The 60,948-nt window shown below is 42.8% G+C and overlaps 1 protein-coding gene across 4 annotated transcripts; it reads right to left on the bottom strand.

Moving 5' to 3' along the window:
• Positions 1 to 21,061: 21,061 nt before the first annotated feature.
• LOC139409564 (prominin-1-A-like) lies at positions 21,062 to 53,066 on the bottom strand. 4 transcript variants are annotated; one of them, XM_071154912.1, is made up of 24 exons: positions 52,819 to 53,066; positions 44,681 to 45,023; positions 38,286 to 38,350; positions 37,677 to 37,882; positions 37,443 to 37,563; positions 36,023 to 36,086; positions 35,764 to 35,853; positions 35,345 to 35,541; positions 33,662 to 33,736; positions 27,773 to 27,836; positions 26,630 to 26,786; positions 26,397 to 26,549; positions 26,143 to 26,266; positions 25,941 to 26,029; positions 25,724 to 25,808; positions 24,269 to 24,412; positions 24,080 to 24,148; positions 23,883 to 23,969; positions 23,627 to 23,680; positions 23,422 to 23,502; positions 22,963 to 23,031; positions 22,657 to 22,746; positions 22,431 to 22,543; positions 21,062 to 22,176 (listed from the first exon to the last, which is right to left on the bottom strand). In XM_071154912.1, the coding sequence occupies exons 2-24, from the start codon at positions 44,922 to 44,924 to the stop codon at positions 22,125 to 22,127; spliced, it is 2,493 nt and encodes an 830-aa protein (XP_071011013.1). In that variant the 5' UTR covers positions 44,925 to 45,023; positions 52,819 to 53,066; the 3' UTR covers positions 21,062 to 22,124. The 4 variants fall into 4 exon arrangements, with proteins under 4 accessions (XP_071011013.1, XP_071011021.1, XP_071011031.1 ...); XM_071154920.1 differs by having other exon boundaries at positions 44,681 to 44,956; positions 52,819 to 53,063; XM_071154930.1 differs by having other exon boundaries at positions 21,204 to 22,176; positions 44,681 to 44,932; positions 52,819 to 52,937.
• Between the last annotated feature and the right edge of the window lie 7,882 nt (positions 53,067 to 60,948).

The following is a 60,948-nucleotide window of genomic DNA, read 5'->3' on the forward strand; positions in this document are numbered from 1 at the left end:
GCAGGGTACACTAAATTAGAAGGGTTGCAGCCAAGGGGTGCGGAGCATCTGTAAAGCCTACAGGGAGAGGAGTGGACAGGTATAGAAAACACACATAGTTGCCAAAGCTACAAAAGAGCTAAATGAGATCTGAAAATAACTAGGTAAGATACTCAAGTGAGAGAGTGGTGTGGAACCTTCTTCTCTTTACTTCCTCAAACAACTCCGCGGAGAAATTCGACAGATACCGTCTTAGTTTTGCAACAAGACCGCCACTGACACAGCCCCCTCAGAGAAACCAGCGGAGACTGAAGTACTAATCACCTTGCAGAGATGAAAACTCCCAGTACTAATTGCTAACTGACTAGGAGAGGAGAAACCACCTCGCCTCCAATACAGCCACTGATTACCAAAACAACAACAGTCACGCATTGCTCTGCCCCTTAATCCTGGTTGATGTGTCAACAATCATCTGCAAGTTATGAGCAGTCAGCGTTTCACACACCAGGTAGGCTACTGGGAAGACAGGCAGCACTTAAAGTAGCAGGACCTAGTTAGTAAAAAGACAGTAAGTACTAGACAACGACAGACAAAAAAAGTATTTAGCTCTCCTGGGGATATCAGGAGTCCTTAGCTATAGAAGGACTAACCATTAACAAAATAAAACAATACTGTAGGTCTTTCTATGCATTTAATGTCTGTGGGTGAATTATGCAACAATTACTGTAAGCAGATGTTCTAAAAAATGTGATGTAGATTTGTTTATGCCATTGCTTGATCTAAATGTAAGAATATGTTGCAGATTTAAACTTGAATTGGTGCCTATGGAAACAAATAGAAATGTAATGAACAATGTTTTCAATATTCAACTTTAACCTCTGCAATACTTTTTACAGTAGGTAATAAGCTGTGGTCAGGTGGTCATTGCCAGGTTATGATGAGGTCTTAACCATGACAGTACATAATATAGCACATTATGGCCTAGTGGTCAAAATTATGATAGAGGACACAATTATGACCAACTGGTCAGAAAAAATACATCATATTCGGGTCAGTAAAAATACCTAGAAAATGTTAAATAGTTTGTGACCAGAAAAATACATACTGACATAGGTTTATGGTGCTTTCAAGACAACTGGGAACAAGGTCAAATCATGACGTTGGTGGTCTTCAGGTTGGAAAGTCGGAGCTCTACAAAGATGCCCGAGTTCCCAGTTGTCTTCAACGCACTAAAGAAGGTTCAAATCGTCTTACCCGGGAACACATCTTAACACTTGTAATTATAATTTTTCACTTGCTTTTTTCAAGTGTCAAATGTCCTTTTTTGTACACGTGTTCTTTACACCTGTTCTGTTCAGTGTGCATTCACAGGCGATTAGAACGCTTGTTATGGTCATGTTTACACGCGTTCAGCCTATTGGGTAAGGAATGGCGTTTTGTACTTGACTTTGGATAATTGTCGAAAACAACTTACTTGGTAGCTAACGTCACATGTTGTAATTTTTTTAAACATTTATGTATTGAAAAAAAGCTTCATAATTGATAAAGGTCATGTTAAATGAATGATATTATCTCATAGAAGAAAACATATAAGAACTCTTAAGCCCGTCTTAACCTGACCTTATTTTAGGCATTTTGTCATATTTCTACCATTATTATATTTACATTTGAGTAATTAAGCAGACGTTCTGGTAATATTTTGATAAATACAAATACTGTAACTCACGTCTCTGGGCCATCTTTTAGCATTTTCCTCACAGTAATACACATTTTCAGTCTTTATTGGTCTTGTTACACAAATTATTAATTCATTTCTGCCCAGAAAAATCTATTCAGTCCCTCCACATTGAAATAAATGGTGGCCAACTTGAAAATAGTCTGCTGTGACTGATTTTACACTGAATCCATGATGACTCTATGAAACTTTTCCAATGGGTCTCTTTGTTCTGTGGGAAGTTTGGTGTAGTTATCGTCTAGGGTACCATGTGATAATAAAGCACATCCCAATGCTCAAATCAATATACCCCAAAATGCTTACAGGTACTGTATGACCTTTGACCCCCCCCCCCCCCCCCCCCCCAAGTTGGACCCATGGAGATGTCATTAACATTCCAATTATTTTATACCTTATTTCATACCTCAAGTTAATAACATGTCAATTGCCTTATTTGTCAAAAGATTGTTCCCTGATAACACATTAATTTCTATTTTCTGCTTATCAACAATTTGGCCTCTGAAGTAACAAGCTATAAGTCCATGTGAAAACAAATCCCCTCCATTGTGTATTCATTATTTTATAGTAACAATATGTTCCTCCAGCCTTTGTCTTGAATAGTGATTTCCTACTCATTCTAATGACACTGTATGTCCACTAGATGGGGATGTTTTGACTAAAGTACCTACTTTTCCAAAACCTCATCTGTTTGATTATTAAATGAATGTATTAATAATCACTACCCTTTCCAAGCCACAAAGCCTGGAGGAAAGGACCTGGCTGCAGTGGAGGAAGGACATGGGTCATTTCAAAGGCCATTTATTCTGGAACAGAGTTATAAATCAAATCAAGCTTTATTTATATAGCACATTTCAGACATGAACGCAACACAATCCACTTCACAGGGGGAAAAAAATATGAAAATAAAAACTTAAATATTTACACCATAAACAAAAGAATAACAATTTTAAACTAATAGACTAAAAATCACCCTAAGGAAAAGCAAAGCTAAAAAGGTGTGTTTTAAGATCCCTTTTAAATATGTCCACAGCTTCGGGCCCCCTCAGGTTCTCTGGCAGGCTATTCCAGAGGCTGGGGGTATGGTAACTAAAAGCTGCCTCTCCATGCCTCTTGGTCCTTTGACCCCCCACAAGGTGGAAAGTTCAAGTCCCGTGCCAGAGGACCTGAGGGACCTACTGGCCACATAACTCAAAAGCATGTATGACATGAATTGAGGTGCAAAATCATGGATGGAGTTGAAAACCAATAGAAGAATCTTAAAACTAATTCTAAAACTCACAGGCAGGCAGTGCAGAGACTTTAAAACCGGTGTAATGTGTGATCTCCGTCTGGTCTTGGTCAGTAACCATGCTGACCAATGGCTTTCTTGGGTAGACCAGACAGGAGAGCATTACAGTAGTCAAGACTGCTTGTAATAAAGCATTGTTGCGTCTCTGTATCAGCTTGAGATAAAAACAGGCGCCTGAGAGGGGGGGGTAAAAAGCTATTTCGGTCACATTAGAAATTGAGTTCAGAATAAAAGATTACACCTAGGTTTTTTTACCTAGTGTTTTATCTTTGGTGGCCGTGAATTAACATGTCCGGCCAAATTCTGTCTGTGCTTTGGCTCCAATTTCTCTCTGTGCTTTGGCTCCAATAATAAGTACCACGGTCTTTTCTTGATTTAGCTGGAGGAAGTTTAACTTGCTTGAAGGAATCAGTCAGTAGGCTTCTATATTGATATACTGTACTGTATATATCTTTTTTTTAAATCTAAATATAAAGGCTTTTGGATAAGAGAAAATCAACCATATACAATTTTCCTACTTTGAAAAGCAACTTCACAGAAAACACGCGTTTTCTACACTTTTAAATGCAAACACAACATGTGCAAGAATCACATATAAAAATGTACACCAAGGGATTAGAACGTTTGAATATTGTACTTTCAGACTCATGAAATTGTGCCACAGCACACGTTCCGAGCCCATGTGTAGTAAGGGGCCCATATGGGATCAATATCATGCCAAATGTATTCACAAATGTAAATCACCAATCCACAAATGTAAATCACTTTCCACAAATGTAAATCAGCAATCCACATATGTAAATCACTTTCCACAAATGTAAATCGCTATCCACAAATACAATTCACTATCCACAAACAAACACCATTTAATATATATTTGTTTATCGATATATTGCATTAGATTTTTTTTTATAACTGCAGATATGCAGGTCATTCCTAAGGGCCTTAAGTAAAAGGACTGCCATAAAGATTTGCACATAGGAGAGATATGCACAAACATGTGCATTGACGAGAAGAAAAATACAAAAAGTTCTCATGCGTGGAAAAAAAAGTTCTCACTCTGTAGAAAAAAAGTTAACACTCGTAGAAAGCGATTTGTATTAATTTAAAAAAAGTTTGTACCCATAGAAAGCGATTTCTATAAATCAGAAATTGTAGTACGGTAACCATAATATGTCAGCCATATGTGTAACCATAGTATGTCCAACGTAAATAATCAAAACCCTAACCCTAGATTACTCTATATTTGCAACTCTACACCCGTTCTTCACCCATATAGATTGAATTAGCTGGCCAGTGTGATAGCACCACTAAATGTGAAGGATATGTCATACATTGTTTGTGATTATAATCCATCCGCTGTCTCATGTTGCACAGACGATGATTAAGGAGACATAAGTATTCCTGAGGCCACTAACCGTTTCCCCAGGAGAGGCATGCAAAAGGTAGAGGGGAGGTGTAGGATATGGAACCAGACTTTGTAACAGCATTGCTTCTGCCCCAACCTGGGCTTGAACCAGGGACCTTCTGCACACATCGACAACAGTCAAGCCTTCCATATGATTTCACCAAAACATGTTTTCATTGCTTTTTATACTTAAATTGTAAAATATATATATATATATATATATATATATATATATATATATATATATATATATATATATATATATATATATATTGTTATTTACATACTGTATATACATTCAAATGGCAACACACTAAATGACTAAGAAACTGACCCCTTTTGAGGCAATGGCAGAGAAGTGACATATTTTTTATACATCATTCTGATAAAGTTTAAAATCTGTTCAGGCCATGTGCTCCAGCCATGTCTTTTGTACTTCCTTATTGCAAGAGAATGACACAGTATTAGTATCACAGTATATCACATGAAGTGGACATCGCTTTTAGGGACAAAATGTACTCTATAAAAAAACGATTTGATTTCACGAATAGACTTGGGAACTATTGTGTATGAAATAAACTTCTGTGTTAGAACTAAAAGAGTAGGGGAAGGGAATTGTATACTTTTTTACAACTAATTTACTTGAAGTTGAAAGTTCCCCAACCTTACCTGGGACAGTCACACCATTGGGCAAATGTCCTGATTGCTGCTTAGAAGCAAAAACTAAAGCAGGAAGTACCAGTGACTCGCTCAATATGGAAGTGGTCAGATGACACAGATGCTTAGCTACAGGACAGTTTTGCTAGAACAGACTGGAATACTTTCCGGGACTCATCCAATGGCATTGAGAAGTATAGAACATCAGACACCAGCTACAGCAATAAGTGCATCGATGACGTTGTCCCCACAGTTTTTAAAAATATTTAATTTTTTTATTTCACCTTTATTTAACCAGGTAGGCAAGTTGAGACAAAGTTCTCATTTACAACTGCGACCTGGCCAAGATAAAGCACAGCAGTTCGGCACATACAACAACACAGAGTTACACATGGAATAAACAAACATACAGTCAATAATACAGTAGAAAAAAGTCTATGTACAGTGAGTGCAATCGAGGTAAGATAAGGGAGGTAATGCAATAAATAGGCCATGGTGGCAAAATAATTACAATATAGAAATTAAACACTGGAATGGTAGATGTGCAGAAGATGAATGTGCAAGTAGAGATACTGGGCTGCAAAGGAGCAAGATAAATAAATAAATACAGTATGGGGATGAGGTAGTTGAATGGTTTGTTTACAGATGGGCTATGTACAGGTGCAGTGATCTGTGAGCTGCTCTGACAGCTGGTGCTTAAAGCTAGTGAGGGAGATATGAGTCTCCAGCTTCAGTGATTTTTGCAGTTCCCAGTCATTGGCAGCAGAGAACTGGAAGGAAAGGTGACCAAACGAGGAATTGGCTTTGGGGGTGACCAGTGAGCTATACCTGCTGGAGCGTGTGCTACGGGTGGGTGCTGCTATGGTGACCAGTGAGCTGATATAAGGTGGGGCTTTACCTAGCAGAGACTTGTAGATGACCTGGAGCCAGTGGGTTTGGCGATGAATATGAAGCGAGGGCCAGCTAACGAGAGCATACAGGTCACAGTGGTGGGTGGTATATGGGGCTTTGGTGACAAAATGGATGGCACTGTGATAGACTGCATTCAATTAGTTGAGTAGGGTGTTGGAGGCTATTTTACAGTGGATGGATTACAGGCTTACAGGCTCCTGGTTGAGCTAAAAAGGGTTTCAAATAGCGGGACCCTAACCAAGACGCTTATAAGACATCCCGCTATGCCCTCAGACGGACCATCAAACAGGCAAAATGTAAATACAGGACTAAGATTGAATCCTACTACACCGGCTCTGACGCTTGTCGGATGTAGCAGGGCTTGCAAACTATTATGGACTACAAAGGGAAGCCCAGTCTCGAGCTGCCCAGTGACAATAGCCTACCAGACGAGCTAAATTCTTTCCATGTTCGCTTCAAGGCAAGCAACACTGAAGCATGCATGAGAGCACCAGCTGTTCCGGACGACTGTGTGCTCACGCTCACCATAGACGATGTGAGTAAGACCTTTAAACAGGTCAACATTCATAAGGCCGCAGGGCCAGATGGATTACCAGGACGTGTACTTCGAGCATGTGCTGAACAACTGGAAAGTGTCTTTATTGACATGTTCAACCTGTCCCTGGCCGAGTCTGTAATACCTACATGTTTCAAGCAGACCACCATAGTCCCTGTGCCCAAGAAAACCAAGTTAACCTGCCTAACTGACTACCAACCCGTAGCACTCCTGTACTCCCTGTTCACCCATGACTGAGTGGCCAAGCACAATCTAGAGGAAAAATAAATGCACACCTATTTAGGCGTGGTGCTGGCTAGCGGAGTGGAAAACTTGAAAATAAAGGAGAGCCGCACACTCTAAGAGCTCAGTTGCAAAAATGGAATGTCCAACGTTTCGACAGGAAAGCTGTCTTCATCGGGGTATAAGTGGCCAAGCACAACTCCATCATTAAGTTTGTTGACTACACAACGGTGGTAGGCCTGATCACCGACAATGATGAGACAGCCTATAGGGAGGAATTCAGAGACCTGGCAGTGTGGTGCCAAGACAACAACCTCTCCCTCAACTTGATCAAGACAAAGGAGATGATTGTGGACTACAGGAAAAGGAGGGCCTGGCATGCTCCCATTCTCATCGACGGGGCTGTAGTTGAGCAGGTTGAGAGCTTCAAGTTTCTTGTGTCCACCTCACCAACAAACTATCATGGTCCAAACAAACCAAGACTGTCGTGAAGAGGGCTTGACAATGCCTATTCCCCCTCAGGAGACTGAAAAGATTTGTCATGAGTCTTCAGATCCTCAAAAAGTTCCACAGGTGCACCATCGAGAGCATCCTGGTTCCTGGTTGCATTAGCGACTGGTATGCAACTGACAAATTAAATTAGATTTAATTAGATGTTGACAATCTATTGGCAAATCGTTGTCCATCCTTGTCATATGAAGAGAAATTATAGATAAAACGAATCGGTGCTCATTGGCCTTTGGACATAAACCTTACACCCCAAGTTGGAAACCGCAAATTCAACAATGAGTGGTTTGGTAGCTAACTGGAATCAGTAGCTAACTGGAAGCGTTGCAAAGCAATCACTTGCCTGCTATTCAGTGGAGTGGGTGTGTGGTCCAAGTCTGGGTTTAAGGGTCTCTTTTCAAAGCTTAAAAGGATAAACATTCAACAACATGGGCCAGAAAAGTTTGAATACACTGGCCATGCTGTCAATCCAGCATGACTTCTGCCATGTTAAAAACAACTGGAAAGTCGGAACTGGGAAATCTCAGACTTCAGTGAGTTCAGGACATCTGTGAACTTGGACAAAAATGAGCTCCGACTGGAAAAATGTGTTTTGAACGGTCATCCAACTAGGCATTCCCAATCGGGAATTCGGGAACTATTTCTCGAGCTCCAACCTGATGATCACTGACGTCATGATTTGACTTTGTTTTTTTTGCGCATTCCCAGTTGTCTTGAAAGCACCATAAATACAGAGAATGTCAGACTTTGATGACAACATTTTCCCACAAGGACCGTCACACCACCTTCCTGTTCAACTGAGCACAGAACAACAAGGTAAGTCGAAAAATGTCTTGTACGTTGCTGCATAAATTATATAATATCTCAGGGAGATATGTATACTGTAGCTAGGAAAGTAATACTAAGTGTATGTTGTGTAGTAAACTGTTAGTATCCCATGTACCCTTTCCCCCTTTTAACTTAGCCTACAGTACTGTTCTGACTTGATGGTACACATGTAGCCTATAGCCTGTTTTAGAGAAATGTAATCATTGAATATTGTAAGAGCTTTCATTATCTGCTTATATGGCCCATTTATTTATCCTATGATTCTGACTTGGTGTACAGGGAGAACACTGCGCCGCATAATTGGCTTAATGTCATTTGGCTGGGGTAAGCCATCATTGTAAATATGTTTTTTTTATTTTATTTTATGTGTTAATCGGAATTACGGATTGCCTCTGTCGTGACGTGACTATCATAATGTTATGACTGTTATTTATCGAATAATTACCTACTATGTTAAATTGGTCCTAGATTAAATTAATCATGTAGCAATTAACTCATTAGGAATTTGGGGCATCACGGGAAAATGTGTTTAACGAGTTACTGTCTCCCGACTTAAACCCTAAAGATATATAATTATCTCTTACATCAATAACAGTCAATTATTAATTATTACCTCATCAGTCTCATTCAGAACTTCGCAAACGTCGTAAATCTGCACAAACTTGGGTCTCACTGATCATTCTGTACCACACAAATTTATTTGATTATTTATTTACTAACAAGCTAAATGATAACATGAGATACACACACACACACACACGGTATAGGTTATTGATTAGAAACTTAATACGAAGGTAACAAGTCCCTAGCAGACTAACACAATATGACACTTGTTACACAAGATGGAGAGTTAAAGAGAGAGGGCGAGAAAGAGAGAAACAGAAGCAACACTTGGATACATTTGGAAATTATGCTAACAGTAGCCCTATTATCTTGCCCGAACTGCCGCTTTAAAAAATTTTTATTCACCTTTATTTAACCAGGTAGGCCAGTTGAGAACAATTTCTCATTTACAACTGCGCCCTGGCCAAGATAAAGCAAAGCAGTGCAACACAAACAACAACACAGAGTTACACATGGAATAAACAAACGTACAGTCAATAACACAATATAAAAAGTCTATATACAGTGTGTGCAAATATCGTAAGGAGGTAAGGCAATAAATAGGCCATAGTAGCGAAGTAATTACAGTTTAGCAAATTAACACTGTAGTGATAGATGTGCAGATGATGATGTGCAAGTAGAAATACTGGTGAGCAAAAGAGCAAAAAAGTAAATAAAAACAATATGGGGATGAGGTAGGTAGTTGGATGGGCTATTTACAGATGGGCTGTGTACAACTGCAGCGATCGTTAAGCTGCTCAGATAGCTGATGCTTAGTTAGTGAGGGAGATATAAGTCTCCAACTTCAGCGATTTTTGCAATTCTTTCCAGTCATTGGCAACAGAGAACTGGAAGGAAAGGCGGCAAAAGCAGGTGTTGGCTTTGGGGATGACCAGTGAGATATACCTGCTGGAGCGCCTGATACAGGTGGGTGTTGTTATGGTGACCAGTAAGCTAAGATAAGGCGGAGCTTTAACTAGCAACGAATTATAGATGACCTGGAGCCAGTGGGTCTGGCGATGAATATGTAGCGAGGGCCAGCCGACGAGAGCATACAGGTCACAGTGGTGGGTGGAATAAGGGGCTTTAGTGACAAAACAGATGGCACTGTGATAGACTGCATGCAGTTTGCTGAGTAGAGTGTTGGAGACTATTTTGTTAATGACATCACTGAAGTCGAGGATCGATAGGATAGTCAGTTTTACGAGGGTATGTTGGCAGCGTGAGTGAAGGAGGCTTTGTTGCAAAATAGGAAGCAGATTCTAGATTTAATTTTGGATTGGAGATGTTTAATATGAGTCTGGAAGGAGAGTTTACAGTCTAACCAGACACCTAGGTATTTGTAGTTGTCCACATATTCTAAGTCAGAACCTTTCAGAGTATTGATGCTAGTCGGGCGGGCGGGTGCGGGCAGCGATCGGTTGAAAAGCATGCATTTAGTTTTACTAGCCTTTAAGAGCCCTTGGAGGCCATGGAAGGAGTGTTGTATGGCATTGAAGCTCGTTTGGAGGTTAGTTAACACAGTGTCCAAAGAAGGGCCAGATGTATACAGAATGGTGTCGTTTGTGTAGAGGTGGATCAGAGAATCACCAGCAGCAAGAGCAACATTATTGATATATACAGAGAAAAGAGTTGGCCCGAGAACACTGTGGTACCCCCATAGAGACTGCCAGAGGTCCGGACAACAGGCCCTCCGATTTGACACATTGAACTCTATCTGAGAAGTAGTTGGTGATCCAGGCGAGGCAGTCATTTGAGAAACCAAGGCTATTGAGTCTGCCGATAAGAATACGGTGATTGACAGAGTCGAAAGCCTTGGCCAGGTTGATGAAGACGGCTGCACAGTACTGTCTTTTATCGATGGCGGTTATGATATCGTTTAGTACCTTGAGCGTGGCTGAGGTGCACCCGTGACCAGCTCGGAAACCGGATTGCACAGCGGAGAAGGTACGGTAGGATTCGAAATGGTCAGTGATGTAACAGTTTGGGTCTAGAGTGTCACCCCCTTTGAAGAGGGGGATGACCGCGGCAGCTTTCCAATCTTTAGGAATCTCAGACGATATGAAAGAGAGTTTGAACAGACAGGTAATAGTGGTTGCAACAATGGCGGCAGATAATTTTAGAAAGAGAGGTTCCAGATTTACGTGTTGAAGGTCTTCATTGGGTATCTCTGTTGGGTATCTCTGTTGGGCCCAGGCCTTAATGGGCAGGGTTCCGCTTGGTGAGAAGGGGAGCCTGTTCTTCGGATGGCCTTCTCCTTCGTTCTCAGGTGTAAGTCTCTGTTTGGCCACAAAGAGGTCACAATGTCCTTCATCTTGGTTGTCTGTTTACTTGCACTCGTTCTGGAAGAGTGGTCTTCTGAGAACGGGCTATTCAGCCGCGTCGATGATCCCAGAGTGGTCATGAAAGCAGTGCAGGTAACGATGATTTGAAGAGAATAACTGGATGGTCCTACTTAAATCCACCTTCTTAGATACAGTACAGCTACTCAACTGTAGCATTGATTGTTAAGAGGTTCCTTTGTCTTCTTCAATCTTGTGTTGCATCTTTCGGGGTCGTGACTAATGCGGATCAAGCTGCAGCTTGTGGTCCGTCTAGTCTGATATGTTAATTCTTAGCTCAATCCTTTTACACCCTCGGGTAGAAAGGGGGCATTTACGTCATGCTGACACGCTCTCTAGGCTCCCTGGGGCGTGGCTAGTTACAAGGCAAGGTATCATAATTTACTATGATCTCGTTAGAGAACTAAAATCACAATCTTATCATCACAAAACACTCTTTATTCGTGATATTTTCTACACAACGTAAAGGGTGTAAACCTAACATACACCGTGTAAAATCTCTTCAAGTTGCAATGTTTCCGTTATAACATCTTCATAACAATTTTAATGACATCACAAAATAGACATACATTTTCCATACTCCATCTCTCATCATTCCTAACATTTGGATGTTGAAATACATTGTCCCAGTGTCCATTGTTTGATGTTGATGTTTTGGGCGGCAAGAGTCTCTCGGTAACAAAGGGATTTTACCTTCCCAATACTGCAGGGCAAGAGAGAGAAAGTTCTCTCTAAATTTACGACCGGCTGTTAAATCATAAAACCGGCCCAACTATCTGTCAGCCATTGTCAGTTGATCTGGCACTTTGATCCTCACCAAGGAGAGAAAGTCATGACACCTCGTATCCGCTTGTTTTCCCCTTATGCCGTAGTTTGTACATCTCAATTGTCAGTAGAAACCACATTTGTTTAAGCAAGTCAGCGATATCAGCTATGCATTTTTAAAAGGCAGTAAATGAGGCTGAATGAACTGTTTTGCTGCCAGACAAGGCTGCGCTGACAGCCAGGTGTAGCAGTAGTAAGGATTCACTCCATGGTGCTGAAAAGAAGGCTCTGTTGTTGGGACAGCTTTATGTAGGCCCTAACAGTTTATTGGCATCGTTTGTCACTGTTATAGTGCAATTAATGTATTGTTTAGTGTTGTGTTGTGGCTTTGCTGGCATGCATCTAAAAACATTTTTTTAGTTTGCCCCACCAAGATTTACATGCTAAAATCGCCACTGTTAAGGTCCCTCAGTCGAGCAGTGAATTTCAAACACAGATTCAACGACAAAGACCAGGGAGGTTTTCCAATGCCTCACAAAGAAGAGCACCAATTAGTAGATGGGTAAAAATGTTTTAAAGCAGACATTGAATATCCCTTAGATCATGGGGAAGTTATTAATAAATATTTGGATGGTGTATCAATACACCCAGTCACTACAAAGATACAGGCATCCTTCCTGACTTAATTGCCAGAGAGGAAGGAAACCGCTCAGGGATTTCACCAAGAGGCCAACGGTGACTTTAAAAACAGTTACAGAGTTTAATCGCTGTGATAGAAGAAAATTGAGGATGGATCAACAACATTGTAGTTTCTCAGAGATTTCCGAGTTCCCAGTTATTTTGAACACAGCATTAGCAGGGGAACTCACCTCTGACAGCTCTGTGTTTGACAATAACATTGACATAGTGACACCTTTTCCAGCAGCAGTGGAAAAAATCTATGGTGAAACATATTATTCAAGAAATGTATACAGCTCTTCAGTAAAAAAAAAAAAGTATGCCCATTTTCTTCTAGCGGTAGATGAATACGAATAAAACACAATAAAATATATACTTAAAACACTCTCTGCGTTCTCTCTATTTCCATTCTCTTCTTAGCCCTCTCTCCAATCTCTCCCCTGTCCTCTCTAGTCCCACCTAGTACATTCCTACCAAACATCCCTGTAGAGTAGAGGTGACTAACCGTCTTCAAGCACCTGTAATTGAATTAGGGATAACTGTTATAACCTTGGTTTGGGTCTACCTCAACCCCACTAAGGCATATCACGCACACACACAAGGCAGACATGCACACACCATGTGCACACGCCCACAGACTAGTGTCGTGTCTTTGGCTATGCCGGATTAAGTGATATGACATGCTATTCTATGAAATAATTTATCCGTAATTAATATTACCTGATTGAGCTAATCATGTAAATGTAATTAACTAGAGAGTCAGGGCACCACGAAATAATATTTATAGAGCTGTTATCTTCCGAATAAACTCTTAAAGAACTAGTAATATTTTACATCAATAGCAGTCAATATTAATCGTCACCTTAATTCAGTCTCATCTGAAAGTTGTAAATTCTTGGTTATCTTCACGAACCCTGGCTAACAAGTTGAATCAGCAATACAAAATTGGGTTTAATTATTTATTTACTAAATACCTAACTAATCACAATTAGACATACACATAATTATCATAACTTGATTACAAATTACTTCATAAAGGAAAATGGCCCTAGCGGGTGGAACAGATATGACAGCTTGTTACACAAAAGAAAAGGGGCTGGGTTTGAGTGAAAGAGCGGGAAGACTGAATGACAAAGGAAGAAGCTGTGCTATCTGTCACGGTTTTCTGTATGTGAAGGAGAGTCGGACCAAAATGCGGCGTGTAGATTGCGATCCATGTTTATTAAACTGAAGCAACATGAATCTAAATACAAACACTACAAAACAATAAACGTTACGAAAACCGAAACAGCCTAATACTGGTGCACATACACACAGAACAAGGACATCAAGACACTAAGGACAATCACCCACGACAAACTCAAAGAATATGGCTGCCTAAATATGGTTCCCAATCAGAGACAACGATAAACACCTGCCTCTGATTGAGAACCACTCCAGACAGCCATAGACTTTGCTAGATCACCCCACTAGCTACAATCCCAATACATACACACCAAAACCCCAAGACAAAACACACCACAATACAAAAACCCCATGCCACACCCTGGCCTGACCCAATACATGAAGATAAACACAAAATACTTTGACCAGGGCGTGACACTATCGTAAATACAGTATCTTATATGTTCTAAATTACCGGTCATTTGGAAAAGGAAAATGCAATAAATATTTACTCTGAGCTGCGCATCGGTAGGTTGGTGGTAGATGGAAGGCCGTGTTGCCAAACCAAGTCCTTTGTCCTTTGAAGAATGTCTCTGGTGGTCAATTGGATACGTTGTAGTAACGTTGCTGTGTGATGGACGGAATACTCTGTCTGTTCCTTCCTAACCCTCGTTTGCAGCTGCTGTTGCTAACTCAACGGCTAGGAGGTATCACTTCTGTATTGAATAAGAGTTCAAAGTTCATACCATTCGCAACCAAAGCTCACGCTGATGCTGGCTTCGTTCTGTAGTTATTATCTGAACCATTCTGACATCGGACCGTCGTCCTCACATCCTCGGAACAGGAGGTTACAATTTCGTCAAGGCTTTATATAGTGGAGCGAGAAGGGTGTGTCTGAAAAGCTTATAACCCATGACTCTTCACAGGGGCGGGCCACTGATTGAGCAGAGGCGTAACCTTACGAAAACCCAATTCTCACATTTTAGAAGCTAAAATCACATTCATCCCATCACGAATCATTTCATATTCAAACATTTAAATTGAACAACAATTCCATGTGAATCCGATAACTCTAATGTGTAGACTTTCCACTGTAGAGTTTATGTCATCTTATCATTGATGAGAATGTCTCAGATGACAACCGAACTGACATCATATTCATTAAGTACCACCGCATATGTTTGGTTGGATTACCAGAATATAGTTAATTTCTCCCCACCTTCTGATGTTCCCAGAATCTCTATGTTAACCAAGGGGTTTGCAAATGTAACATCAGTAGGGTAGAGAGAGGAAAAGGGGGGGAAGAGGTATTTATGACTGTCATAAACCTATCCCCAGGCCAACGTCATGACACTAGGCACGCTGCACCAGGTCACATCTCCCTGCATGTGCCCAGTAACACTAATGTCATTATAGATGTAAGACCCTCCTAACATTTTTTCTCTCTTCCTATCCACTGTTGGCATTCTCTCTTTCTTTTGTTAGCATTCCTTGTCTCCATCTCTGCTCTGTCTCCTTTCTCTCTCTCCCCCCCTCTGTCTTCTGCCACATGGTTCACACACATACAGACACATGAGCTTTCCCATTGTCAGCATTATAGAACATCCTATTTATGGTTTATCTTTATTGGTTTATCTTTATTTATGGAAATCTTCCTCGATTTCTCTGCTTTTCACATCTGAAAGCAGATTAGGAGTAGCTTCTACCAATCAATAGGTAGAGCTATTTTAGTAACCCATCAACGGCTTTCATTATACAGTTTAAGTGTGGTCAAACGAAACGAAGTGCAGCTAGTTTGCAGTCGTTCCAGCTTCAGTTTGAAGTGATTGGGTTACTGTAGCTGTGTTGTTGGCTAGCTCCTCTGAACGACAGTGTCCTGATGAGTGAGCACATTTCCTATGCCAGGCAAATCACTCCTCATTAGCTCATTGTTATGGATGTCTCCAAAATAAATATCACTAGAATACATCTTAAACAAATGCAAATGCAGCTACTTTGCTGTTATTCTGGCTGCACTTTTTGATGTAACTGTAAATTAGCCGTAGTTGACTAGCTAGCAAGCAAGGGATAAGATCGTTGCCAGCCAGTATGGTAGTTAGAACGAGCGACTTGTCGCGTCCAGAGATACTGAGCGACTGGGTCGCGTCTCAAGCATCCGAACCGATAGAATGAACGACCAGTCGGGCATGGGTAGCAAACCTAGATTTGTGTCCGGACTAGATCTTGTGAAAGTCATCAAAATAACGTGTTTAATGTTAATGTCAATCATTATTTGAATATGTCGGTAACCCGCTGTATAAAAGTGATAATGCCCGAGAAGCCGGTGTTTGGAGGATATATTGGCCCGAGACGAATAACACCCATGCCAATATATCCTCGAAAACACCGGCTTCTCGGGCGTTATCACTTAAATACAGTGCCTTCAGAAAGTATTCATACCCTTGACTTATTCCACATTTTATAGTTACAGCTAGAATTCAAAATGGATGAAATATATTATTTTCTTTCTTACCCATGTACACAATATCCCACAATGACAAAGATAACATGTTTTTAGACATTTTTGCAAATGTATTAAATTAAATACAGAAATATCTCATTTGCGTAAGTATTGACACTCCTGAGTCTATGCCTGGTAAAATAACCTTTGGCAGCGATTACAGCTGTGAGTCTCTTTCTGGGTAAATCTCTAAGGCCGTGTCTAGGACTTGACAGTTATGCAGCTTTTGTATTCTGAGAATGGAGTTCTGAACACCTCATCTGTCTACATTTACATTTGTCCACATTGTGTCTATTCCGGTGCTATATTCAAATGACAGTGTGCATTCTACAAACGGTGGATAATACAACAACTGATGGTTGTAGCTAATGTAAGTAGCCAGCTAACCTCTAGTTAGCCAACAAGCTAGCAAGCAACGCTAAAGGGATTGCAAACAAGTTAGCATAACTCTAGCCAAACACATTTTTTATTCTAAATAGTAGCTAGCTGGCTAGCATTTAAAGCCAGCAAACACATTCCCCACATGCTAGGAACGTATTTCCTCAAACGTTATGATGCAGAGATGCCTCTCGTTTTTTCTAGAGACGTGGGAGGAGTGCTGATGATGTTGCCCACTGTATGCACTTTCGGTGGCCTGATTGCATCCAGACTGAGGAGAAATCGGGCACAGTGCATCCCTGACCCCCTCCTGAAGTGGTCAGATAGATCTGAACAATATCATACCACTAAAATACTTTTGTGCCTCTATACCAGTCTTTTCAATGCGAGCTTCGTATTCTGCTTGGTTGTTGATCATTGCTTGACAGCCATTTTCAAGTCTTGCCAATAGATTTTCAAGCCGATATAAGTGAACTTTAACTAGGCCGCTCAGTAACATGCAATATCATCTTGGTAAACAACAGTGTATATTTGTGTATTTGTATTTTAGGTCAGGGGTTCCCAATCTTTTTCATTCAGGCCCCCATGCATGATATTTCTATGAGCACAGGCACTATTCACACCCCTCTTTTAGGTTTAAAGCTTATTTCCCGCAATTCTTACAATTTTGTCATGAGATGCAGAGAATATTTTGCTGTTTTAAAGCTTATTTTCATGCAATTCTATACATTTTGCCATGTCTAATGTGTATTTGTGTGATATTTGAGGGACTTAAACATTACAACATAATCTATGGGCTAAAAAACATTAGCTGACATGGACTAGCTGATCTGGACATTTCGGACAAGTTATAAATAGCGCTCCCTGCCGACCCCTGCGCCCCCTCTGCCGACGCCTCGCACCCAGGGGGGTGCCCCACAGTTTGGGAACCACTGATTTAGGTTGAGGCCCTGCTGAAAGGTGAATTTGTCTACTGGAAAGCAGACTGAACCAGGCTTTTCTCTGGGATTTTGCCTGTGCTTAGCTCTATTCCGTTTCTTTTAATCCTAAACTCCCTTGCCGATGACAAGCATACCCATAACATGATGCAGCCACCACCATGCTTGACAATATGACTAGTGGTACTCAGTGACATGTTGTGTTGGATTTTCCCCAAACATAACGCTTTGTATTCAGGACCAATAGTTCATGTCTTTGCCAATAGTTCATGTCTTTGCCAAATTTTCCAGTTTTACTTTAGTGCCTTATTGCAAAAAGGATCCATTTATTGGAATATTTTTTATTTTGTACAGGCTTCCTTCTTTTCACTGTCATTCAGGTTAGTATTGTTGATCCATCCTCATTTTCACCTATCACAGACATTCATCTCTGTAACTGTTTCCACTCTTGGCCTCATGGTGAAATCCCTGAGCGATTTCCTTCCTTTCCCCAACTGAGTTAGGAAGGACGCCTGTATCTTTGTAGTGACTGGGTATATGGATACACCATCCAAAATGTAATTAATAACTTCACTATGCTCAAAAGGATATTCAATGTTTTTTTTACCAATAGGTGCCCGTTGCAAGGCATTTGAAAACCTCCCTGGTCTTTGTGGTTGAATCTATGTTTAAAATTCACTGCTCGACTGAGGGATGATAACAACTATCTGTATGTGTGTAGAGAGATGAGGTAGTCATTCAAAAATCATGTTATTGCACACAGTGAGTCCATGCAGCACATTTTTACTCCTGAACGTATTTAGGCTTGTCAGAACAAAGAGATTGAATAATTATTGACATTTCAGATTTACATTTTTTAATGAATTTGTAAAAATGTCTAAAAACATAATTTCACTTTGACGTTATGGGTTATTGTGTGTAGGCCAGTAACACAAAATCTATATTCAATCAATTTTAAATTCAGGCTGTAATACAACTAAATGTGGAAAAAGTCAAGGGGTGTGAATACTTTCTGAAGGCCCTGTATACTGTAAATTGGTAATATATACCGACTGAATGCAGCGCTCACCAAATGTGGCCTGCTAAAGCAGACATAGTGAGACTCCAGAATGCTACTGGACAGACTGAGTTCCTTCAGAGAGCTGCTGATCCTCACACATGTCTGCTCTAATGCAGTCACCACCACCGCTATAGATACAGCAGTCAGGACCATGGGATGGTGTGTGAGACTATGAGCTTTTCCTGATCACATGACTCGGCCAGGAAAAACTGGTCGCCTGCTCTGGGAGCCAAAGATGATTTTGTTCTGTGCCCAAATTCTCCCTCCTTTTCCTTTAAGTGGTTCAAGGAAATACCCCACATAGATTAAACAGCATAGGGCTAGTGTAAGCACGGGTTATTACACCAATCCTATGCTTTTAAATCCATGTGGGGGAGTTTATACTAGAGCGAAAAGGGTTGAGAATTGGGATGCAGGATATGACTCATGAGATGCTGTGACGATGTTCTGTTTGATGTTTCACTGTGCATATGATGAGTATGTCCCAGGTCCTGGAGGGTCAAAATGTCTCTTGATTTTCAATGCCTTTTAATCACAGACTGTCTTATATTCTCTCTGGCCAATCATTGATATTGACTGATCAATAAGTGAAGCTTGTGCCAGAATGAAACTGAAACCAGTAGGATTAGATGGCTCAATGACTTGAATTGTGTAAAGCTTGTGTAAAGCTTTAGAACAGGACAATAACAGAAAATCCCATTGCCTAGTATCCTACTGTTCAATCCAGACATGTTTTTAAATTGAACCTTTATTTAACTAGGAAAGTCAGTTAAGAACAAATTCTTATTTTCAATGACAATCTACCAGGGGAACAGTGGGGCAGTGGGGTTCTGGGGCAGAATGACAGATTTTTACCTTGTCAGCTCAGGGATTCAATTCAGCAACCTTTCCGTTACTGGCCCAACGCTGTAACCACTAGGCTACCAGCCGCTCCAGGTGAATGTGCTCTGAAAATGAAGTCTTTGTTTACTTTTCTTTGCTCCATTTTGACAGTCTGAGTTCCCCATTTGTATGGCCTATTATCAAAATGTTTATTTCCCAATCAGTTCTGAAAACTGTCCTGCAGTGTTTCATTTTCAGCCACACAGATACTAAATGTTTTGGGTATTTATGAATGAGTGCAACATACGTGTGTTATTCAATCAGTGACAACTTCAACATGGTCTCGTGTTTGTGTATGTTTGCTATTTTGGAATAAACTGTTTGATTGGATTGTATAGTATTTTGCCAGGCTATTTCTGATTCACGCTAACTGGTCGTTGTCTTGCCAAGGCAACAATGTAGTGTTTCTAACAGCAGAAACAGTCAGGTACCCAGGCTAACTACAGTAGTTGTGTCATTGGGTGCGTTCCAGATAACCATATTATGTGCAAGTTTGCAAAGTTTTACAAGATCATTATAACACGGTGATGTGGTAAAGATTGTAAAGATTTGATGTTCTACGCAGGCCTTAGGATTTGTCGATCTGGAATGTGCCCAGTACGTGTGTCACTGTGAGAAGTGCCCCTTTTCTGTTTTGTGAATAGTTTGTCATCCTCACCATATGGCATGGCTCCCACAGGTCGTTGTGTTTGATAGGCCCTTGACGTCACCAACTCACTCCGAGTTACAAAAACATTGTTGTTACCCTTTGTTTAAACTAGCCTTGTACCAGATCTGTTCGTGCCATAGGAGTTGGCAAGATAACAGACCAGTCACAGAAATGGAGGAAATACTACATTTACATTCAAGACACATGACCCACTGCTCTCATAACTTGGGATTTCAACCTCAACATGGCCATAGCCCAGCAATGACCAAATCTCTTTACAGCTCCACACAGCCTTGTGTGTGAACCAGAACAGTTGGTTAAATGTTGTGTTTCTCCTTTCGGGTTAACTATGAGAAGAATGACCATACCATGTCTGCTGAGCGGCACCACTCCTTATTGTCACGGCTATGGAACCGTGTGTGTGTGTGTGTGTGTGTGTGTGTGTGTGCGTCTATGGAGAAGGGAGAGAATGGTGGGAGGGAAGGGAGGTGCACAGAGGACAAGGGTGGCGGAGGCACCCACTCATTGTCTCGCGTCAGATTTGAGTCTGCACTCTCAAGTCGAGGAGCCCTTGGAGTGATGCCAACACCCTGAAGACAATGGGGACTCTTATCTCGTTGTTAGAAAAACCATGCTGTGGGTAGAGAGAGGAGGACTGAGGGTGAGAGAGAGCAAGGCTGCTCCAAGAGGCTAGAACACACTGCAGATGTGTCATTTGGGTTCAAATTTCACCCCTGATATCCATGATTCCATCCCCCTCTCCTCCCCCACCTCCCTCTCTCCCCATGGTGATGCTGAGAGGCTGTGTTCACTGATTCAGGTGGATCTGTGCTGTAAAACTACACGCATCGATTGATTTGTTCCATTTTTAGACTGCATCCTGTAAACAATAGTCTAATGCAGAACTCGTTTCTGTTGGCCGTTGTTGCTATCCTATCAGAAAGATGCTCTAGTACTATACTATAACAGTGACACATTTGAGAAAGAATTAGCTGACACACAGTCATCTCTATCAGTAGCAAATCTTTAATTAAAGTAATTTGCACAATGCTAAAATATATATATATAAAACAGACCTAATAAAGTGCTTTGTAACATACAAACATCCTACTCATTATTTGGCACACCATGTTATCATAGCGGAATCACATATTTCAGTCAGTATAATTAATTTTTAAAAATTAAGACAAAAAACCAACTCACAATGAAATGATCATAAACATTATATTGAATACCTACCCTATTTGATTTCATATATACTTTATCATTATATCAAATATATCATTATTCAGGGTGGTACTAGCAGGGTTTGTCCCATTTCCCATAACAAAATCATTTCAAATATAAAAAAAATGCCAGTGATGTTCTTTATGGTACATTCAAACCAAAATATTGGTTGAAAACATACAATATACATACAGTCAATCCATTAGATATCATGAACCACATGGGAAATGTTGAGGTTAGGTAGATTGCATTTTATCCTGCAACACTCCTGAGAGGAACTCTCTCTGTGTGTGTGTGTGTATGTGTGTGTGTGTGTGTGTGTGTGTGTGTGTGTGTGTGTGTGTGTGTGTGTGTGTGTGTGTGTGTGTGTGTGTGTGTGTGTGTACTGCAGACATTGAGAATGTGGCCTTTAATTCCTGACACACAGCATGGAAACATGAGGTGCATGTGTGGCGCATATGCCGTCTACAGAAAACAGTTCTGTCCATCGAGTGAGTGCGAGATCGCTCCTGCGTTTCAGTCCATCACTGAGGGAGAGTAGCACTTCCTTATTGAAATACACCATGCGACTGGCTTTAGTCCTGTTCAGAATGTTCCATGTAGTAGTTTTAGGTAGGGGTGCCAGAGTCCTGGTAGTGACAATCATTTGATTTCAATGAAGGTTTATTTTAATTTGATTTATTTAACCTTTATTTAACTAGGCAAGTCCGTTAAGAACAAAGTTCTTATTTAGGCGACAGAGTTCTGTTTGAAATGTTCCATGATCCTCTTGTCAGGGAGTTGTGACAGTCATGGTTATAGTCCCTGAGAGCAGTAACAGTCCTGGCCAGTCCTCTTTCCCTCAGCTCAGTAGGGTTGGACTTGGGCTCGGGGGATGATGCTCATGGCTATGTGGTTGCTGTGGGGAGAAAGATGAAACAAGAACAAAAAAAAAGAGTTTGTATCTTGGTCCCATACCACCTTTACTGCAACAACGTTTCAATCAATCATAGTGTCCTGGACCCGTATTCACAAAGAGTCACGCAGTAGTAGTGCTGACAAAGGTTCAGCCTTTTATGTCGTATTGAATAAGAAGATAAGATGATATGGGGGCCCACCGAGTACCTAAGTACAATCATCGGATGCATGCGTGTAAATATCTTAGCTACTCACTCGTAGTTATCACTGTGCTTCATCCTCCTGTAGAACTTGGCCAGTTTGATGGAGAAGACGATGCTGGGGACCAGGAAGATCGTACACCAGCCCAGGCTGAACCAGAATGCATTCTGGACAAACAGACACACATGTAGGTTAATAAACAATGCTAGATTAGCACAGTGAATACTTTTCTCTCTCTCTCTCTCTCTCTCTCTCTCTCTCTGTGTAATAGTTTCCTCACCAGAGATTGCACCATGTTTGAGCAGACTATAACCTCAGCTGAGTCCATAGCTTCAGCCACTGGGCCACAGAGACCAACCTGCTGAGTGATCTACAGAACACACACACAGAAGTGTCAATCAATCAAAATCAAATGTATCAATCAATTGTATTTTATATACCCAGCCTGAAACCCAGGCCTGTTTTAACAGAAGATAATCAACCACACATTCTTACACGTAGGGTTGAGGCTAAACCTAAAATTAAACCAAACACACGGTAGAGTAATGCAGTGATACAGTAATAATAGTACACTAAGTGAACACACCGTGAAATTAGCCCAGTCAGCATACGCCGTGAAGTACCCCATCTGACAGTCTAGGAACCCCCTACTCTCCTGAGAGAGAGAGAGAGAGAGAGAGAGAGAGAGAGAGAGAGAGAGAGAGAGAGAGAGAGAGAGAGAGAGAGAGAGAGAGGAGAGTGAGAGAGAGAGAGAGAGAGAGAGAGAGAGATGTAAATTCAACACACTCAGAAGTCATGAGAATCAGTGGAGCTTTGCAGCAGAGAATCAGGTGGACTTCCCTGTAACTATGTGAAGTGGGCCTTGTGAGCTAAGATGTGAGCAATGGCTGTGGTGCTACAGGCTAAGTCAGACAGAGAGCTGTGCTGGTCACACATCGGAACGCATCTCTCCCTCTTCACTATACAGAATGTGGCATTATGACGTCGTTTTCTGGTTGTAAAGTATTTTCTCCGTGACGGGATGCGCTTGTGTGTGGCTACTCACGGCCTTGACAATCTGTGAAGTGTTAGTGTTGAGGAAGTCTTGAGCTGTTCCCACTTCCCTCAACACATCTCCGACTGTGCGCTAAAGGAGAGAGGGAGAGAGAAAGAGAGAGGGATGAGCGCGCATTGCACAGCTACATTGTGACGTGGTCTAACGAAAGAACACTCGCTGCTCATGCTTTCTGAACATCCTGCAGTATACTCACATCGATATGTGACGCTATGACACCGAGGGCGTCTATGGTGGAGTTCAAATGAGTCTGAAACACAAAAGACCGACCGATACTATATCCACACGTACACACAACGTGACTCTGCTCTGAATAATGACCTCCGAAGAACTGATGAAAACACGTCACAGATAGTTCAGATAGCTGTACATTTAGTACGGCCACACGCATGGTACATTTAGCTGACGTTGTCCAGAGCAGAAGCCGACAGCGCCAGGCTGGTCGGACGTACCAGTTGTGGGATGATGGCAGTGTTAATGTAGAACTGGATCTCTCTCAGGTCTGTAGCCTCCCGTGTCAGCTCTAATTTAACACCAGTCTGGAGGGAGACGGTGGGACATGCTTCACATTACTGTCTTTCTACAAATGCACAGTCCAACACTGAGGAGCACATTATACGATGATGACTGAGTGGGTTTTACTACTCACTTGAGCAGCAGCCAGTTGGTCTAGCCTGTCTGCTGTTTCATTCAGATCAATGCTGGAAATATTGTTGATCTAAAAACAGACGTTGAAACCGTTACGGTATGTCATATGATCTGATGTATACTCAAATTCGATACAAACTACGAGACCAAAGGTCACACGGATGCGCACACACACGCACACACTTTGTACCTGCTGTGTGACAGAGCTGAAGTCGACATCATGGGCCTTGTCAGAGAAGCTGTGTAGCTGATTGCGTATGTCGCGGGTGAGCAGGGTGACGGTCGACAGTTTGATCTCATTCCTGTTAAAGTGCTGCTGAATCTCTTCTGTGTACTGGGAGGGGAAAGGTAAACACATGATTAGAAGGACTAGAGGAAAAAGAGGAGAGCAGATGGTTTAATATATAGACTTTACACCAATTTGGAAGTGGAAACATAAGATGATTCATTTGGGAATTAAATCCCCATGTAAAGTGATTCCCAGTGATCATCAATAGACAGTATATGGTGATAGAAAAAGTTAAAACCATATGTGATCGAGTAGAAACCATACGTGACAGAGTAGAAACAGTAGAAACCATACGTAACAGAGTAGAATCAGAAGGAACCCTACGTGACAGAGTAGAAACAGTAGAAACCATACGTAACAGAGTAGAATCAGAAGGAACCCTACGTGACAGAGTAGAAACAGAAGGAACCCTACGTGACAGAGTAGAAACAGTAGGAACCCTACGTGACAGAGTAGAAACAGTAGAAACCATACGTGACAGAGTAGAAACAGTAGGAACCCTACGTGACAGAGTAGAAACAGTAGGAACCCTACGTGACAGAGTAGAAACAGTAGGAACCCTACGTGACAGAGTAGAAACAGTAGGAACCATACGTAACAGAGTAGAATCAGAAGGAACCCTACGTGACAGAGTAGCAACAGTAGGAACCATACGTGACAGAGTAGAAACAGTAGGAACCATACGTGACAGAGTAGAAACAGAAGGAACCCTACGTGACAGAGTAGAATCAGAAGGAACCCTACGTGACAGAGTAGAATCAGAAGGAATCCTATGTGACAGAGTAGAAACAGTAGGAACCCTACGTGACCGAGTAGAATCAGAAGGAACCAACGTAACAGAGTAGAATCAGAAGGAACCCTACGTGACAGAGTAGAAACAGTAGGAACCAACGTGACAGAGTAGAAACAGTAGGAACCCTACGTGACAGAGTAGAAACAGTAGGAACCCTACGTGACAGAGTAGAAACAGAAGGAACCCTACGTGACAGAGTAGAAACAGTAGGAACCCTACGTGACAGAGTAGAAACAGTAGGAACCCTACGTGACAGAGTAGAAACAGTAGGAAGCATACGTGACAGAGTAGAAACAGTAGGAACCCTACATGACAGAGTAGAATCAGTAGGAACCATACGTGACAGAGTAGAAACAGTAGGAACCATACGTGACAGAGTAGAAACAGTAGGAACCCTACGTGACAGAGTAGAAACAGTAGGAACCATACATGACAGAGTAGAAACAGTAGGAACCCTACGTGACAGAGTAGAAACAGTAGGAACCAACGTGACAGAGTAGAATCAGAAGGAACCCATATGTGACGGAGTAGAAACAATAGAAATCGTAGTGTGACAGTCGTACTTTGGACACGTTGAGCAAAGCATTGAGGTCTATGAGATCATACAGATGGAGTGTTGTCCATAGAGGCCTGTTCTTTTCACAATCACTACAAACACACAACAATACATCATTACATAGCACAATAGCAGAACAAAAACAACATTACATTTAGAGTGACTTATAGTAACCAGAAAGCAGATCTTTAAGTTGTATAACCCTTCATAATGTTTCTACATACTTGTATACTTCAGTGAGTGTCAGGTTGCTCTTCAGGCCCAGTGTCTTTCCTAAATTGAAGCCATGTATCAGGCCTGGAGTGTCAGCAAACTGGGGAGGGGGGAGACACACAATCAATCAGTAAGTCAATGAATCCATTGTGTGTGTGTGGATGTATGAGTGTGTGTGTGAGTGTGAGTAGGCGTGTGAGTGTGTTTGTGTACCTGTAGTAGCTGTCCACTGCGCCAGGGCTGGCAGATGAGTGTGTAGACATTTCCTCCCAGTATAAACAGTACTAACACCACCAGCATGAAGAGCCAGGAAAACAGGAAACTTAGCCCTGCACCCCTACACACACAAATACGTTGAGATCACTCTTTCACTAGATTACTTTTGTTAAGGGCACGGGCGTCACTTATGCCAATACACACACACACACACACACACACACACACACACACACACACACAGTACATACGCCATGAGGAAGGTTCCTCCACAGTCTGCGGTGCTGGATCGTTCTGTTGGCTCGTCCTTTGGGCTTAGTCCAACCGGGCCCAAAAACAGACCCAGGAGGTTACACACTACAACCAGGAGAACTGAACAGCTCAGGATAATACACACACCCCACCTAGAGAGACAAAAACAGAGGATCTTTACCTTATCTGTTCAGTCCTGTCAGGTCAGTGTGGGTGTAAGTGTGTTCATTACCTGATCATCTCTACCCTCTCTGACTGTTGTGAGTACATGCCGATGTATCTCTGAGCCTCTCCCAGTGTGTCTGAGATGTTTCTGAGGGCAGAGACAGGGATGTTTCCCTTCACCTCAGAGATTTGTCTCTTGATGTCTTCAAGCTGCTGCTTCACATCTGAGGGAGAAGGATGAATATACCTCTAGACACTGATCCAAGGTCAGTTGTAAAGGTATTTAGGTAAGGTTAAAGCATAAGATGTGGCTATAAGGCTAGTAGACATAATCTTGATAGTGTGGGTGTGCATAATAACCTATACAAGGTAGAAGTTTAGCTGAATCTAATTGATTTATAAAGCTATTTTTACGTCAGCGGATTCCACAAAGTGCTTACACAGAAACCCAGCCTAAAACCCAGAGCAGCAAGCAATGCAGATTGTTTGCGTACAGCAGGTCAGCCACCAGGGGGAGACTCGTCGAGGTCTTGTGACAGACGGAGTACACATCACAAGGCGATGGCTCCCTCTGCTGGACGTGCCAGTTCTCAATGGGCTCTCTGGCCAGGACTAATTGGGGCTGGTGAGTAATCAAGGGCTGATTTCCAATAAAGCTGCCAGAAGGGCAGCACACAGGAGAGAGACTGGGGGAAGAAAGGACTCCCGTATAGTTGGGGACAGTTCGAGACGTAACAGGAGGGAGTTTTGTATTTTTTTTATCCCCACGGGACACAGCAAGACCCAGAGCCCAGAAGACGGTATCCCGGAGAGGGTCTCATGGGGGAGACCTATTCTTTTCTTTTGAATTATTTTAATAAACACCTTTGAAACTGAGCTAATCCAACTCTTTCCGTGTCTGATCTGTGTAAACGTTTTGACCCAACCACCTGGCCTGCCACAAGATGTAGAAGCACAGTGGCTCTGAAAATCTCCCTAGAAAGGCAGGAATCTAGGAAAAAACCTAGAGGATCCAGGCTCTGAGGGGTGGCCAGTCCTCTTCTGGCTGTGCCAGGTGGAGATTAGAAGAGTACATGGCCATTAAGGCCAGATCGTTCTTCAAGATGTTCAAACGTTCATAGATGACTAGCAGGGTCAAATATTAATCAGAGTAGTTGTGGTGTCTTAGTCCTATAACAGTTAGTAGTGACATTGAAGGTAATATACTCACTCTGTACCACGTCCTTGGTGTCGTTGGTCACTTTTTGGGGAATACTGGCAAAGAAGTCTTCTCCCTGACACACACACAGTCAGAACCATCCTCAGTAACACTCCAATGAGTTTCCCAGCATAAATTATGCATAGAAGTCAATGGAGGACTTGCATGAAAAATGTATCAAGCATGCATCTCAATTTCCCCCTCAGAACAGGACCATGCATACTACTGTATCATGTCAGTAACACTTCACTAATCCATGGCAACTGTGTGTAAACCTCAGTGCATTGTGTATTTCTCCCCCCCACCCCCCCCGCACAAACACTCAAATGAAATTGTATTTGTCACATGCACCGAATTTGTCACATGCGCCGAATGTGAAATGTGACCTTACCATGAAATGCTTACTTACAAGCCCTTAACCAACAAAGCAGTTAAGAAAATAATGTCAAGAAAATGTTTACTAAATAAACTACAGTAAAAAAAATACAAAATAATTATATAATAACAATAATGAGGCTATATACAGGTGGTACAGGAACAGAGTCAACGTGCGGGGGTACATGTTAGTCGAGGTAATTTGTACAAGTATGTAGGGGTAAAGTGACTATGCATAGATAAACAGCGAGTACCAGCAGTGTAAAAGCAAAGGGGGGGGGGGGGGGTCAATTCAAATAGTCCAGGTGTCCGTTTGATTCATTGTTCAGTAGTCATATGGCTTGGGGGTAGAAGCTGTTAAGGAGCCTTTTGGACTTAGTAGAAGTAGAAAGAACAGTCTATGACTTGGGTGACTGGAATCTTTGAAAAAGGTCCTGGATGGCAATAAGCTTGGCCCTGTGATGTACTGGGCCGTACGCCACTGTAACGCCTTATGGTCAGATGCCGAGCAGATGGCATACCAGGCGGCGATGCAACCGGTCAGGATGCTCTCGATGGTGCAGCTGTATAACTTTTTGAGGATCTGGGGACCCAGGCCAAATATTGGACTGTTAGTTGATCCATCGGCCAGTTTCTTGGACCACTATACCCATTTTGCCAATTGGACTTGGACCCCTCTGCTACTTGGAACCCTAGTAATCCACGACAGGTCTATCGACGTCACCGCACGTGGAGGCAAAAACAGACTCTCCCCCATCGTGACGTCCCTCTAAGGCCCTTCTGCTAGCCCCGGTCTGGTAACTGCTAGCTTGCTAGCCCCGGCCTGCTAACTCCTAGCTTGCAAGCCCCGGCCTGCTAACTCCTAGCTTGCTATCCCCAACCTGCTAACTGTCTGAATCGCCGTGTCCCCAGCCAGCCCAACCACTTACTGGACCCATACGATCACTTGGCTACGCATGCCTCTCCCTAATATCAATATGCCTTATCCATTGCTGTCGTGGTTAGTGATTACTGTCTTATTTCACAGTAGAGCCTCTAGCCCTGCTCAATATGCCTTAATTTAATTTACATATGCGATGACATCACCTGGTTTAAACATCTCTAGAGACTATATATCTCTCATCAGTACTCAATGCCTAGGTTTAACTCCAATGTACTCTCTTCCTACCATACCTTTGCCTGTACGTTATGCCTTGAATCTATGCTATCTTGTCCAGAAACCTGCTCCTTTTACTCTCTGTTCCGAACGTGCAGGACGGCTAGTTCTTATAGCCTTTAGCCGTACCCTTATCCTACTTCTCCTCTGTTCCTCTGGTGATGTAGAGGTTCATCCAGGACCTGCAGTGCACAACATGCCTACCACTTTGAAGATGCAAAATAGTTTTTATTGTGAAACAAACAAGAAATAAGACCAAAATAACAGAAAACTTGAGCGTGCATAACTATTCACCCCCCCCAAAAGTTGATACTTTGTAGAGCCACCTTTTGCAGCAATTACAGCTGCATGTCTCTTGGGGTATGTCTCTATAAGCTTGGCACATCCATCCACTGGGAGTTGCCAATTCTTCAAGGTAAAACTGCTCCAGCTCCTTCAAGTTGGATGGGTTTCGCTGGTGTACAGCAATCTTTAAGTCATACCACAGATTCTCAACTGGATTGAGGTCTGGGCTTTGACTAGGCATAAGACATTTAAATGTTTCCCCTTAAACCACTCGAGCATTGCTTTAGCAGTGTGCTTCGGGTCATTGTCCTGCTGGATGGTGAACCTCCGTCCCTGTCTCAAATCTCTGGAAGACTGAAACTGGTTTCTCGCAAGAATTTCCCTGTATTTAGCACCATCCATCATTCCTTCAATTCTGACTAGATTGCCAATTTCCTGCCGATGAAAAACATACCCACAGCATGATGCTGCCACCACCATGCTTCACTGTGGGGGTGGTGATCTCGGGGTGATGAGAGGTGTTGGGTTTGCACCGGACATAGTGTTTTCCTTGATGGCCAAAAAGCTCAATTTTAGTCTCATCTAACCAGAGTACCTTCTTCCATATGTTTGGGGAGTCTCCCACATGCCTTTTGGCTAACACCAAATGTGTTTGCTTATTTCTTTCTTTCAGCAATGGATTTTTCTGGCAACAATTCCATAAATCCCAGCTCTGTGGAGTGTACTGCTTAAAGTGGTCCTATGGACAGATATTCCAATCTCCGCTGTGAAGCTTTGCAGCTCCTTCAGGGTTATCTTTGGTCTCTTTGTTGCCTCTCTGATTAATGATTTCCTTGCCTGGTCCATGAGTTTTGGTGGGCGGCCCTCTCTTGACAGGTTTGTTGTGGTGCCATATTCATTCAATTTTTTAATAATGGATTTAATGGTGCTCCGTGGGATGTACAAAGTTTCAGATATTTTTTTACAACCCAACCCTGATCTCCACAACTTTGTCCCTGACCTGTTTGGAGAGCTCCTTGGTCTTCATGGTGCCGCTTGCTTGGTGGTGCCCCTTGCTTAGTGGTGTTGCAGACTCTGGGGCCTTTCAGAACAGGTGTATATATACTGAGATCATGTGACAGATCATGTGACAGATTCTACACAGGTGGATTTTATTTAACCAATTATGTGACTTCAGAAGGTAATTGGTTGCACCAGATCTTATTTAGGGGCTTCATAGCAAAGGGGGTGAATACATATGCACGCACTACTTTTCTGTTTTTATATATATATATATTTTAAACAAGTCACTTTTTTCATTTCACTTCACCAATTTGGACTATTTTGTGTATGTCCATTACATGAAATCCAAATAAAAATCAATTTAAATTACAGGTTGTAATACAACAAAATAGGAAAAACGCCATGGGGGATGAATACTTTTGCAAGGCACAGTAAGTGTTCCTTTTATCCAGGTGGGAAAAGGCAGTGTGGGGTGCAATAGAGATTGCATCATCTGTGGATCTGTTGGAGAGGTATGCAAATTGGAGTGGGTCTAGGGTTTCTGGGACGATGGTGTTGATGTGAGCGATGACCAGCCTTTCAAATCACTTCATGGCTACCGATATGAGTGCTAAGGGGCGGTAGTCACTTAGGCAGGTTACCTTTTCTTTTGTAGGCACAGGGACTATGGTGGTCTGCTTGAAACATGTAGGTATTACAGACTCGGTCAGGGAGAGTTTGAAAAGGTCAGTGAGCCGGCCGCGACCAGGAGGTCCATTGGGCGACGCATAGGGAGGGTTTGGCCGGTAGGGATATCCTTGTCTCATCACGCACTAGCGACTCCTGTGGCGGGCCGGGCGCAGTGCACGCTAACCAGGTCGCCAGGTGCACGGTGTTTCCTCCGACACATTGGTGCGGCTGGCTTCCGGGTTGGACGTGCGCTGTGTGGCTTGGTTGGGTTGTGTATCGGAGGACACATAGCTTTCAACCTTCGTCTCTCCCGAGCCCGTACGGGAGTTGTAGCGATGAGACAAGATAGTAACTACTAACAATTGAATACCACAAAATTGGGTAGAAAAAGGGGGTGGGGATAAAAATAAAAAAATGTCAGTGAAAACACTTGACAGTTGGTCCGCGCATGCTCTGAGTACATGTCCTGGTAATCCGTCTGGCCCCGCAGCCTTGTGAATGTTAACCTGTTTAAATGTCTTGCTCACATTGGCTATGTGATCAGCCAGTCATCTGGAACAGGTGGTGCTCTCATGCATGCTTCAGTATTGCTTGCCTCGAAGTGAGCATAAAAGGCATTTAGTCCGTCTGGTAGGCTCACATCACTGGGCAGCTCAAGGCTGAGTTTCCCTTTGTAGTCTGTAATAGTTTGCAAGCCCTGCCACATCCGACAAGAGTCAGAGCTGGTGTAGTAGGATTCAATCTTAGTCCTGTATTGACACTTAGCCTGTTTGATGGTTTGTCTGAGGGCATAGCGGGATTTTTTAGTGTCCCACTCCTTGAAAGCGGCAGCTCTAGCCTTTAGCTAGGTGCGAATGTTGCCTATAATCCATGGCTTCTGGTTGGTATATGTACATACGGTCACTGTGGGGATGACGTTGTCGATGCGCTTATTGATGATGCTGATGACTGAGGTGGTAAACTCCTCAATGCCATTGGTTGAATCCCAGAACATATTCCAGTCTGTGCTAGCAAAACAGTCCTGTCTGACCACTTCCGTATTGAGCGAGTCACTGGTACTTCCTGCTTTAGTATTTGTATGTAATCAGGAAGTAGGATAGTAGGATATAATTATGGTTAGATTTGCCAAATGGAGGGTGAGGGAGAGCTTTGTACACATCGCTGTGTGTGGAGTAAAGGTGGTTGCACATGTGACATACTGGTAGAAATGAGGTAAAACTGATTTAAGTTTGACTGCATTAAAGTCCCCGGCAACTAGGTGCCCCGCTTCTGGATGTGCATTTTCTTGTTTGCTTATGGCATTATACAGCTCGCTGAGTGCGGTCTTCATGCCAGCCTCGGTTTGTGGTTGGTAAATAGACGTAAACGACAAATATAGATGAAAACTCTCTTCGTAGATAGTGTGGTCTACATCTTATCATGAGGTACTCTACCTCAGGCGTGCAATACCTCGAGACTACCTTAATTTTAGACATTGCGCACCAGCTGTTACTGACAAATAGACACACACCACCACCCCTCGTCTTACCGGACGTAGCTGTTCTGTCCTGCCGATGCACGCAAAACCCAGCCAACTGTATATTATCCGTGTTGTCGTTCAGCCACGACTCTGTGAAACCTAAGATATTACCCTTTTTAATGTCCCGTTGGTAGGATAGTCTCAAACGGAGCTCAACCAGTTTATTCTCCAGTGATTGCATGTTGGCCAATAGAATGGATGGTAGAGGTGGGTTACTCACTCGCCGACAAACTCTCACAAGGCACCCTGATCTGCGCCCCCTGTATTTCCTTATTTTCTTCATGCGAATGACGGGGATTTGGGCCTTTATATCCTTCGCGTCAAACTCATTAAACAAAAAATCTTTATCCAGTTCGAGGTGAGTAATCACTGTTTTGATATCCAGAAGCTATTTTCAGTCATAAGAGATGGTAGCATCAACATTATGTACAAAATAAGTTTCAAACAATGCGGGGGAAAAAAACACATAAGATAGCCCAATTGGGTAGGAGCCATTAAAACAGCAGCCATCCCCAACGACATTCTTCTAAAAAGCACACACACACACACTAACTCACTGTCTTCCATGCAGAGGTTACCTTAACCTGTACTTACAAAAGAGGGATTCCCATTGATTATGAATCTGAGTTACATTATCTGTGGTCACTGACCCAACCTATTTCTATTCATGTTTTCCACAATGGCATTACAGTACGCAGTACTGACACAGCAAGAAAGGTGCCGTTGTGTATGATTACTTTGTCTGGCATGGCACCAAACACCTCATTTGGATATTGAACATTTGTTGCATATAAAATCAACTAGTTAATTGATAGTCTTCGCTTCCATAGCCCATATGGAATGATCCAAATACATAGTCTTGAAAAATGTGTCTATTTAGTCCAGACAGACTCACCTCTTTTACTTTAGAGTTTAGATCAGCCTCGGTGACGTTATTAACGGCCGACTGCAGCTCACTCAGACTGGGGACCTGTGGAACACACACACACATACACACACACTTTAGATTGCAAACTGCTCATAATCCTCAATGACTTCTTTGCAGTAAATGCCATTATTATGCTTTGGCAGAAGGGGGCAGCAAAGCCAGAACTATCAACTATGCTGACATTGCCTGCCTTGTTTTTGATTTTACTTTCATTTATACGGGTTTTTCTCATTGAGAAATTGAACCAGGTCACTCTTTACCAAGAGATAGCACCAATAGCAGCAGGGGGAACAATGTTTCAGACAAAACAACTTAAATACACTAACACAACATTAAACAAAACTATAACCACACATACAGTACAACAATTACATATTACGTTAAAAACACGAAAGTCTTGACTAAAAAACAGCTGTCCTAAAGACAATTACACCCTTCTATGCTATATACATCGATCAAGTATTTAAACTCCACCCACGAAACTAGATCATCACATTTTAAAATGATGCTCGTTATCAAAGTAGATCAGTGAGAGGGATTAATTAAAAACTGCATTGTCTATGATAAAATAAACTGAAGTCTAAAAACAACATTTATATGGAACTATTCAGGCCTTTTGTTGGACATGTATTTAGAAGATAAATACACAATGCAGAGGATGAGAGGTCAATATAGTACTAAAGGTCAAGAGGACTAAAAGTCAATAGAGTACTAACGATCAATGGAAATAGTGTTATTTTCTGTAATAGGGATTAAAGACCAATGGGTCAGAGACATGGGAGGAATTTCAGTCCGGGACTCATAGCTACATGGCAAATTCTCATTGGTATACATTGAGCCTGAAATCGGATACTTGTTACTTGGCCATTGGCACAGTTTAATTGCAAGGAATTCTAATTGGTCAACCACAGGCTAGAGCTGGGTTATAAAACTACATCCTGTCTCTTTGTTCTGTGGAGAGAATCACTGAGGACAGGGGAGAATGAACATCTACCTCTCAGCATAACATCTATGATTTGTCCTCCTCTTTGAATAAACCAATTGTTCGCCCCCTGATATGCTTAAGGGCCTGTGTTATTGAAGAGTAACATCAACTGCTAACAGACAGAAATATCTGGTTTCATCTTGTGTTACTGATAAGGTGTGTGTGCATGTGAGCATGCATTATGAGCTGTCATTTTCCTGAAACCGAAGCCCTTCGTTGGTGGTAGCCTGTTTGGGGGGGGGGGGGGGGGGGGGCGTCAGAGGGAGGGAGTAGGAGGAGGAGGCGGAAGAAAGGACAAGTCAGGTCAGCTTACAGACTGAAACCTGACATCCAAAGATAACACCATGAGTCAATGAGTCTACTCATTTGCCTGTGTCGTGTCGATCTCATTAACCCAGTAATGTGTTCCTCCTGTTGCAAGGCAATTTCCTCAAAACACAGTCCATCACCACACAACACACACTGTCGAAAACCACACACACATGTTATCAGGAACACAGAAGAGCTTGATTGTGTTTAACAAAAGGCCTGAATCCTTCCTTATCAAGAACAAACCAGTAGGATGAAAAGACACACACCGGTGGGTACAGACAGGGTGATAACTGAACAATCGTGGAAACGTGGAAAGAGGAAGAGGCGGCAACACGAAACTAAGTTGTACTCACAGCGATAGTGGTGGCAAATGTTAGTTTCTGTAGCTCTGACTGATAGGCCGAGCATGCAGTACAGTTAGGGTTTCTCAGTGTGCTGTTGATGCGGTCTCTGACAGAGCTAACATTAGCCTGGACCACAGATACATCAGACCGGACCTGGGTTAGAGTAGAGTCTAACCTCACCAGCAGGACACTGGTACTGTTCACCACTAGGATACAAATACAACATACACACATTTTAAAATGTCAGAAGACTTTAAAAAGCACTTTGTTAAACAATTAATGTAGATAATTCAAATGAACCTATATCAGAAGAGGAATATACACACAAACACCACATACAAGCGCACACACACAGAAAACCCTGTTAGAATATCAGAAGAGGAATATACACACACACACAAAAACACACACACAGGATGGAGTTGTACCATTGGCTATATCTCTGACAGACTGCAGGGAAGGTTTCAGGGGGCCCTCTAGCCTTCTCTGGATCTCCTTGCCCAGCAGATTACCTATATCTGGGAGTGAGAGAGAAGGTAGATATTTATGTCATTGGTGTTTCCCAAATTGTGAATGGCAGCTAGTCACTACTGGGTCAAAACGACAATTGGATTTACAGTTATTTCAGTGTGTTTGTACTTTGCAGAACGTGTGATGCATTATGTGACTAGAAGCTCGGGTACTCACTATTGAGGCTTCTGGTGACTTCATCCACTGTCTCATTGCTCCCTATCAGCACACTATCAATTTGCTGAGCAGAGATAGAAGACACACACACACTTAGACACAGGAGAGACGACATACAATTGAGGAGACTCTCTCAAGCACATTCTGAACACAAAACTGAAACTTCAAAGCCACTACCGACAGCCAAAATGAATGATTGACCAGTTCTAATAACACAACCTGCCCTACCATTAACCTATCCTATCCTTTCCTTTCCATCCTTTCTCTCTCTTCCCCCCTTCTTCCCTCCTTCTTCCGCTCTCATCCTCTCTTTCTCCCCAGTCTTGCCCCCTTTCTCTCCCTCTCTATCCCCTGCCTTCTTCTCCCTCTCTTCCCCTGGCGTCCCTCTCCCTCTGTTGTACCAGATAAAAGTGTTGACAGTGCAAGCTTGACAGTCAGTTAACCATTAAGGTGAATGGGCGACTAATGGTGTGACAGAGGGTCAAAGGTCATACCCCCAAGACATGCTAACCTCTCACCATTGCAAATAACAGGGGTGGTTAGTATGTTTTGGGGGTATGATGTTTGACCCACTGTTTTTAAATCACTCGTCATTATTCACAATTCATTTAGGATGATCCGTAACCATGGTATCATCCACGCTAATGTAGAAGTGTTTAGAAACATATTATATTCTTATTTACAGTAAAAGAGACTCCAAAATAACAATACAATATTTACCATTGATTTCTAAATGGGCACTAAATAATCTGAAACACAACCAAAACGAACTGCAAATGCATCCGACAAGTTTGTAGAGTCACGCTTGATGTAGTCATTGCGTCCTGGGTACATGAAATTTAAAAAATGTAAACCTGTGACAACTTGATTCATAATAATCTTTAGGGGTCAATACATTTGACCCCTAACCTTCTTGAGAAAAAAACATATCACTTGTTAAACAAAATCTCTTTCTCTGAGCAATTGTATTAGTATAAAACTATGTAATCCCCCCCCCAAAGAAATTGCATACCAAGGGCAGCTGAGGGGAGGACAACTCATAATAATGGGTGGAACAGAGTGAATGGAATGGTATCAAGCACATGGAAAACATGTTTGATGTGTTCAATACCATTCTATTTATTCCTTCCAGCCATTACCATGAGCCCGTCCTCCCCAATTAAGGTGCCACTTGCTGCCTGTAGCATACTCCGTAGCTCCAGTATTTGAATTATTTATTTTGTCATTCTTGCTCATCTTTATCAATGGTGTCAATAATTTCAGACCCCACTGTTCATCTATAAAACTGTCTGTATTGACATGTCTATAATGTTTTAGAAACTAAACTGGTCTTCCTTCTTCATTTATTACTTAGGTTTTCTACTCCCTTCTGAAAATCACAGGTAAGTCCTCTCTCACACGCACGCGCTCACGCACACACCTGTGGGACAGCAGTGAGGTAGGTTTGGAGGTTGTCAAGTGTATTGTTGAGTTCTACAGAGCTGTCCTCGACACTCCCTTTCAGAAACTGGTTGCTGAAGAACATGCAGATGTTCCCTGAACTACACACACATGCACAGAAAAGTCAGTGTGTGTTCATTGTTTCACTTCATATCAAAAATTTTCCGTTTTTTTTTTTCTTATCCAAAGGCTTAAAATATGCGCACACACTTACAGTATGACTAGCGTGGTGAGTAACGTAGCCCAGTAGAATCCTCTCCTGTGACAGTAGACAGCTTTAGTCTGCTTCTGGTACATGTGTCCTCCACAGCGTCCACAGCAGCGACAGCAGGCCAGGCAGAACCCCACCAGGGGCATCAGGATAATGTACACGATCCCTATAGCAGCACACACTAGGAAACCAACTTCATAGAGAAGGACCTGAGGAGATTCACACACAGTTAACATACACAGACACACACACACACATTAACATAAACACACAGATACACTAGTAGAATATATAGGATTATGAGCACAGTGTAAATAATAAGAAGAAGAAAAGTTGGCTGATTCAACATTGGTGAAGAGAAGGATGGTGACACTTTGCTCAAATATATTAACGTTGCACATTACTGTGTAGTGTTAGTGTACTTTACACTGTCATCTACTACTCATGCAATACTATGAAAACCGAATGACCAGAAATATTCATTAGACCAATCTTCTATCTGTAACAATGAAGAGTCATTGTTGTTCGATGTGACGTCACACTCTGTCAAATATCACTAGACAATAGATTGACTGTGATGTGGACAGGAGTCTTACGCGCATCTGTTCTCACCTCTTTAATGGTCTTGTCATCATTGTATTTATTGCCATTTTCCTCCAATAATTTCACCAGCAAATCTAAGAGAGAGAGATGGAGAGGGAGAGAGAGAGAAAAAGAAAGGAGGAGGAGGATCTGGATAAGCACTACACAATACGTACATATTTAAGGGTCTTGAGATCATACGGCATATGAAAGCAATTGTGAAAACGTACACTTATGATATAACTATTGTTCCCTGAAGGAGGGAATGAGGTATAACATACTATGGGGAGTCAACAACCAATCATATTCACCTGAAGAACTGAAATCCCGCCAAACGGATGCCAAGCCCGCCCTCGGAAGTCCCGCCTTCCTGACTATAATACTGGGGGGGTCGCATACATTTCCTCAATTAAGTACCGCTCTTCAGCGAGCCCAATTCCACTGTAGGCGCGGATTGATTGTATGTTCCCATAGTATGTTATACCTCGTTCCCTCCTTCGGGGAATAGTAGTTATATTCATAACTGTACGTTCCTTTTCAGTTGGTCACTCTGTATAACATACTATGGAAACAATCACTCCCCAAGCCTAGCACGCCTATGACAGCCCATGCACACACAGGAGGGGAGGGGGGGGGGGGGGGCGTATGTGGCGCATGTGACAAATAAAATTAGATTTGAGACCCTGGGGTAGAACTGACAATACCTACATGACACGTCGAGATGGCTCCCACATAAGCTTCAAATGTATAAAAAGAAAGGCCCTGCTCAAAAAGCTCTTGGAAGGACATCAAAAAGTCCACCAAAGAGCTCTGAAAAGGAGAATCTCCTTTAACCTGACATCACATCTCAAACGCACGCCACTTATATGTTATACAACCGTCTCGTAGAGGGCGCACGGGCCGAGTGTATAGACATAATCACCGTCAAATTCAACCTGTCAGGGGCCAAACCCACAGATCCATATCTGCGGCCGTGGGTAACAAATTCTCACTTGCGACTGGGACAATAGATCCCAACGACACGGAACCCTTCATGGATCCCTGTCCAACAGGCGGATGGATGATCTCTGGGAATCAAGGTTGCTCGGGCCAACGGGGTTGCCACCTGAATCAACACCAGACCCTCCTGATGGACCCTCTCCACATGGGCATGAATCAGGCCCAGCGGAGGAACGCATAGAGCAGGGTCCGAGGCCACTGACACGCCAAAGTGTCTGTTCCCAAACGGGAGCGCCAGTAACCGTCATTGAGCAGAACAAATGACAATGCACATTTTTCGAGCGATCTGGGAAAGAGGGGTGCAGTCTCCACTCCCCCTTGGAAAGTAGAACTGCCCCATGTTGAGAGATCTGGGAAGATACATCGCCCTGAGTGACAGAAAATGGGCACTGCTTCATACGAGCGCCCCCCTACTGCCTGTTGATGTACGCCACCGCCAGCCTGTTGTCGGACATTACCAACACATTCTGTCCCTCCAACTATGGAAGGAAATGCCTCAGTGCTAGCAAACAGTCAGTAGCTCTAGGTAATTGATATGCAGCGCCCTTTGCGCTGTTGACCAAATCCCTCTTTTTGAGTAGCCCACACAAAGCGCTCCCCATCCCAGTAAAGATGCATCTGTCGTGATCAACATGCAACACACTACCGGGCCCATGAGAACCCCTTGCAACAACAAACGTGGGTCCCTCCATGGAGTCAACTCCCTTAGGCATGACGGTCATATCTTGAGCAGTCAATGGCAGTAGCGAGATGTGTTCAGACGCGTAGCAATCACTCGGCGCTGAAACAGACGCCTCAACAGAAGTCCTCGAGGCACCACAGCTTTCATAGAGGCCATCAGACCCAATAACCGCAGGCACAAGGGAAAAGGCGCAGAGTGCCCCAGTTGAAACCGTGCCGGACAGAGCCGGAATGCGACCCTCCTTTGTTGGGACAATAAACACAGGATTCAGAACCGTGTCCAGAATGAGACCCAGACACTGAAAGCACTGAGCCGGAGTCAAACAACTGTTCTTGTAATCCACTTTGCACCACAGACTTAATATGGGAAACCAGCGTGGCAGGGTGGAGCTCCACCTGTTCCCTCGACTCCGCTATGACCAGCCAGTCATCCAGATAGGCCAATACTCTGATCCGCTGGCACTGCACCGGTGCCAATGTCGCCTCCACTGCCATAGAAAAGGTGCAGAGCGATCGGGAGAGTCCGAAAGGCAGGACCAGAAACTCGTAGGCCACACTCTCGAAATGAAACCTTCTGTGGGGAGGATGTGTAGCCACATGAAAACATGCATTCTTCAGATCTATGTGCGTAAACCAAACGCTGGGACACACCGACTGCAATAGCCAGCAAAGTATTAGCATTTTGAAATTGCAAACCTTGAGGTGATTTGTTTAAAAACACGCAAGTCCAGGATGGGACTCAACGTTCCATCGCTCTTGGGAACTGACACGGGGACCAGCCGAATAGCCTGCTTTTGAAGGAGAGAGGAAATCTCCTCTCTCAAGACAGGCGCTAGGACCTCGGAGACCATTGACATAATGACATCAAGAAAGGTTTGGGGGACTTCGCAAACCAGTAACTTGTCCCCATTGACTGAGCCACTTGGGAGCACTGTTGCCCTTGTTGGTGAAACTGGCTCATCCAAATACATCCTCCTGTCCCTGTCAGGAATCCAAGACAATGTCAACCAGAGGTGGTGGTGAACCCATACTTCTCACCATAGCCAGGATAGTACAGCAGGACGGACGCAGTACAAAATCAACAGCAGCACGGATTTCATCGAGAAGCTCTGAAACCGGCTTCCCCGACTCTGTGGTCTTATTCAGCTCCTGTAGCAAATCAATATAATACATCAGCAGCATTGTGACCACATTCAATGACCGGGCCGCCACACCCTCAGTGAAGTACACTTTGTCCAGCTGATCCGCCGAGAACCAGCACTGTGTATTCATCGTGCTAGGATTAGCCCTCTTTGTAGCCTCTGGAGCTAAGTAACTTGCCAGCTTTCCATCCATCCATCCAGTGTTATATCCAGGAAGGCGGGGCTTCCGAGGGCGAGCTCAGCAGCCATTGGCCCGTTTGGCATGATTTCAGTTTTATTCAGGTGAATATGATTGGTCGTTGACTCCCCATAGTATGATATACCATGTGACTGACTGAAAGGCAACTTTTTCAGTTCTTATTGGCATTCCCTCTCTCATTTCTATATACACAAACACAGCCAGTCATCATTCAACCTACAAGGATTGGATATCAGTACAGCAAATATATTCAACATAAACACAGCAAAAAAAGAAACATCCTCTCACTGTCAACTGCGTTTATTTTCAGCAAACTTAGCATGTAAATATTTGTATGAACATAACAAGATTCAACAACTGAGACATAAACTGAACAAGTTCCACAGACATGTGACTAACAGAAATGGAATAATGTGGTTAAAATCAAAAGTAACAGTCAGTATCTGGTGTGGCCACCAGCTGCATTAAGTACTGCATTAAGTACTGGACGGCACCAGATTTGCCAGTTCTTGCTGTGAGATGTTACCCCACTCTTCCACAAAGGCACCTGCAAGTTCCCGGACATTTCTGGGGGGAGCCAACAGGTCCCAGACGTGCTCAATGGGATTAAGATCCGAGCTCTTCGCTGGTAATGGCAGAACACTGACATTCCTGTCTTGCAAGAAATCCCGCCTAGAACGAGCAGTATGGCTGGTGGCATTGTCATGCTGGAGGGTCATGTCAGGATGAGCCTGCAGGAAGGGTACCACATGAGGGAGGAGGATGTCTTCCCTGTAACGCACAGCGATCGCCCCAGACCATGACAGACCCTCCACCTCCAAATCGATCCCGCTTCAGAGTACAGGCCTCGGTGTACCGCTCATTCCTTCGACGATCTGACAATTTGATTTATTTTACCTCTATTTAACTAGGCAAGTCAGTTAAGAACAAATTCGTATTTTCAATGACGGGCTAGGAACAGTGGGTTAACTTCCTTGTTAAGGGGCAGAATGCCAGATCTTTACCTTGTCTGCTCTGGGATTTGATCTTGGAACCTCTCGGTTACTAGTCCAACGCTCTAACCACTAGGCTATCACCCCTGATGAGACAAAACAGCAACTCGTCAGTGAAGAGCACTTTTTGCCAGTCCTGTCTTGTTCAGCAACGGTGGGTTTGTGACTATAGGCAACGTTGTTTCCAGGGATGTCTGGTGAGGACCTGCCTTACAACAGGCCTACAAGCTCTCAGTCCAGCCTCTCTCAGCCTATTGCAGACAGTCTGAGCACTGATGGAGGGATTGTGCGTTCCTGGTGTAACTCGGGCAGTTGTCGTTGCAATCCTGTACCTGTCCCGCAGGTTTGATGTCCAGATGTACCGATCCTGTGCAGGTGTTGTTACACATGGTCTGCTACTGCGAGGACAATCAGCTGTCCTTCATGTCTCCCTGTAGCACTGTCTTAGGCATCTCACAGTACAGACATTGCAATTTATTGCCCTGGCCACATCTGCAGTCCTCATGCCTCCTTGCAGCATGCCTTCACGCAGATGAGCAGGGACCCTGGGCATCTTTCTTTTGGTGTTTTTCAGAGTCAGTAGAAAGGCCTCTCTAGTGTCCTACGTTTTCATAACTGTGACCTTAATTGCCTACCGTCTGTAAGCTGTTAGTGTCTTAACGACCGTTCCACAGGTGCACGTTCATTAATTGTTTATGGTTCATTGAACAAGCATGGGAAACAGTGTTTAAACCCTATACAAATGAAGATCTGTGAAGCTATTTGGATTTTCACGAATTATCTTTGAAAGACAGGGTCCTGATAAAGGGAAGTTTCTTTTTTATAAACATCTTCATGTGAGAGGATCAGAGTTCACACTTTCACAAGGCTGAATGGAGATCAGGCGTCACATTTTTACATCAACCCTCTGATCTTCTCCCACCCGCATTCCCTTCCTCTCTTCGTTCATTCCTCCTTCACCCTCTCTCTCTCTCTGACAACAGTGAAATAGGAAATCAAACCACCCGTATGTTATTTAGATGTAACCTAACCTAAGGATCATGAAACCATGGGTAACCATTCGAGAGAGAGAGAGAGAGAGAGAGAGAGAGAGAGAGAGAGAGAGAGAGAGAGAGAGAGAGAGAGAGAGAGAGAGAGAGAGAGAGAGAGAGAGAGAGAGAGAGAGAGAGAGAGAGAGAGACTGTCTAAGACAGAGTGTCTTAGTATAGGATTTGACCAGAGAGTGGATCAGTCCGTATTTACAGTTGGGTTCAGAAATGTAAAGTTCTTAAAATGTTAAATTACTCCTCATTGCCTGGCACATAATAACAGACAAATGTCAGTGTTCTCAACAAACATAAAACCAAAACATGCGCAAACAAGGGTTGAAACACTAAGCAGCAATAATACCTCCAATCCTGATTGGATAGAAGCCATGATCAGAGAGACTATCGCTATCCAATCCGTGCATAGCAACCTGAGAGCTCTCTGATCTAAGACGAGTTTCACCTGGGCAAAGGTCAATGACTGATTAACTTGTGTGTGTGTGTGTGTGTGTGTGTATACCTGAGGGACCTTCACTGTTGTTTGTCAAACAGAATCAATAATGGCTCTAACAAGGAGGCAATAGATAAACTGAGCCAGCTCTGACATCATAGTGAAATGTACTGTCGTGACAAAGGAGATGGACAATCAGATTCTGTCAGTGAGACAAACTACAGTGGAGTATTGTCCACAGGCCTACGCTGTTACTCTGCTCTGTGGTTTCTGGGTTAACCATAAGTGTATGAGTCACTCACTAAATAAAAATAAAAGGAAACACACCATCTACAAAACGCTCTCATCTGACTACAGTAGTTAACCATTGACAGCCTGACCCACAACACACCAAAGGCATTCCCATGAACACACTTACTGGCTAACGGCGTCGCCAGTTTCTATGGTTAAAGAGCGCTGGTTGGCTCTAATGTTTAACCTCATCACATCACTATAGGCACACATGCTCAAATCTTTGGGGAGAGTTAGGAGGAAAGCAAACAGTGCATTTCCTGATGGAAACTAATCTCAGTTAAGCTAGAAATAAAATATTGCCTAATGTTTACGTAGTCTGTTCACAAGAGATTAGTTGGCAACAGAAGAAAAATTATAATACAATTCCCCTATAGCTCTATACCATTTTCACTCTGCAAATTGGAGGAAGCCCATGTATTTGTATGGGATGTACATAGTGGCTACACACAACTGGCTAGGTCAATATGAGGTCAGAATGATATATAGACTGCTGTAGAAAAGGAGCGGTGTCAGACTAGGCTATGTCCAAAATGGCACAATCTTCCCTTTATAGTGCACTTGTTTTGTTTTTGACTACGGCACCCTGCTCCCTTTGTATACCGTACACTACTTTTTACCAGACAAATTCAGCCCTAGACTGACCTTTGGGGAAGGGGTTGGGCTGGACGGTGTGGAGGAAGGACTGGACCACCCCGGACATGAAGCCTGTGTCTGCTCCTGGGACTGACTGGTACTGGGGCTGGCTCAGGTTCAAGGGAGTGACTCCCGTAGGACAGGAGTCAGCGGGAGGCTGGGCCAAGCTGGAACCCAGGAACAGTGCCCCAATCCAGGCCAACACCGCCCCGACGCAGCCCCCCATCCTCCAAACTCTCCTATATGCTCCCATCACTGCAGCTGGAGACAGGGCCGGAGGGTGTGCTAGGGTAAGGATGGAGAAATTTGTGTGGAGCAATCAACTTATGGCACAATCTCAGTATTGCTGGGCCTGCAAACGCACAGAGCAGAGAGAGACTGGGGTGAGGGTGGAAACACACACGGATACAGAGGAGAAAGCCAAGAAAAACACAGAGGTAATGAGATTGTTGTGAAAAAGTGCAGGCACTGGAAAGGAAACGTATTGTATAGTAAAGTATTGTATAATAAAGTATTGTATAATAAAGTATTGTATAATAAAGTATTGTATAGCAACTGTAAGAAATCCTGCCTTGAAGGAAACCATAAACGTGATAACAAGGGAAACGTTCTTCTGTTCATGTGTAAAGCGCTTCCCTAATGATCTGTAAACATTCGGCACAACATCCTTCTAGAGACCATATGTCTATCTTAGGCTCTACCATAGTACATGCCATTTCACAGACGGGTCGTTCTTGAATTGTGGTGGCCTTTGTGTCCCTTGCCTATGCAACCATGAAAAACACATTAAAATGACAAATAGTTACACATCACACGTTTTTGTTTATATTGAATATATCAATGATAAAAACATACTGCAAAACTTTGTTTACGCATTGTTTAAAGTACTTAGGGTTAGAAAATTGGCTTGTCCCAGTAGTGACGTGTAGAGTTGTAGAGAGATGTTTTGGGGGATTTAGAGATATCTATTATTTTGAATGCTAGAAAGTGAAACAAAAGTATTTTGTATATTGTATAGATCAATAAAAACGAAGGCGGCTATTACAATGCCAATTTTTTACTAGTATAATGTCTGTCCCCCAGTTCTATGTCATTGGTGTTACCACCTTGAAAATCATTCCCTCCAATAGCAAACTGTTATCGGGGGAAGGGTTGATTTTAAAGAAAATTATTTTCTAATCACACCCTTTTAGTAGGTCATAAATTTGAGGATTCCATTTATAATTTGGTGTCTAAATGTGTCACTTGAATGTGAAAAAGCACTTGATGTTACTCAATTTAAATGAAGGGAAATGATTACATTGTGAGCAAAATTATTAATCATATTGCTTAAGTAAATTATTTTCAAACGGTTAATGACCTTAGATTTGCGCATCTGTGGCCTCCGTTTAAGAAAATCCTCAATAACCTCCAATTAATTTCATTGGTGTTACCATCATTGGTGTTACTACTCCTACTGGTGGCACAATATTATCATAATGGTCAAAATTATTAAAAGTCATTAACCCCTTACACTCGTGGAAATTTGTCTAGAGCATATGAATAGGGTCAAATTGAAATGTTCTTTTAAAAGAAGAACTCTAAAAAGCATATGCATAACCATGGTAGCAATTGAAAGAGAACACTTTGAAGATTATGGGGAAATTGTCCAACTAAAGGCGAGGACACAACAGTTCTGAATCCAAACATTACACTATGATTTTATGTGCATTTTACATTTATTGTCATTTTCACAGCATTTGTCAATAATGATATCTGAAAACACTCTGGAAACATTCAGTAACATAATATTATTCATTGGAATTTGAGAAATTGCAAAAAACGATTACAATGGTTTGAATAAGAGGTTTAACTGTTGTCTCTAAGTGGCCAAACACCTTTCCAAACTGTGCACAGTTAAGTCATTTCAATGTACTTTTATGACAAAAGGAAAGAGCCTTTAACTATAAAGTGCTATTTTTTTTTTATCTCTCTCCTAGCTTTAACATTGAGGAACTGTAGCAAGTTTTTTGTTTGGAAAACAGCCCTGAGTCCCACGTCACACAATTACTGTTGTTGTTATATAAATCACAATCTGGGTCAGGTGGGCATAATTTGAAAGCTTATTCTAATGCCAACATGGCTAGCTAAATTATAGAATACAATCTTGCAGTGTTAGGCTTTCAAAAGGCACTTCAGACAAACATATTGTAATTTTGGTGCGTATAGAATGGAGTTGAGTGCATTCAATTGAGTGTTCCGAGGCAAGTTTTCTTCACCATACTACAAACATAGGCTCGTTATTTTCAGGACAACCCAGGTTATAACGCATGTCCTCCTTGTATCTGTGGATCAAATATAGCAAGACATGTTTTCAAATATGAAATATGGAATGCAAATTTGGACTCGTGGGTGTGTGGTTTGCTTGTATGACAACAAAGTGGTATTTATTTAAATCCTCAACACCTCATCTTTCAGAACACAGGCTTCTCTCGATTTACAGCATTTCCCTGACTCGGACAACAACAAATGTGCAAAAGTAGCCCAATTAGCGGGAGGGATGAGGGCATCTTCTTGTTGTGTTCTGTGTTCAAGTGAACGGCTATTAGTCAAAACTAATGAAGCGCTGTGGTGGAGAACCTGAGCTCTGACATCACGTATAGCATGTTACTGTACACCCACTGCGTTCAAATGTAGTAGTTTATCAATCACAAAATCTGCCATTTTCAACCCCTATATGGGATGACAGAGGCTGTGAGTGGAAAGAGCTACGCTGCCATATTAGTTTATTTAGAATAGATGTACCTAGATTTGTAAATTCTTTACACATTTCCATTACCAAATGACACCACAATTCAAGAACGACCCAGATGCATTTACAGTAACGCGTGCATACATTTAACTTACGGGTGGTCCCGGGAATCGAAACCACGCCATGCTCTACCAACTGAGCTACCACTGATAAGGTTATCAAAGTCTTTAAAGACCTGAGTTTTGATCAATTAACCACCAACACATAATACATTACTTGAATCTTGCAATTCCACATCCTCTTCCTAAATCAATAAAGATGATACACATAAAACCCTGAGACAGATCACCAAAAACATTCAATTCCATAATGCAAAACCACACACACACTATTCTGAGTCAGAAAATCGGTCATGTTCGTAGAGAAACAAAGACTGCCCCAACAGATCCATAGATGATGCAATCTCAATTGCTCTCCACACTGCCGTCACCCACCTAGAATACCTATGAGAGAATGCTGTTCATTGACTACAGTTTAGCATTCAAAACCATTGTCCCCTCCAAGTATCTCTAAAAGTATTGATGTTCATCAGTCCACGGTAAGACAAATTGTCTATAAATGGAGAAAGTTCAGCACTGTGGCAACTCTCCCTAGGAGTGGCCGTCCTGCAAGGATGACTGCAAGAGCACCGTGCAGAAGGCTCAATAAGAAGAATCATAGAGTGTCAGCTAAAGACTTACAGAAATCTCTGGAACATGCTAACATCTCTGTTGACGAGTCATCGATACGTAAAACAAGAATGGTGTTCATGGGAGGACACCACAAAAGAAGCCACTGCTGTCAAAAAAAAAAAAAAAAAAAAAAAAAAAAAAAAAACATTGCTGCACATCTGAAGTTCGCAAAAGAGCATCTGGATGTTCCACAGTTCAACCTGAGGTTACAAACAGGGCCGTATAGGGTGATGACATGGTATGCGGCAGCGTGGTAGGCACAGCTTGTCCCGCGAATTCATCACAAAAATTGAGGATTATCTGATAACTACGAAACAAACATTCTCGATAATAGAGAATCTGGAACTATTTATTGATTAGCATTTTGATATGCTCGAAAAGGAAGCAGATGCATCGAAGTGAACGAGACAGGAACAGCGTCAGCAAATTCATATAAAAAAAAGACAAAAACAATACAATGAGGCAGCGGGGAACAGAGCTGGGGAACTGACAAATATAAGGGAGGAAAAAATACAGATGATAAGTGAGTTGAATGTGCCTTTAAACAGCTTGGAAAATTCCAGAAAATTATGTCATGGCTTTAGAATCTTCTGACAGGCTAATTGACATAATGAGTCAATTGGAGGTGTACTTGTGGATGTATTTCAAGGCCTACCTTCAAACTCAGTGCCTCTTTGCTTGACATCATTAGATTTTTTTTTTAAATCAGCCAAGACCTCAGAAGAAAAAGAAATGTAGACCTCCACAAGTCTGGTTCCTCCTTGGGGGCAATTTCCAAATGCCTGAAGGTACCACGTTCCTCTGTACAAACAATAGCACTCAAGTATAAACACCATGGGACCACGCAGCTGTCATACCGCTCAGGAAGGAGACGAGTTATGTCTCCTAGAGATGAACGTAATTTGGTGGGAAAAGTGCAAATCAATCCCAGAACAGCAGTAAAGGACATTGTGAAGATGCTGGAGGAAACAAGTACAAAAGTATCTATACCCACAGTAAAAACTAGTCCTATATCGACATAACCTGGAAGGCCGCTCAGCAAGGAAGAAGCCACTGCTAGAAAACCGCCATAGAAAAGCCTATGGTTTGCAACTGCACATGGGGACAAAGATCATACTTTTTGGAGAAATGTCCTCTGGTCTGATGAAACAAAAATATAACTATTTTGCCATAATGACCATCATTATGTTTGGAGGAGAAAGGGGGAGGCTTGCAAGCTGAAGAACACCATCCCAACCGTGGCAGCATCATGTTGTGGGGTGCTTTGCTGCAGGAGGGACTGGTGAACTTCACAAAATAGATGGCATCATGAGGAAGTACAATTATGTGGATATATTGAAGTAACATCTCAAGACATCAGTCAGGAAGTAAAAGCTTGGTCGCAAATGGGTCTTCCAAATGGACATTGACCCCAAACATACTTCCAAAGTTGTGGCAAATGGGTTAAGGACAACAAAGGCAAGGTATTGGAGTGGCCATCACAAAGCCCTGACCTCAATTCTAAAGACAATTTGAGGGCAGAATTGAAAAAGCATGTGAGAGCAAGAAGGCCTACAAACCTGACTCAGTTACACCAGCTCTGACAGAGGGAATGGGCCAAAATTCACCCAACTTATTGTGTGAAGCTTGTGGAAGGCTACCAGAAACATTTGACCCAAGTTAAACAATTTAAAGGCAATGACCCACTGGGAATGTGATGTAATAAATCAAATCTGAAATAAATCATTCTCTCTACTATTATTCTGACATTTCACATTCTTAAAATAAAGTGGTGATCCCAACTGACCTAAGACGGGATTTTACTAGAATCAAATGTCAGGAATTGTGAAAAACTGAGTTTAAATGTATTTGGCTAAGGTGTATGTAAACTTCCGACTTCAACTGTACATTGTTATTGATTATTGAATTTTTAGTTTGCAAGAAAGGCATTTCACTGTATTTGTGCATGTGACATGTGGCTGCAGTGGAGCAGGTTGAGAAGTTCCTCAGTGTCCAAATCACTAAAGACTTTAAATGGTCCAAACACACGCAAAGTTGTGAAGAAGGCGAGACAGAGCCTCTTCCGCCCTCAGGAGGTTGAAAGAGTTTTGCATGGGCCCTCAAATCCTCAAAAAGTTATACAGCTGTACCATTGAGAGCATCACTGCCTTGTATGGCAATAGCACCGCCCTCGATTACATGGCACGACAGAGGGTGGTGCGGACAGCCCAGTACATCACTTGGGCCGAGCTCCCAGCAATCCAGGACCTCTGTATCAGGCGGTGTAAAAGGAAGGCTCTGAAAATTGATAGACTCCAACCACCCAAGCCACAGACTATTCTCTCTACTTCCACACTGCAAGCGGTACCAGTGCATCAACTACCAGGCCGTTGAACGGCTTCTATCCCCAAGCAATAAGTCTGATAAATAGCTAACAAAATAGCTACACGGATTATAGGAGTTTGTATCTTCATTGACCTTAAATTCTTTTTTTTGCTCTGTCTCTATGCACACTCACAGAGCCCTACACACACTCACTCCATCATCATCTTCTCACTCACACACCATGAACATACATTTATACTGACTCTACACACCCGCATAGCCACTCACATACAAGCTGCTGCTACTCTGTTTATCTTATACCCTGTTGCCTAGTCACCTTACCCCTATTCATATCTACCTCCATCATTACAGTATCCCTGCACATTGTAAATACGGTATTGGAACGGACCCTGTATATAGTATGCTTATTTACTTACATATTTCTTCTTATTTCTCTTTTTTTTATAGTAGTTATAGTAGTTAGTTATAGTAGTTTTTTTTTACGTTGTTATTGATTATTGCATTGTTGGGTTTTGAGTTTGCAAGAAAGGCGTTTCACTGTATTTGTGCATGTGGCATTAAAAAAACTTGACCTTGGTCCTGCTTACTAAGATTGTGTGACTGAACATACCGGTATTCTGTTTGTAAAGTAAAGAGAAACGCTTTTACTGGTTTTGCATGAGCTCAAACACAGTATTGCAATGTCATTGTTTGTCCAACAAGTTTCAGTACATTATATTTATTTAAACAATGGGTGGGTCTTTTCCTGAATGCCGATTGGTTAAAACCGCATTCGAGCCGGTGTCTATGCCTTAAGTTACCACCGGCTAAATCTATAACGTTAAAATACCTATTTACTCTGTTCCATCTGACTGCGCAATCCACTGTCTCATCAGCCCAGTCGGGAAATGTATAAACTTAATCTCCACTATTAAGAACATTTTCTTTCAGACTAATATTTAGCTGTCAACAGTGGAGTATAATGCTGTCTGTCTATCAGACATTTGCAACATTGGTTCAATATTCCAATTCGATCTCCAGCTGTCCCATAGTAATGAACGTGACAGACAGGCAGGCCGCATATCTCAGCCAGTCGAAAACATGAATCAGCTGGCATCATTTTTATGGATATATATACAAAGAAATGTCAATTGAAAAAAAGCTCAAAGAAACAAAGTGCAGCTAGTTTGCAGTTTTTCCAGCTTCAGTTTGAAGTGATTGTGTTAGCTGTGTTGTTGGCTAGCTCCTCTGAACAACAGTGTCCTGACGAGAGAGAGCACAGTTTCTATGCCAGGTGAAATTGTTATGGAAGTATTCAAATAAATTTCACTAGAAAACAGCTTAAACAAATGCAGCTACTGTTGTTATTCTAGCTGTTTGACATGGCTGTGAGTTATCCATAGTTTGCTAGCTAGAAAGCAAGGGATAAGAACGTTGCCAGCCAGTATGGACTGGGTGTTTTTGTTCCATAGATACAGAACAAAAAGACTGAACGACCGGGTCGTCGTCTCTGACAACCGAACTGATAGAACAAACGACCAGCCGGCTTGGGTAGCAACCCTAGATTTGTGTCGGGACTATATCTTGTGGAAGGATGAAATAGTATGAATAAATTAAAATATTTTTAATATACACGTCAATCATTATTTTAATATGTCGGTAACCCTTGACAATGCCCTTGGAGTCAGTGTTTGGAGGAATAGAGTCGGGCCTAACAACACCCGTGCCAATACATCTTCCAAACACCGGCTTTTCTGGCATTGTCACTTGATTACACAGTACTAGGACAACGGAAAGAGAGAGAAAATAGATGGAGAGAGAACATAGATAGGGAGAGAGAGTAAGAAATAAAGAATAAAAGAAAGCAAGAGAGAAAGTACAGACTGAAAAGCTCTCACTCACTTCCCACAGTGTAAACAGAGTTCTGTTGAGAGTAGAGCAGAGAGAGAGAGCAGGATGATAGGCTCCTTTGTACACTACACACACAGTCCTATTGGAACACAGAACACACAGTCAACCAGTCCTGGAGTCCAACGCTCTCCAACTACCGCTGCTTCAGCTGTATATAACTACTCCATAGCTCTTCTATAGAAAAGTGGCTTTATTAATTACAATAGCAGACTTGTACAGCTACCTCAACAACCTTAACTACTGCTATTGCCTCTGGGTGTTTACCTCAGTATCTCTGGGAGCTAACTGCAGAGCTGTTAGCCTACTTTCCCTGTCCCGGTATGAGGCTCTGGGAGTGTTTTGAGGAGAAGGGGAGACAGATAACTGGAGAGTGACAGGACAGGAAAGAAGAAGAAAGAAAGTAGAGTGTGTTGGAGACTAGAGAGGACAGTAATATCGGAGAGAGGAAGGGACCGAAAACAGGACTTTACCTGTTGTTCCTTCAGTCGAGTCAGGAAAGAGGTGAACCAGTAGAGCTGGAGCGTAAAGAATATAGTCCAAGTGAGTGAGTGTGTGTGTCTGGTCTCTGCCCTGGTCTCCCCACTAGTGTGTTAGTATGTGTGTGTCCGGTGTGAGGGAGTATGTATTAGTCCCTTCCTTGATCAATCTGATAGGGTCGACAACTGCTCTGGTGAAGGTCAAGTTGACTGCCTCTCTCCCTGCCTGCCTGTGAAATACTGGCACTGAGAATAGAGGGAGGGAAGAAGGGATTGGAGGAGGGAGAAAGGAAGGGTTTTAACTGGACAAGAGCAAGAGAGAGAGAGGGAGAGAAGTGGGAAGGTGGGGGGAGGGTGGGAGCAAAACAAATACTTTGAGGAAGGGGTGGTCGCTTAGCAGCAGTGGTGTAAAGTGCTTAAGTAAAAAGTATCATGTATCACTCGAAGTGTGTTTATCATTGTAACTTGATTTCCTGAAGATGTGTCTAATAAAGGGATGGGTCACACAAAGCCACACAATATGTATACCTTCATTTGTAACACATAAATATGCCATTATAAATGCTTATAAATGCTTCATCAATTATTGTAAATGTTATAAAGGCGTATGACTTGTGTGTAATGCTTAAAGGATGACGTTAAATAAGTAGTTATCTAAAACATGTCCAGAATTCTGTCAAAAGCATGGAGTTAAGGGAAACTCCCTTCTTAAAAATGTTTTTTTAAATGCTAAGAAAGCAGCTGTCCGAACCTCAGATCCTTCTCTTGGAGCAGAAGATGGATGCACCTTCCCATCTTACCCAAGCAGAAAAAAAACATATTTTTTCATGATACTTATTATAAAGTGTTACCCATTCACTCAACAGGCTAAAAAATAAGACAAAGGGTTTGGAATAGATATGTTCTCTGATGAAATACCACCACCAATTCACATCACCAGTGATAAGGTGCTTATACGTGTAACAACACAGCCCAAATATGCAGGTAGTGACTAGCGGAACATAGGCAGGTAAATGCAGAGGAAATGAGGGCAGGGTTTCAGGAAGTTAGATTAAAATAGTACATTAAAAACTATGTGAGTTACCTTTGAAGGTCATTCATTTGTCTTGTAAATATTAATAAACAATATACTCAGTCATTTCAGTGATAACCTTTAAATGACAAGGCTATTGTTATGTGAGGAGACGGAATAGGAATGTATAATATTGAGAAGCCAGAACCAAATCCCACATGCCTGCTGGCCAGCTACGCGATTTGGTTACTCATATGGCTGTAACTTACTTGTTTGTTTTAACAGTCTGTCACCAGAGATTACAATGTACACTGCCCTGTGCTGAAAATAGTACTGTATGGGATATCCTAGGGGGGAATATTACACAAAAGATTCCCTCTTATCATAAACATGAATGTTAGGTGGCAAGTAGCCTAGTGGTTAGAGCGTTGTGCCAGTAACCAAAAGGTTGATGTCAAATCAAATCAAATCAAATTTTATTTGTCACATACACATGGTTAGCAGATGTTAATGCGAGTGTAGCGAAATGCTTGTGCTTCTAGTTCCGACAATGCAGTAATAACCAACAAGTAATCTAACTAACAATTCCAAAACTACTGTCTTGTACACAGTGTGAGGGGATAAAGAATATGTACATAAGGATATATGAATGAGTGATGGTACAGAGCAGCATAGGCAGATATAGTAGATTGTATCGAGTACAGTATATACATATGAGATGAGTATGTAAACAAAGTGGCATAGTTAAAGTGGCTAGTGATACATGTATTACATAAGGATACAGTCGATGATATAGAGTACAGTATATACGTATGCCTATGAGATGAATAATGTAGGGTAAGTAACATTATATAAGGTAGCATTGTTTAAAGTGGCTAGTGATATATTTACATCATTTCCCATCAATTCCCATTATTAAAGTGGCTGGAGTTGAGTCAGTGTCAGTGTGTTGGCAGCAGCCACTCAATGTTAGTGGTGGCTGTTTAACAGTCTGATAGCCTTGAGATAGAAGCTGTTTTTCAGTCTCTCGGTCCCAGCTTTGATGCACCTGTACTGACCTCGCCTTCTGGATGATAGCGGGGTGAACAGGCAGTGGCTCGGGTGGTTGATGTCCTTGATGATCTTTATGGCCTTCCTGTGACATCGGGTGGTGTAGGTGTCCTGGAGGGCAGGTAGTTTGCCCCCGGTGATGCGTTGTGCAGACCTCACTACCCCCTGGAGAGCCTTACGGTTGAGGGCGGAGCAGTTGCCGTACCAGGCGGTGATACAGCCCGCCAGGATGCTCTCGATTGTGCATCTGTAGAAGTTTGTGAGTGCTTTTGGTGACAAGCCGAATTTCTTCAGCCTCCTGAGGTTGAAGAGGCGCTGCTGCGCCTTCTTCACAATGCTGTCTGTGTGAGTGGACCAATTCAGTTTGTCTGTGATGTGTATGCCGAGGAACTTAAAACTTGCTACCCTCTCCACTACTGTTCCATCGATGTGGATAGGGGGGTGTTCCCTCTGCTGTTTCCTGAAGTCCACAATCATCTCCTTAGTTTTGTTGACGTTGAGTGTGAGGTTATTTTCCTGACACCACACTCCGAGGGCCCTCACCTCCTCCCTGTAGGCCGTCTCGTCGTTGTTGGTAATCAAGCCTACCACTGTTGTGTCGTCCGCAAACTTGATGATTGAGTTGGAGGCGTGCGTGGCCACGCAGTCGTGGGTGAACAGGGAGTACAGGAGAGGGCTCAGAACGCACCCTTGTGGGGCCCCAGTGTTGAGGATCAGCGGGGAGGAGATGTTGTTGCCTACCCTCACCACCTGGGGGCGGCCCGTCAGGAAGTCCAGTACCCAGTTGCACAGGGCGGGGTCGAGACCCAGGGTCTCGAGCTTGATGACGAGCTTGGAGGGTACTATGGTGTTGAATGCCGAGCTGTAGTCAATGAACAGCATTCTCACATAGGTATTCCTCTTGTCCAGATGGGTTAGGGCAGTGTGCAGTGTGGTTGAGATTGCATCGTCTGTGGACCTATTTGGGCGGTAAGCAAATTGGAGTGGGTCTAGGGTGTCAGGTAGGGTGGAGGTGATATGGTCCTTGACTAGTCTCTCAAAGCACTTCATGATGACGGAAGTGAGTGCTACGGGGCGGTAGTCGTTTAGCTCAGTTACCTTAGCTTTCTTGGGAACAGGAACAATGGTGGCCCTCTTGAAGCATGTGGGAACAGCAGACTGGTATAGGGATTGATTGAATATGTCCGTAAACACACCGGCCAGCTGGTCTGCGCATGCTCTGAGGGCGCGGCTGGGGATGCCGTCTGGGCCTGCAGCCTTGCGAGGGTTAACACGTTTAAATGTCTTACTCACCTCGGCTGCAGTGAAGGAGAGACCGCAAGTTTTCGTTGCAGGCCGTGTCAGTGGCACTGTATTGTCCTCAAAGCGGGCAAAAAAGTTATTTAGTCTGCCTGGGAGCAGGACATCCTGGTCCGTGACTGGGCTGGATTTCTTCCTGTAGTCCGTGATTGACTGTAGACCCTGCCACATGCCTCTTGTGTCTGAGCCGTTGAATTGAGATTCTACTTTGTCTCTGTACTGACGCTTAGCTTGTTTGATAGCCTTGCAGAGGGAATAGCTGCACTGTTTGTATTCGGTCATGTTACCAGACACCTTGCCCTGATTAAAAGCAGTGGTTCGCGCTTTCAGTTTCACACGAATGCTGCCATCAATCCACGGTTTCTGGTTAGGGAATGTTTTAATCGTTGCTATGGGAATGACATCTTCAACGCACGTTCTAATGAACTCGCACACCGAATCAGCGTATTCGTCAATGTTGTTGTCTGATGCAATACGAAACATGTCCCAGTCCACGTGATGGAAGCAGTCTTGGAGTGTGGAGTCAGCTTGGTCGGACCAGCGTTGGACAGACCTCAGCGTGGGAGCCTCTTGTTTTAGTTTCTGTCTGTAGGCAGGGATCAACAAAATGGAGTCGTGGTCAGCTTTTCCGAAAGGGGGGCGGGGCAAGGCCTTATATGCGTCGCGGAAGTTAGAGTAACAATGATCCAAGGTCTTTCCACCCCTGGTTGCGCAATCGATATGCTGATAAAATTTGGGGAGTCTTGTTTTCAGATTAGCCTTGTTAAAATCCCCAGCTACAATGAATGCAGCCTCCGGATAAATGGTTTCCAGTTTGCAAAGAGTCAAATAAAGTTCATTCAGAGCCAACGATGTGTCTGCTTGGGGGGGGATATATACGGCTGTGATTATAATCGAAGAGAATTCTCTTGGTAGATAATGCGGTCTACATTTGATTGTGAGGAATTCTAAATCAGGTGAACAGAAGGATTTGAGTTCCTGTATGTTTCTTTCATCACACCATGTCACGTTAGTCATAAGGCATACGCCCCCGCCCCTCTTTTTACCAGAAAGATGTTTTTTCCTCTCTGCGCGATGCGTGGAGAAACCTGTTGGCTGCACCGCTTCGGATAGCGTCTCTCCAGTAAGCCACGTTTCCGTGAAGCAAAGAACGTTACAGTCTCTGATGTCCCTCTGGAATGCTACCCTTGCTCGGATTTCATCAACCTTGTTGTCAAGAGACTGGACATTGGCAAGAAGAATGCTAGGGAATGGTGCACGATGTGCCCGTCTCCGGAGTCTGACCAGAAGACCGCCTCGTTTCCCTCTTTTTCGGAGTCGTTTTTTTGGGTCGCTGCATGGGATCCACTCCGTTGTCCTGTTTGTAAGGCAGAGCACAGGATCCGCGTCGCGAAAAGCGTATTCTTGGTCGTACTGATGGTGAGTTGACGCTGATCTTATATTCAGTAGTTCTTCTCGACTGTATGTGATGAAACCTAAGATGACCTGGGGTACTAATGTAAGAAATAACACGTAAAAAAACAAAAAACTGCATAGTTTCCTAGGAACGCGAAGCGAGGCGGCCATCTCTGTCGGCGCCGGAAGTAGAGTTTATGTATCGAATCCCCGAGCTGACATGGTAAAAATGTGTCTGAACAAGGCAGTTATTAACCCACTGTTCCCCGGTATGGCGTCATTGTACATAAGATTTTGTTCTTAATTGACTTGCCTAGTTAAATAAAGGTTACATTTAAAAATAAATGTTAAAGGCCCAATGCAAAAAAATATATATCAAGATCACACAAAAGGGAAAGCCAGTCGAAAGCTGCCCAGTGAGCCTACCAGATGAGCTTCCTGCCTTTTATGCTCGCTTCGAGGCAAGTAACACTGAAGCATGCATGAGAGCACCAGCTGTTCAGGACGACAGTGTGATCATGCTCTCCGTAGCCGATGTGAACAGGTCTTCATTCACAAGCCCGCTGGGCAAGACGGATTACCAGGAAGTGTACTCGGAGCATACGCAAACCAATTGGCAAGTATCTTCACTGACCTTTTCAACCTGTCCCTGACTGTATTACCTATATGTTTCAAGCAGACCGCCATAGTCCCTGTGCCCAAGAAAGCGAAGGTAACCTGCCTAAATGACTACCGCCCCGCAGCACTCACGTCGGTAGCCATGTAGTGCTTTGAAAGGCTGGTCATGACTCACATCAACACCATCATCCCGGAAACCCTAGACCCACTACAATTTGCATACCGCCCCCAACAGATCCACAGATGAAGCAATCTCAATCGCACTCCACACTGCTCTTTCCCACCTGGACAAAAGGAACACCTTTATGAGAATGCTGTTCATTGACTACAGCTTATCAGAGACCTGACAGTTTGGTGCCAGGATAACAACCTCTCCCTCAACGTGATCAAGACAAAGGAGATGACTGTGGACTACAGGAAAAGGACGGCCAAAAGTGCCCCCATTCACATCAACAGGGCTGTAGTGGGGCGGGTCGAGAGTTTTAAGATCCTTGGTGTCCACATCACCAACAAACTATCATGGTTCAAACACACCAAGACAGTTGGGAAGAGGGCACTACGAAACATTTCCCCACTCTTATAGTTTTAGTTTCATCAGCTGTACAATATGATATACAACACAGGACAAACTGAATTTGTAATGGAACACATCAGCAGATCTTACCTGACTAGATAAGACATGTTTATGATGTTTGTGGCTACTGGCCAATAAAGGATATGAATATAAAGTCTGAGAGAATATCCTGTAATTAACTCACATTGATATACAATAAACCTGTAAACTATCTGTCACGTATTAACTGTATTTGACAAGGTAATCCTTTATGTGTATTTTAATATCTGCAGAACAACACGTCCATCGACTCGTCCACCGACCCTACGCTGGCCAATGTTTCCATCTCTCTCCCTCAGGAAGCAGAACAGGACTCAGGAGTGAAGCGGAGGTAAACATTAACCCACAGTCCATGGTCAAGTCCCAAATGGCACTCTACTCCCGATTTGGTGCACTACTTTTGACCAGGACCTTGGGGCTCTGGTCAAAAGTAGTGCAGTATATAGGGAATAGGGTGCCATTTGGGACACATCATCGCTCATCTCCTCCCATCATCATCACAGAGGCAGTCGGTGTCAAAACAAAAAGGGTCATGGTCATTAGGTACCAAACAGAAGGAAATGGACTGAAACAGGGAGGGACTACCTGGACTTGGCCAATAAGAACCGCTCATTTTCTTTTACGTGCTCTAATGAACACAACCCAGGCCTTGCCTAACCCCCTCTTCCATCACTTGGTTTAATGTGCATTATGGAAAAAGTCAATCAAAAAGGTCATATTATATCAAATGTTGATATCACATATAAAAGCCTTCATTGTCAAAAGAACATGCCTCTACTGGAATATAATATCGATTTTATAGTGGCCATATAACCAGTAGCTCTGAGAGGCACTTTGCAACATGGACCAGTGCATTTGTTTTTTTAATGTAACCTATATTTAACTAAAACAATAAAACACTGTTTTAAAATAGAACATGAAAGTTTTGTTTGAACATTATGATAGTGTTGTTTAGTGTCATTTAGAGAGCATCCTTACCTGAAGATATGTGACCCTAGGTGTAGGGTGCTTCTGTATGAGTCAGAGGAGGTGAGAAGAGTAGATGACAGGACACGCTGATACACTGATCCCTTAACCAAACTTGCCACCATCTCCCACCAGCCACTGCTGACTGTGACCGATGACCCTTCAGCCTCAAAACACACAGGCCCTGGGGTTCTCTAGTTTGGGCCAAAAGACCGTCCTCTGTCCTCTCTCCTCGAGACCCGGAAACCGATAAGTGGTCGAGGAGAGTGTCAATTTCTTAGTAGGCGAACGGAAGAGTCATTCCCTCCTCGATCGCCACCTTTCACCGAGTATAGTTTTTATATCTGCCACACCTTTGAATCAGCTTTTGTTTTTGTCAGAGAAGAAAAACATGCAAACGTTCTCTAGAAAATGTCTTTCACAACTAACTTAATTTGATCACTTTACACATTTATATACCCATAGCACATTTATGCTATGCAGTCAATTTCACCATAATCTAAAGCATACACTTGGCACAGGAGAGCGTCTGCCAAAACTCACACCCCCAGACTCATCACTCATTCGTGGGAATGAGAACACAGGGACGTAACTTTCACTGGGGACAGGGGGGACGGGGGACGGGGAGGTCATGCCTGCCTGCATCCCCTCTCCAGTTTTATAATTGCCACTTTTTGTATCACATTGCAACAGTGTGCTTTAAGCCCATGCGGATGACTTCGAGTAGTCAGGTAGGCTGTTTGGAGTGTTCAGCTGGTTGGATTTAGGCTGTGGGAAGGCAAAGCTTCTGGAAAGCTGGCTGGACCAGAATGGGAGAGTTGAGCATAGCTCAGCAAGAACCTTTTGTGGCAGGGCTGAAATGCAGTGGAAATGTTTTTTGGGGGATTCAGTTCATTTGCATGGCAAAGAGGGACTTTGCAATTAATTGCAATTAATCTGATCAGTCTTCATAACATTCTGGAGTATATGCAAATTGCCATCATACAAACTGAGGCAGCAGACTGTGAAAATTAATATTTGTGTCATTCTCAAAACTTTTGGCCACAACTGCATATTTTAATTGAGACCACACGCGCACCTGATCTAGCAGGTATGGTTACTGAACTGGAAGCAGCGAGAATGATGACGACACTTGCTACATTTTGCATAGGCCTATAGGATATAGCCTACT

Source organism: Oncorhynchus clarkii, chromosome 1, assembly GCF_045791955.1.
Source record: "Oncorhynchus clarkii lewisi isolate Uvic-CL-2024 chromosome 1, UVic_Ocla_1.0, whole genome shotgun sequence".
In the NCBI taxonomy this organism is placed as follows: Eukaryota; Metazoa; Chordata; class Actinopteri; order Salmoniformes; family Salmonidae; genus Oncorhynchus; species Oncorhynchus clarkii.

Coding starts and splice junctions, on each gene's coding strand:
- LOC139409564 (XM_071154912.1), bottom strand. CDS start 44,924: ATGGGAGCATATAGGAGAGTTTGGAGGATGGGGGGCTGCGTCGGGGCG. Junction 37,564..37,676: donor CTCACCACGCTAGTCATACT/GTAAGTGTGTGC, acceptor ATGTGTGTGTAG/TTCAGGGAACATCTGCATGT. Junction 23,032..23,421: donor CTTCACAGATTGTCAAGGCC/GTGAGTAGCCAC, acceptor TCTCTCTCTCAG/GAGAGTAGGGGGTTCCTAGA.